We start from the raw sequence: 62,868 nt of genomic DNA, 5'->3' as shown, positions 1-62,868 counted from the left end.
GACTCGTTCATACATGCAACCAGGTAAATTACTGGAAAATCATTGAGTTGCCTTTACTGGTAAATGTACCAAATGTGCTGTTCACACATGCCATCAATAAGGAAATGTATACATAATGATACAGCTTTGCATTACCAGTATTTCCAAAAGGGTCGTGCTCACACATGACCTCTATACTGGAAATTGTATGTTATTTTCTGGAAAAGGCTTTATGTGTGAATGCGACTATTGTTAGCATCATGCTCAGTACAGCTACAGGAATAGATGACAAATGTCCATAGTCGTCAATTAATCCAGAGACTGATGACTAAAGGTCAATTAATGCAGAAGTACTGCAATGAGAAACTGAAACAAAAAGTATGGGTTTTATGAAATTAAAAAAAAGGTAAAAGGAAATCATAGCAGGGGCATCCTTGGTTACAGCAAATAGGGATGATGGGTCTGGGGGATTGTGGGTGGTCCCATTGCAGGCCTGTTAAGACACGACATTCTGCCCTCCCAGCCACACTGGGGTTGGTTCTCTCCTCCATTCACTCTGGAGACAGGCCCTGAATCTCTACCGGTATCCATGGTGACCCACTGGGAACTCAGATTCCTCTAGGTCGCTTGGCAGATGATCCAGGAGGGAGAAGAAGTGAGAGGTAAACTGAAGGGAGGACAAGTGATGGTTTAGGTTTAGTCTTTTCATAATGATTACCCTGGAGATAGTGCTGCTTCAATTCTATCACACGCTCTTATGTTGATCTTGATTATATTTTGTTACACTGACTGGGCCAGTTTACTGTTATGCAATACTCAGAGCTTGCTCATTTAATCCTTGTGCACTGTTTGTTTGTGAGGCACACTTGTGATGTTTGCGGGTCAAAAATCACCCGAACATGCATGTGTAATATTCCCCAAACCCAACCCCCCCTCCCTTTTTTTTTCAAGATATGTAATTAGTAATATGTAATAAGTAAAAACACTAAAGTTGTACATTTAGTGGTATTTAGATCGTATGTAGCTCTAAATTACATAATTTTCATATAAAACAAGCACATTTTATGCTATCATCACTTCAATAAAAAACATTAATTTCAGTAAATTGAAAGAGTGCCAAGAGAGATCACTAATATAGTCAAACAAGCCTGTGTGTGTGTGTGTGTGTGTTCTGCATTGAGGTTGTTTTATAGTCTCACCCCTTCATTTATGTGTGGTTGTGTTCTGCATTATGCCTGATTTCTCTGTAAAAAAAAATCTCTGTATTTTAGTATTTCCCATTCATTTCCTATGGTGGCCAAAAATGACATGGAACATCCTAAGACTTTTCGAATCAAGTTCACATTTCTTTTGTGTTTTCAGACAGCTAGTGGAGGAAAAATCACCAAGTCTTCTACCACTCAGATAAAGGATACCATACACTATTAAAGAAAATAAATAAATAAATAAACCAAAAGAGGTCCAAAAAGACCCGAACAGTGCACAAGGGTTAAAGGGATAGTTCACACAAAAATGAATGCAAGTGAATGGCTAAAAAATTCTAAGATCCGAAAGCACATAAAGACAGCATAAAAGTAATCCATATGACTCCAGTGGTTTAATCCATATCTTCAGAAGTGATATGATAGGTGTGGTTGAGAAACAGATCAATATTTAAGTCCTTTTTAGTATCAATATCCATTTTCACAATCTTTTATTTTTGGTGATTCACAATCTTAGTGCATATCACCACCATCTGGGAAGAGAGAATTTATGGTGAAAACGGACTTAAATATTGAACTTTTTCTCACCCACACCTATCATATCACTTCTGAAGATATGGATTTAACCACTGGAGTTTTGTTAGTTTTCAGCAGAAGAAAGAAAGTCATACATCTGGGTGGCATGAGGGTGAATAAATGATGACATATTTTTCATTTTTGGGTGAACCGTCCCTTTATCAATCATAATAATCACACATCCAGTAATTTACACATACATAGAAGTTATCTTTAGACCCAATGAAGAACAAACTATACATGCTATTTAAGTGATAATAAATCAAAAGATAATAGACTAAAGGAAACATTGATTGACTGTCTTGCACATTCATTTGACTTGGACTCAGATTAAAATCTAATGTAAACGGATGCCACCATGCGTACCGCTAGAGAACTGCACCAATCTGAAACAAAACAAAAACAATATTGCCTGTTTATAAACGGCAGGGACGAAATTATTTTTATCATTATCCATTTTTTCGTAATCTTGTATTGTGTGTAGAGCTACAGTATTTCACAATGTGTTTCCGTGATTTAACCAAACGCATTTTTCATCCCCATTCCACTATTAACGTCTCGGAAATACACCACACTTCTCTGTTAATACAAATGTGAATATTAATTCAAAATGCAAAGCGGGATGCAAAGGCGACTGGTCACATAAGCTCTGTGCTGTGATGTCATCTGCCGGAAGATGTGAAGTGGCAGACGATGCAGGTTTGACTTTCTTCCACTGAAAGGCGTTTGACAGCTTGTCGTAATATAGGGAATGGGAGCGAAGCGATAGCATTATATTCATCTCCAAAATACCATATAATGCGCCATCCCTCAAATAACCGGTTATAGAGAAAATGGTACCCAGTTCAACGACTGGTTCAAAACAGACAGCCTAGTTTTTTCATTTTTTCCTTCCAAACATAATACTGGGAGCATCGACCGCGCTGGGTTGGCCATGAATCCGGCGGAACAAACGGTTACTTGGCTCATTACCCTCGGGGTTCTGGAATCGCCGAAAAAGACTATTTCGGATCCCGATGGATTTCTGCAATCCTCGTTAAAGGACGGGGTGGTCTTGTGCAGGTTACTGGAACGGCTGCGTCCAGGCACTGCTGATAAAGTAAGCGCGCATCCTCCCATTGGCGCACCGTATTTATTTCCATGTAATCCTCACACTACACAGCATTATGCGTTGATATCCCACTTTTCTTGTACAACTGGTCTATGCTGTGTATATATTTGTTGGTCACAAATCCCTTCATAGGCTATATGTATTCAGTTCATCAGCAGGTCAGGAGAGGGGTTCAGTCAGTGCGCTATTGCTGCTGTTGCTCAAGGTAAAAACAGTCAGTCTTCGACGAGATTTTATTGTGAGATTTGTTTTAATCTGAATGTTTGTGTTTGGCTGTCATAATCTTCGCGAGAGAAATACATGTTATAACAAGCATGCATTCACCGACATGTAGGTGAATGTAAATGATAACCTAGTTCATTTACGTTATGGAAGCATGAGGATAAGCGCATGCAAATCGCATTACAAGGCTGTGTATGTATGGACAGATAACATCTGCTAGATATTATCAAGGTTAGTCAAGTATCCTTTCTTTTATTGCTTGCAAATGAGCATGGGCCGCCATAGACCGTATATAGTCAAAAAGAAGGGGGGCTCTCATGTAAAGAAACCGTGTTTCCTTGCCTCTCTTCAGTGCAATGCAATTGGCATACCAAATGTTTTAAAATTGCAGTTATTTTTTGAGGAACGAAAACTAAATCATTTAACAGATATGATGAAAATGTAAAAAAAAAAAAAATAATAATAAAAACATTAGCACACATTATCAAAACCACATTATCAAAATTCTCTGATCATTTCCTCGCCCTTATGCCATCCCAGATGTGTATGACTTTCATTCTCCTGCTGACAAAGATTAGAATAATATCTCAGCTCTGTAGGTCATATAATCCAAGTGAATGGTGACCAGACCTTTCAAGCTCAAAAAAGCCCATAAACACAGTATAAATGTAATCCACAAGTCTCCAGTGGTTGAATTTATATCTTCAGAAGTGATTTGATAGGTGTGGGTGAGAAACAGATCAATATTTCTCCACTTTCACATTCTGAAATTTAAAGTGGATATTTATTGTAAAGATTTGGTTCCGTTTCTCTTAAGTGATTGCATTGCTACAGAAGACTTATATTAAACAATTGGAGTTGTACAGATAACCTTTTATGCTGGCTTTATGTGATTTTTGGAGCTTGAAAGGTCTGTTCACCATGCACTTGCATTATATGGACCTACAGAACTGTAATATTCTCTTAAAAATCTATGTTTGTGTTCAGCAGAAGAAAAAATGACACGAGGGTAGGTAAATTATTAGAGAATTAATTTTTTTGGGTGATATCCCTTTAACGATAGAGTGAAAACTGAAAATGTATATATACATTTTAGATTACTCAAATCCACGAAAGGTATAGAGATTTTAATAAACCTGTAGGGCCTAACGAAAGAAAGAATAGTGCACTTGTTTTTTTTTAGCCAGTGTGGGCAGCAGCATGTGCAACATAACCAGCCTTTACAGCCTTTACACAGTAAATAAATTGAGTAATTTTGAAACATATGTATAAAATCATGAGCACTCACGAGAGATGAAGACTATAAAAGCTGTTTTATTTATTAGGGTCCATAATGGGGGCAGCCATATTAGGATCACATGAGCTGAATACTAATCTCAGTGACCTCCATGTTATTGGACAATTTCATTAATTTATTCAATTTATCATGGCTGACTTTGAATAGTGAATTTCTTCAAAGGCATCATTAACTGAAAACTATTGTGTTCTACTGATGCTGCATCCATGCTCCTAGGTGTCAGTGTAAAGCCCAAAATTTGGTTTTCACAGCTACAATAGCGTATACGTTCTAGGCAAGTTTCTTCATCAGTAGGGTACCCAAGCACTGTATGCGTGCAACCCTGCTTATTTAACTGTGTTCGCTTTACGCAAAGACCTTGCACGTGCTGGGAAATATTTGCACTAATTAGTGGCTGACAACACACAGATGGGCTGTTGCTTTCTTTAAGACGAAGTTAATGTCGGTGCACAACATTAGACAAAAGGCTGAAATAACAACAGTAGATGTGCACATCAAGATTACGTAAGAGGTCAGAAGATACCTGAATTTGTATAACTTGAGTCTGATTGACAATAAAGACACCTTTAAAGGCCTAAACTCCTGAAGAGATATTTTCCTGCTGTATCGCATTGCAGTCATAGAGCGCATGCGTCTACCGCCTGTTTATCTCACATGGTCAAATGGAGTACACATTGAAAGGCTAGAGCATTCAAATGTAAGTACACGTAAAAACTGAAGTATACTTTGGGATTAAGTCAAAGACCACAACAAAAAAATTGCTCCTTAAAATGCAATACTTAAATTGCAGCTACAATAATGTTTATGCCACATGAAATAAAATACAGTTGTTCAAAATCACTTGTGTGGCATTCTGGGCCCCCTGACTGTATACTGGTCTGGGTCCATTACATTGGCCCATTTCTTGTGACACCACGGTAGGCCCACGCCACCATGTTTATGACATTCATAGTGCTGCGCTGTGGGATTGGCAACATTTTTGTTTCTATTTATAAATCTTGAAAAGGTGATACTGCTATTTAATTACCAAAGACAAATGGAATTTTTCATTCAATAAAGTTTTATCTTTTAAGTGACATGGCTTAAATTAGCCAAAGACAACCAACAATGATGTGGGAGAGCAGTGGTAAACCACTCGTGGGTCTTTGCTCATTTATTCAGACATGTCAGTTATCTGTACACGTATCAATTATATTTATAAACCACCAATTTGGATACAATTAAACTGGAAATGCACATAGGACAATGTTATCATAACACCAAGACTTTATAAAGGTATGCGATCATTGTAACAAGTTGTAATTAAAAAAAGCACTATAATGTAAATATATAGTATATATTTCATGTTTAGTCTTATACACTAATATGCCTCTGGTGCTTTCTGAATATTCCTACATTCACATAAGCACTTACAGACATTCATACAGATGGGATCATCTCAGAAGTTTTGTAATATTTTGACCAAATCAGAGCAGATAACTGCACAAACATTTGTAACTTCTGAATGATAGATGATGCAGTGATGTTAAAGTAAAAGTCAGCTTTATTCTCATTTTGTCACATCGCATGGCAATTAATAAAAATGAAAGACAGTTCTTTCCGGGAACTACAGTGCAACATGTAGTAGACATTGGCGACGACTAAAGACAACAATAAATATGAAAAAATAAAAATAAATACAGACAATAATACCACAGCAAGTAGACAGAATTAAACAAGTCAGATATCAATTGGAAATATATATACATTTTATCAGCAGTGGGAAGATGATGATATGTACAACTGTTTGTATGAACATTGTATACGTACTAAGTGAATATTATACACACTCATTTCACATAGTAATGTACAAATGATTGTGAACTTGTAAAGGTGACAATAGTGCAGTGGGTTGGGTTGTGTTCACAGAAAATAGAAATCTCAGTGATGTACCAGTAGATGTGTGCACTCTCTGGGTCACACATCATACTCGCAGCCATTCGGAGGTAATTTGTGGATAAAATATATATAAATGTCAATGAAATTTGGGATAACGTGCTGACCTCAGACTTGTACACCTTTCCTGTGACTTGGCATGGATCAAAAGCAACTTTTGAGGTTTTTCTTGATATCGTTTTACAGGCGTTTTTCCATTTACAGCCATTGTTTACTCCTGCTGTTGGTCACAAATATGGGGAAACATTGAAGTCACTGAAACAGTTCAATATTAAAAAATACAGTTTAAAATTTGTTGTGGGCCTATATGGACCTGTGGGTCCCTAGAATCGTTACCACCTTTCACCCCATTAGCTAAGGCCCTGCTCATAATGCTGCCCTTATTACATATATATCATTGATTGATACATTGATTGTTTTGAGCCAAGTACCTGTATATAATTATCAATATCGTTTACTATCAAAATCTGAAAATGAACAATGGAATTGATCTTTTGGCCAGTGCAGTGACAGTTGTTCCTAGATTAGTTACCAATATTTGTATCTCTAAAAGCAGAGAGAAGCTATATCTTTAAAGGAAATAAATGATTTCTAAAGTAGGCCTGCCAATGCGTTTTCTCTAGTCGCGTGTATGTTCAGATCACAACACAAACATGTGCGTTCATGCTGCAGCAATGCAGATTTTTTGTTCAATAGTTTTTTTTATTTATGACACTGATTAAGGAAACACAATGGTTTCTTCAAACAAGCGTTTAAAATAACTTATTAATTTTGGCAAATAATAATAGGCTAATAATAATAATTATTATTATTAATATTCCGAACACAAAATGTGATATATTATAAGTTACTGCATCTAAAAATATTTGTACGGTTTGGGATTGTCTTGGTCTTCTCTTTTACCCCTCAAAATACCTGGTCTGATTCAAGGATCGCTTGATGACCCGTTTTATTTTTCCCGCCGCCAGCGCGCGAGTGTGTTGATCGTGTCCCTTTCGCCCCATCGTGTTCGGCGCTCATCAGTGCAAACGTCATTTCCTCCTCATGACATCCACTTCCACTGTGCTGCAGATCTGTTTAGGTTCCAATGTGTGTGTGTGTGTGTGTGTGTGTGTGTGTGTGTGTGTGTGTGTGTGTGTGTGTGTGTGTGTGTGTGTGTGTGTGTGTGTGTGTGTGTGTGTGTGTGTGTGTGTGTGTGTGTGTGTGTGTGTTATAGTCAGTCTCAACCAGCCCGTGGACTCTCATGCTGGATATTCAAGCTATTTATCTTCTTGAAAAATTAAAAAGCTTTCAGCAAAGTGAAGGACAATCTTAGAGTTTTCCAACTGCCCTTTTCTCCATCAGATATTCCAAGACCCCAAGAACGACAACGAGTGTTTGAGCAACATCACACAGTTTCTCAAGGGTTGCGCTGTGTTCCGCGTTGAGGTAAGTGAACACATTTGTTATCATTTGACTTTACATTATGGTGCAGTGTTGTAGTATTGGCGCCACAATGAAAACAATAAACAATAGAGGCGTGCAATATACGTTGGAGACAACTTTGAACCGATTTGAGTGAGATCACGCTCGGCAGATCGAAAATTCATTGTTGTAATATGGACAAAAGAATTGTGATGCTCTGAAAAATATGACTGGATTTAATTTTTGTAGTAGTTTTTGGTGATGAGTTTGTGACTGCATCATCTTAAGCTTTGTTTACTCATGTATAGTTTGCCTTCTGTATTTCATTTGATTCTCCATAATTTCAAAGCTGTAATTTCAAGCTCTCTGTGGCCTCAGGTATTGACGATAATTAAAATAATAATAAAAAATGTCAGTGTATTTAACTCTTAGATAAAAGTAATTTCCTTCTAGAGAGCCATCTCATCAGTCACCCATCTAGTCCTAACAAACAAACGTGAACTGATTTAACCTTTTATATTTGTTAAGCTGTCTTGTTTGGAAATATGTTTAACTGAACCATTGTGATGATGAAGCTATGTTTTTTCATTTAATTTACACCTGGACTGCTGTAAAGTTTATGTAACGGATATTTTGGAAAATAATGATTTGTCAATTGCAAATTATGAGAGATTCTTAAAGGGATAGTTCATCCAAAAATGAAAATTCTCTCATCATTTACACACCCTCATGCCATCCCAGATGTGTATGAGTTTCTTTCTTATACAGAGCACAAATAAAGATTTTTAGAAGAATATCTCAGCTCTGTAGGTCCATACAATGCAAGTGAATGGTGGCCAGACCTCTGAAGGTCCAAAAAGGAGATAAAGACTGCATAAAAGTAATCCATAAAACTCCTGTTGTTTAATCAATGTCTTCCGAAGCGACCCAGTTAGTTTTGTGTGAGAATATAATCTTCTTTCACTCTATATCTTGACATCAGTTTCTAGGCTCTCTCTTCATTTAATTTAAGGAAGATTAGGAAGATTAATTGAGCTTCAAATCATGATCGCAAAGGAGACTGCTGTCAAGATGTATATTGGAAAAGGAGTTATATTTTGGTCTGTTCTCACCCAAAACCAACTGGATCACTTCAGAACACATTGATTAAATGACTGAACAAATGGTCAACTTAATATTCATACACATGACATTATAACATGTTTTTAAACAAACCTGCATATTTATTTGAATTACAGCATGTCTGAAAGTTTAAATTCGTGAATGCTTAGAATTGCCTACAACTTACCCTGCAGAGGCCTCACTGTCAAGCTTCAGGGGCTGAGCAAGCACTCATTTATTAGAGTAGCAGTGTATGTGTGATTCCCGGCATGCTGCAAAAAAGATCGGCCCTGAATCTTGGCACGATCGCAGATTTAAGATGAAGTGCCGCCGATCTAAGTATAATATAAAAGCTATTAAGGTTGGCTGGATATTTAATATATTATTTTAAATATAATTATGTTTTTAAAGCCTTAAAAGGAAATCTCGTAAACGTTAAATATGAATAAATGACTTCTTTGTGTTTATAAAGTACACCTACACCTATGACAAAAGCATGACAATTTGTATTACAATTAATCGTTATAATTGTGAAAGCCCTAAAACAGACAATTAATCGTCATAATCGTCTAATAATGTCCTAATGCACAGAATGGCATACAAAGGACTAGCAGGACAATGAACTATGCACATTTATTATGGAACAGATGGTTCAGGGTAATGCTCATGTATTGTCAAGTGTATCCAGAAGAGGTTGGGGTTGAGACCCACATCACAGATGGAGCTTTAAATAGATGCATAATGTCAACAAAAGAGTTATCTATAAATGCACTATTTTGGTTAAAAGGTATCACACATTTAGTTTTTTTATGTTTATCATATCGCAGGTCAAATCGCAATCACAATTTTGTTTTCCAAAAATACTATCTATGATGGTCTATCATTTGTGTGCCAAGTAATACTGCCAATTTTTTTTCTATTTTAAAGCACTATGGAGCAATTCAACCATGTCAAACAGCTAAACCGGTGTGATATTCTGAACAGCACTGATGAGTGAAAGAGAAAACACCTGCCCTGCCCCAACATCAATTACAAGACTTTTCAAATCTACACATAAACATCCTTACTAACATTTATCACAGTAAACTGTAGCATAATTTTACAATACAACTGTGAAAGCCAAGAACCCCCCCACCCCCCCGCCCCCCCCACCACTGAAATCACATACTCTCCTATCTGGGTATGTAAATTATTGGATTGAAAGACTTGCTTGATTGTTGTAGAGATGACAAATTGTCACTGTAGTGTTTACCTCATTCCACAAGGCAATAAGCTGTCATCAAACAACTGATGATCGCATGTATTTGACTTAATTTTTTGTATTATTTATTTTTCTGTATTATTTTTTTCAACAACTAAAGTAACATATTTTGTTTTGGAGGTCCCCATGTGGATACTGGAACCTAGAAATATCAAGGAAGTTTTAAATTGTGATTCTCAGGCCTAGAAAAGTTATGCAAATGAGGGCTAAAACATCATGGTGATTTCTGAAGAGAATATAAATTGTTCTGGTTATGCTGAACTGCTGAAATATTTCATTGGCTAGTAATTGCTCTTTATCAGTGCAATCGTTATAAAAATCTTATCCAGAAAATTAATGTTTTGGTCAAAAGGTGTGGGAATTGTGTATTTAGTATTGCATAGGTTTTATTACATATCTGTCATATCAAGTTTGTAAGGTTTATGAAGCACTAACTAAAGTTATTTCCCTTTTAGAAATAGCCTAGGCATATATTGCTTTATGGTTCTGTGATTTGTCTTCAACTGACATGCTATTGGTCTATAAATGGTGTTATATAATATTTTTCTCTCTCTGTAGCCATTTGAGGCTGGTGACCTGCTTCAAGCCCACAACTTCAGCAAGGTCCTAAGTACACTGGTTGCCCTCAATAAAGTGACTGCAGGTAAGTGTCTTTCATTTATAATCAGAATTTAATATTCATAAGTTGTATCTAGGGCTGGGTATTGCCAGCCACCTCACGATATGATACGTATTGCGATACGCATGACGAGATCACCATATAATTGTTTCAATTCAATAACAATTCACAAGCTTTCAATTCCAATTCATCTTGGTATATTACAATTATAATATACATTTTTCTTGCATACAGTTTGAAAGAAGAAATTCTTAATTAAGTTATTAATTATAGAGGGGACTTTCTAACTTGTTCAATTATGGAAATGTTCATTTATAATTAGTTTTAATCATTTTGTTCACGATTTAGCATTTGAAAAAAAATCCTTAAAAATAAATATGTTTATAAAATCGGTCTATAAATATCTGATGTCTTCAAACTGCATATTTTATTAGCATATATATATATATATATATATATATATATATATATATATATATATATATATATATATATCACATTGTTACATGTTTGTTTTTTAAATGCCTAATTTGTACTATTTACAAGTATTTACATTGATATCTAGAACAAGTGCTAACATTTTACTGTCTGTTTAAGACCAGTAACAGGGACATCAACAGTAGTGTTTTGGTCGAATGGCTTCTGTACAGCATCGTTGCTATGTGTGATTAGAATTAAATGTTTCTTTTGTTGTTTTTATTCAACAACTGACTGTAAAGAACAGAAAGGGTATTAAAAGAGACATTTTTCAATGAAAAATGGATGCGTGGATCTCGTCTTTGGACACACATTACACGGAACTAGTGAAACCAAACTGTTACTCAGCATGCAGTGAAAGGATTTCAGTGCTGAATCACTAATCACTAGCCAGTGGCTAACCACAGACATTTTAAGTTGTGTATGCAAGTGATTTAGCTCTTCTATATAATAAAAGAGCTATCTTAGGAATTTAAGAAATGACATTGAAATCGTTCAAAATAAGATTGCGATTAAGCAGAAAATATTTTCTCCGGCCCTTGTGCCATACACACGAGAGACGCCATGTGTGTCCACTAGAGAATCAGGCTCAGTTTCAGTGTCTCTGACAGAACTGAGTTTGCACTTATTTAGACGACCTGCTTCTTCTTTTATTGAAATGCTGATTTGAAAGTACAAATAGTAGAATATGAATAGATCTAAAATATCGATACAATATTCTGGGAAAAAGTATCACAATATTTTATTATATGATTGTGTCGACACAGCCCCAGATAAGTCCTCAAATTGCATAGCATCTACAACTATTTCTTTGTGAAATCCACATTTTGTTATTCATCACATTTTTAAACTAAAATTTCAAATCCCATCAGCACAATCTTATCCAAGGATTCAAGTGTGTATGTTCATAATGTACTGTTCTCATAATGTGGGATATTGTTACACCATTTGTTACAATTCTCTGTGTGTTCTTTTTGTGTTGGGGTAGATATTGGCATTGGCAGTGACTCTGTATGTACGCGTCACTCCTCCGCCCACCGGATCAAGTCCTTTGAATCTTTGGCCTCCCAGTCCTCACTGGGCAGATCTTCTAAATTACTCCATAACCAGTTCAGCAGCCTGGTAAGATCCATTGGAGTGAGACCTCAGTAGATTTAGATTCATGAAAATCTGTAATACAAGTCAGCTTGAGCACTTGTTTCCCTTTTGTAGCAACAGGTCTAATAAGCTTTTTATGATACAATTTGGTGTCAACAAAAATGTATATAATTCAATACAGCATAAGTTTCAAACCTCACATACACTTGGCAATTTGTCACTTTCTTATTAACTCTTTTGTTGTAGGACATGACGGAGAACAGTAATGCTCAGTTAGTGGTAAAGGCTCGCTTCAACTTCCAGCAGACCAATGAGGACGAGCTTTCTTTCAACAAGGGTGACATCATCAATGTCATTCGTGCAGAAGAAGGAGGTTGGTGGGAAGGAAGTCTCAGTGGCAGGACAGGCTGGTTTCCAAGCAATTATGTCAAAGAGATCAAAGGGTTTGGTAAGTGTATGTCCATAGTTAGAATAAAAACATAAATGCTGTCTCTTGATCCACAGTGCAACTTAATGCTATTAAAGCATACATTGTGTCCTTACAGATAAACCAGTGTCACCTAAATCTGGAACTCTTAAAAGCCCACCCAAAGGCTTTGACACCACGGCTATCAGTAAAACCTACTACAATTTGGTAAGCACCTTTTGGACATACATGGTGATCAAATGGTTTGTGAATTAACGTGAACATATTTAAATAATAAGATTGAGTACAATCGAAAGTCTTTCCTAAAAATAACACCTTTTCGTTTATTTTCAGGTGCTACAGAACATTTTAGAAACTGAAACAGATTATTCAAAGAACCTCCAGAACCTATTGTTCAACTACCTGAGACCACTACATCTGGCAGAGAAGTAAAAAGTCCTTCCTTTTTCTAGCCAAAATCACACACCCAACAAATATTGATAGGGAAACATGGACTTTAATTATTTTAAAATGTAAAATCATTTTCTTCCACATTATTGCATTTTATGTTCTATAACATAGCAAAGGGCAAATAGAGAACTCTTAGAGCAGTGAACAATTCTTTGTCAAATGTAATCCTGATTGTTGAACATTGATTTACAGTTCCCAATATGTCCTTGTACTTCTCATCATTGTTCCTCATAGACTGAGCTCATCAGACGTTAGTGTCATCCTCGGAAACCTGGAGGAAATCAGCACTTTCCAGCAGACTCTGGTCCAATCACTGGAAGACTGCACCAAGTGAGTTTCATTCTAGCTATGAACAGCTATGTGTTCCTGGCCCCTCTATTAATGGCCCACGAGTAAGTTATGAAGAGGGCCGAACCACTTAGCGAAACGGAGATGCTATCAAATGTATCAAATTTCGACTCCTAAACAATGAAAATAGACCAGGGCAGCAAAGTCAACATGAGGCCCTTTACAAGGATTTGAGGATCACTAGAGGTTTCTAATGTCTGCCCTCTAGTTGTAAATACTTTATCCCTATAAAGTTTGGAAAATAATGCTTTGTTATAATGCTAGAATATATTAGATGTAAGAAAGAAGATCGACTGAAACTCTGTATGTGTATATTACTATGATTTCATTCTGTCTGTTCCCGTTCTGTGATTAAGACTTCCAGAGCTGCAGCAGAAGGTAGGAGGATTTTTCATGAATCTCATGCCCCAGATGAGGTCTCTATATGTGTCATACTGCTCCAACCACCCCTCAGCAGTCAGTATTCTTACTGAGCACAGGTATGCTACCTTACTGTGTCCTGATTTCACAGTCAGCCCCTCCATTGGCTTGGTAGATGATAATTGGTCTATTTCTGTACCGGCAGTGAGGAACTTGGGGAGTTCATGGAGGGGAGAGGTGCGACCGTTCCAGGAATTCTGACTCTGACCTCTGGCCTCAGCAAGCCCTTCATGAGACTGGACAAGTATCCCACATTGCTGAAAGAACTGGAGAGACACATGGAGGTAAGGGGCGTTCACACTGACTAGGCATAACACGGCACGAGTTTTTGACATTAAAGTGATAGCTCACCCAAAAATACAAATTCTCTCATCATTTACTCACACTAATGCCATCCCAGATGTGTATGACTTTCTTTCTTCTGTAGAACTCAAACAAAGATTTTTGGAAGAATATTTCAACTCTGTAGGTCCATACAATGCAAATGGATAGTGATCAGCACTTTAAAGCAACAAAAAGCACAGCCAATCGGAATAAAAGTAATTCTTAAGACTCCAGTGGTTAAAATAATGGCTTAAGCAAAACGATTGCTTTAGGTGAGAAATAGATCAATATTTAAGTCCTTTTCACTTGTTAATTAATTAATATAATTGTTTACTTCCGGTTGCTCTTCAAAGCGTGTCCATGAGGGGACTTGCTACACACTGCCTCTCGCATGACGTAAGCGCACAGACATGAGATATTCTTCAAAAATTCTTTGTTTCTGCTGAAGAAAGAAAGTCATTCATATCTGGGATGGTATAAGGGTGAGTAAACGATGAGAGAAAAAATACAGTTAACCAGTTTTAGGATTATCTGCTAATTTTCTTATTATGCAAAAGTACATAGACAAAAAAATAACCGGAGAGCTTGAAGTCGCAGCAATATTCAGAAGTGTGTAACTATAAGATAATTGTGGGAGTGCAGCATGTAGTTCTTGGCAGCCAACGCTTTTTCTTCTGATAAAATTTATTAAAGCAGTCCATTAATCTGTCCACGACACCTCAAAAATAAACCTGTTGACTGTGCATATTAAAGTGAACTTTGCTAATAGCAGGTGATTTAAAGTCTAATAGTGACTGAAATTTAAATGTATTGTTGAATGCAGTACATTTTTATACAAGCAACTTTCAACGGTGGAAAACCAGACTTTTAAATATTACATTTTGTAAGTGCAACGACTGGAATTGCTCGGTTGAAGGGGGTACCAAACTGTGAATCCTGAACATAACAGTTTGGCGAATACATGTTTCCACATTAGCTTCCACTCCGCTGACAAGCAATGAAAGTAGCTAAGTGGTTAGCTATTTAGCTATAAGCTTGTTGTCACAGAGATCAAAAGATGGACTTTATTTACTTACCAGCATTGCGTCTCACCAACTAGGTAACAGTGTAGCATGAGATCAACACTCAACAGACACAACCGCACTGTTGTCTGCTGAGCTGTAAATAGATGCTCTGATGTTTACCTTTAAATCTGCTTCATTACTTACGGCACTGAAAACCATAGCTGGCTAACAGAGCAAACACATGTGATAAACATGAGTGACATGGTTGTCAGGGACAGGGTTAACGTTATATTAGTTATATTGAAAAGGGAAATGTATAGGGTCGTTGTTTAATAACTTTTCTGTATGTATTTCACAAACTAGTTAGCAACTTATAGAGAAGACACCGATTAACTCTGCACCGCTTAACTCCGCCCGGTCTGCAGAGACATCGTCAGCTCATCTCTGTAAACAGTGGAGTCGGAGCGCTCTGCTGGACAATCTACATTATGACACCAATTCTAAAGCATTGTTTTCTGCATTATATGTTCTGAAAAAAAGTTTTCATATATATATATATAAAATAGTTTTGGCATGTGAAAAGACAGCATTTCATTTTTTTTATTTTTTATAAATTCTTACTGTTAAATGAATCGCAACATCCATAACACTGGCAGTGATTTGCAGCAACAAAATTAGTTGAAGTTATTAATTTTCAATGAGAGCTAGTGATTTCTGGTGACATGAGTATCAGTGGCTGTTGGTGATGTGACAATGTGACAAAGTTGAAAAAAGTGTAACTTTATGCAAATGAGCAGCCACTCAATCTGGAGACTATCAATAAGAGTGAAGATTAGAGTGAAGGTTGTTGTTGATTTGTATCTGTGCTGTTAATGTGAGCAATTTTACTATTCAATATGACTTGTTTCACCCCACTTGCAGGGGTCTATAATTAAAAAAATTATGCGTGAAAAGCTGCGAAAATGCATTGAAAATTGGTCATCATCTTCATGATATGAAGCATTATGCACTGCTGCAATTCATATGCAAACACTTTTCCCTCAGTGTTCATTTTTAGTAGCAAGAAATCAGATTGCTTGTCAAAATAGAAGGACATCTTATTTTTACCAGAAATAAATCTAATTTTTGGTCTGATTTTCAAAAGCTATGGCCAGTAAAACAGCCCAACAATAACGTTAGGGCATCCAACAGGAACGCCAACATTATGACGATTTGATGAACTCCAGCAATCGCTGTCAGTGTGAACGAGGCATTCGAAAACACAAGGCATTCTTTTTGTGTTGGTTTTTATGATTGATGGCATTTAAATGTTACATTAATTTTATTCTGCCTTCTTTTCACTTCAGGAGGGTCATCCAGACAGAACAGAAATCCAAAAGTGTATGACAACATTCAAGAACCTCTCTGTGAGTCTTTGTCCTTTATTTTGAAGAGAGTGCTGTACTCTGCCTGGTTAACATGCTTAATCTAACAGACTGGTGTCCCATGGCTTTGTTGCTGCAGTTAGGTGTGGATCATTCCCATGGCAGCCAGCCTTGTTAACATATTGTGTTTCCATGGTTACAGGCACACTGTCAAGAGGTGCGGAAACGCAAGGAGCTCGAGCTCCAGATCCTGACTGAGACAATTCGGCTCTGGGAGGGGGAGGACATCAAGACCCTGGGTTCTGTGTTGTATATGAGCCAGGCCATGGTCCAAAACCTCAGCTGTGAGGTGAGACAGCACCAGATCTCACCTGATGGAGCTTTGGAAGAGCCATATTTGGTGATGACACATAAAGCTTAGTGTGTACTACATGACTTGCAGACGGCGCCCTGCGACTCACAATTTAGTTTTCCATCGTGCTGGTACGCACACTACAGGACTGATCGCAGACTGGTTGTATCAACTACACGACCATTCGTCCCAGACTAAGGCCCTGTGTACACTGGTATTAAGATGCATTTTGGGTGATCTGATCAAAAGTGTACAAGTGAGACACAGTACTGTTACACCTGGTCATCTCTTTTGACCACTTGTGTTTGAATTTTGAGGGGAGAGTCTAGCACCAAAAGCACCAAAAAGTAAAGAAGAGAAAGCGCTAAAAACCGGTGCACAGTTTCTCTTAATTATTAGCAAACATTATATTTCATGAGTTATTTTAGTGCATTACCTGTAACTTAGCTTCTAATGTTCGTACTTCTCATATCTGCGTCCCTGTATGTTGATACATACGGCGAGTAGGGAGACGTGGGTGAAGTTTTATTTTATTTTCTAATTATTTTTTGTCTCCTTTTGTCTCGGCATGTCGCAGGTGTGCACACACTACAAGACTTCTGAAATCTGACACTTCCCGTCACAGACCAGATGTCGTCTCTAAACATCAAAAGAGACGAGCTTGAGTCATGTAGTGTACACTAGGCTTAATTAAGTAATAATGTACTAGAGGCTGTGCTGTATTGTTAATATAAGGGCATGCCTGCAACTCCTTTAGCCATAACTATATTCACTGTATAGCATGGTCTCGGGTGTTTTATTGCTTTTATAAAACAATCACTACATAATGAAACCATAAAGGACACACATTTTCAAGCACATAAAACGTTATTTTTACTATGCCAGTTCATTAAATACCATCCTTCTGTTTGATAGCCCCTAACATAAATGTGTTATAAAAACAAAAGCAATAATCTTCTATGGGTGTTGTGCATTGATATGGTGAACAGGTGTTTTGCTCCATGGCATACAATATATTGTGCATTTTGGCACAGCTTGATTGCTGTATTGGACAATCAGCAACCAGTACCAGATCTTTCCATTTTGTAATTGTTGATAAAGTGTACTTAAACATGTTTGAGTATACAGTGAAGTTAGATTACATACAGTTTGCCTACATGGACAAGCCTTTAACAGGATTAATGTAATTATTTTGTGGTTTAGACTTTTTATTCATGACCTGTTTAAAAATGTATTTGCTTCATAGGGATTTTATTCCTCTTATTATTATTATTATTATTATTAAAAGAGACATTTCATGCTTATCAGTTGTTATTTAAAAGCTATGGAGCTGTCTTCAGTTGTAGACACTAGTTAAATCAACAGTATGAGAGAAAAATAAACAGTATATTAATAAAAGACCTGTTATTAATATTAAGATAAATGGTCATAGTTTTATCTATGAGATTTCAGTGCTGGACTTATAATGGCTGTGGTGCATGTTTTTCATTTTTGTTTCGCCAGGAGAGGCACGAGCGTTACCTTTTGCTGTTTCCTCACGTGCTGCTCATCCTGTCTGCCAGTCCAAGGATGAGTGGCTTTATCTACCAGGTCAGAAACCAACTGCGGTCAGAACCAATTACAACACGCCCAAATAAATCTTGATGTCACTCTCCACCTCCCCCTAAAATCCACTCAAGCTTTTCTTTTCAACACACACACATTAAAATGGCCCTTGTGGCTATAGCACAAAGTGAAAATATTTGGTTTGTTTTGTTTCTACCAGGGCAAGCTACCTTTGAGTGGGATGACAGTGACCCCATTAGAAGACTGTGAAAACCATAAAAATGCTTTTGAGCTCTCGGGTAAGGACAAACTGGCACACTTTTTTGGGACTGATAGACAAAAAAGTGCAGTTGTTTGTTCAGTGACTTTGGTGAAGTCGTTCATTCACTGTGTGTGTGTTTTCATCCATGCAGGCAGCATGTTTGAGAGGCATCGGGTGATCTGCTATAACAAACAGGATCTACAGGACTGGCTCGAGCACCTCAACCGACAGACCAAGCACACCACCATGGCAGCTCCCAGCATAAAACCATTAACTGTCCCCTGCCACACAGTGAGTGTCCTGGTTAACATTACGTCTTAGAAAACCACCTATCATACTGTATTTAATGGTCTCTTTTAAAAACCAAGAGATAATGTGTCCAGGTAAATCTCACAAAGCCTGTCAAAACATGTCCAGGTCATATTTATCCTAGATTATAGTAAGTATTTAAAAATAATGTTAGTATTTGTTGTGCTGCCTTTATGCTGATATTAATAATTTTCTTAATTGCCATGAAAATAATGTCACAATGCAAAAAAATTGTAATAGTAAAAAAATATGCTTCATTTTATTTATTTGTCCTTTTGATTTTGGGGTAAAATATGACCTGGATATATTTTCGTGAGATTCTTGTAAGATTCACATATCTGTCTCTCTCTCTAGCTCCCGTCTCACCCTCTGACACCATCCAGACATGCAGAAAGCCGAGGCCTAACAGTCGCTCCTGCCTACCACACCCTCCCACACCCCACTTCTCATGGGTCCCCTCACAGCACCATGATGTGGGGACCCCTGGAGCCCCCCAAAACCCAGAAACCCTGGAGCCTGAGCTGCCTGCGTCCAGCCCCCCCACTCAGACCCTCAGCTGCTCTCTGCTATAAAGAGGTACACAATAATAATTATGCTGCATATTGGACTTTCAATTGCAAATGTAATTAAAGTACAATATACTAGAGCTGTCAGAATAAACGTGTTAACGCATGCGATTAATACATCTTAATGTGTTTATTTTTCTTAATCGCGATTAAGACTGATGCACACGCAACAAACAGACAAATGCACAACAGCGCCAGAGCCCTTTTACAAGATGAGCCTACAAGTGTAGCATAATATAGCATAATGCAACAGTCCCATAGACATTCTATGGGCAGTACTGTTGTAACAAGCTAGTTGACCGTTACGCTGTCTCTCAAAAAAAAAAATCTCTGACAGTGCATCCCTGTCTGTGATAAAATAGAGAAAAACGAGCTCTTAGCAATATTTGATGTATAAAATAATCCCAGATGGGACTTGTGATAGAAATCAAGTATTCTTCAGCCTATGCAAGATGTATTTTAATTACCACAGAAGCACACCAAACCTTAACTATCACCAATATGCAGAATGAGACGTTTCTTTTTTCTGCAAGTGCTTTTCATGTTGATCTCAAAGCGGCACTCAACGCTGGCATTGATGCTCTGATGCAAATTTGTCTACACTCAAGTCATTTATATTTGTAGATCACTTCTCACAATACACATATTTTCAAGAAGCTTTTTAGAAAATCATGCCTTCATGTCTGAAAGCCCCTAGTGATCAAGCTGAAATGACTGTAGCAAGGGAAAAATCTCCTTTCAATGTTAATTAGTTGTTAAAAATAAAAAACTCTAGATGAACCTGACCTCTGGTTTTATGATATATGTACATAGTCCAATATTATTTAGTGGCTTGAGCAAAAACCGATCGGCAAACTGAATTATTTTTGGCCTCTTCCCCCGTTTCACTTTGCATGTAAACTTTACCACCATTATTACCGGCTTATAACGTGCACAAGTGTTGTGCTCATACCCGTTTATATTACAACGTCAAAACCAGAGAATAATAAGTGTCATGTAATCGCGGGTAATATATATACACTACCGGTCAAATGTTTTGAAACACTTAACTCATTCTTTATTTTATATATATATTTTATAAATTTTTTTTTTTTACATTTTAGAATAATAGGAAAGTCATCAAAACTATGTAATAACATAAATGGAACTATGGGAATTATGTTGTGACTAAACAAAACCCCAAATAAATAAAAACTTTGTTATATTTTAGCATCTTCAAAGTAGTCACCCTTTGCCTAGAATTTGCAGAAATGTACTCTTTCATTTTCTCAACCAACTTCTTGAGGTATCACCCTGGGATGCTTTTTAAACAGTATTGAAGGTGTTCCCATCTATGTTGGGCACTTATTGGCTGCTTGTCTTTATTATTTGGTCCAAGCTTTTAGAGATTCAATTTAAAAATGTTTGTACGGTGGTGGTGTAGTGGTCTAAACCACATAACGGGTAAACTGGTAATCAGAAGGTTGCTGGTTCGATCCCCACACCCACCACCATTGTGTCCTTGAGCAAGCCACTTAACTCCAGGTTGCTCTGGGGGGATTGTCCCTGTAATAAGGGCTCTGTAAGTCGCTTTGGATAAAAGCGTCTGCCAAATGCATAAATGTAAATGTACCGGGGATAATGCATGGGGCAATCCTCACAATATTCTCTCTACAAGTTCAGCTGTATAAGCTCCGTTTTGCATTTGCTTCATTGCAGATGCAATATTTATTGTAATATTATACAGTATTTATGCTATTGATGGCTTGTTTATCTCACATATTTTAGGGATACTCCGATCGATCGGCCACCAATGGATATCGGCTAATATTAACGTTCTATGGCTTGATCGGTAATTTGCCCAATTGCATAAACCGTTCGCTCATGTCCCAAAAGACGTGCGGCTCCTTTAAGGCTTGAGCAGCACTGTCATGGCATTACATAGTGTGGGGAATACTGGTATATTGTTGTTGCAATTTCCTACTCCCTGAAAGACATCATTTAAGTGTCATGAGATATCTGAGCAGTTTCTGTGACAGCTCTAGGCTTTGTAAACGGGAAACAAAAATGTGTCCTCGGACCGCGTTCTCAGTGTTAACATTGCAGCGAATAATTGAGGCTTAATGCCATATTCTGATTTATAATTTGTCAGTTGCGGTTGCTATTTCGCTACTGTTGTGTTTGACAACCATGGGAACATGCTTTGTGTTGGTTTCAACGGTATTGGTGCAATGTTTTGGAAAGAGGGGCCGTGGCTAAATCAACGGCACAGTTTCGTGGGAGTTAGTACGGCTAAAATCGGGGGACTGGGTAGCTCACCAAGTATTGAAGCTGACTACCACCCCTGGAGTCACGAGTTCGAATCCAGGGTGAGCTGAGTGAATCCAGCTAGGTCTCCTAAGCAACCAAATTGGCCCGGTTGCTAGGGAGAGTAGAGTCACATGGGGTAACTTCCTTGTGGTCGTGATTAGGGGTTCTCACTCTCAATGGGGTGTGTGGAAAAGGTGTGTGTGGATTGCGGAGAGTAGCATGAGCCTCCAGTGCTGTGAGTCACCATGGTGTCGTGCACAAGGAGCCATGTGATAAGATGTGCGGATTGACAGTCTCAGAAGCGGAGGCAACTGAGACTTGTCCTCCGCCACCCGGATTGAGGCGAGTAACCATGCCACCACGAGGACCTACTAATGGGGCTTTTCCACTGCACGATACAACTCGACTCGACTCTGCTCGCTTTTTTGGGGTTTTCCACTGTGGATAATACCTAGTACCTGAAACTTTTTTTGGTACCACCTCGGTCAACAGCACCTTTAAGTTTACTAGGGATCATGCTTTCATCTCGGCACGCATCTTAGATGAAAAAAGAAATACTAAAACAACACTAAGAGTGGATAATTTGAATAAACAAGGTTTTTCTTCTAAATCATGGTCACTGCATTAGTAATATCTTGCAGTTTTGTATATTTCTCATATTTTCGTCAACAATGTTTGAAGTAAAATTGTTATAATGATCCTCATAATCCATGGAATCAAATAATACCTCAAACATTTGTGTGTTATTTAATTGACGAGATTAACACTGCACTCTGGACGTGTATTTAATGCAGTTGGAAACATATCTCGCGAAAAATTTAAAAGCATCTGACAATTGAAAAGCATCCATCAAAGGTAGGCATCGTTTTTTTCAATTAGACAAACTCCCACTTCGATTTTGGGAAATGTTTAATGTTACTTGAATTGGTGCTATTTTTGTGCATTTCTATCTTTATACTGTGGAAGGCTTTGTTTGGAAAATGTTAATAAAGCATCATATTGTTACATATTGTTTTGCTTTCTTTCCTAAGATTCATTTTTACAAGTGTGTGTGTGTGTGTGTGTGTGTATATATATATATATATATATATATATATATATATATATATATATATATATATATATATATATATATATATACACACACATTTGTATATATATATACTGTATATATATATATATATATATATATATATATATATATATATATATATATATATATATATATATTAGTATCAAATTTCAGCACTTTTAAAATCTGCAATTAATCACAAATGACTACAAATAAATGATGCAATTAATAGTGATTCTAAATTTGAATTGACTGACAGCACTAAATATAACACAACTTTGTCCCTTCCTCCTCTTTCAGGACCTCAGTAAAAGTCCCAAGACTATGAAAAAGCTGCTGCCTAAAAGAAAGCCAGAGAGGAAGCCATCCGATGAGGAGTTTGCACTGAGGAAGAGTAAGTCAGCTTGTTTGATGTTGTTATTCATATTATTAATTTTTGGAAGCTCATGTTTCTGATGTAACTTCTAACCCTTGCAGGTACCGTAGCTCTGGAGGAGGATGCTCAGATACTGAAAGTGATCGAGGCCTACTGCACAAGTGCCAAAACCAGACAGACTCTGAACTCAAGTAAGCCTGTGCAGGGCACAGTCCCTCCTCTTTTCCACTAAGACAGAACCCATTCATATCTACTTTTCTATGTATAATATAGTTCAGCAATTCTGAGGGTTGGGATTCTCAAAGAATTTGACAATTATAGTTCCACTTAAATATTTCAGTTCAGATAGTTTATTTTAAGTACCAGTTATTAAAACAAAGCTTTTATCTGCATGCTGAAGATTTATCTAGTGTGACAAGACAAAGGTAATGACTTTCAGTTGTTAGATTGATTCAAAGGTTTGAAACTAATTTGTGACCCTCTTTAAGGCCCTGGTATACTTCCGGAGAAGTTCTTCTTCATTCTTTGTTCAGGGGTAAAAAGAAGTTCCGCTGCAGGAGGCGTTTAGAAGTACATTTAAATATGGGGACACTCAGTAAAACCTTAAAAATTTGTTATCAATGACTTTGCCTCATTAGTTGAGTATTATTTTTAGTAGAAGGTCAGTAAAAGATGTTGTTTTAACCACTCTGATGATTTAAAGTAATATATATGCAGTAGAAATTTTTTTTATTTGTCTTGTTTACATTGTTAATTCATGATGCTAATGCGCTAGCATGATATACGGTGCAATATTATGCGCCGATTACACTCTGTTATTGTCATTTATGATGACATTGATACTGCTGCAAAAATTTATGCATGAAAGAGTGTTAATGCTCATATTACAGACAAAAGAATGGTGAAAGAGGCATATCTTACTTTGGGCAGATGTGGTAATGTCTTTCGCTTCAGATGGCACATGAGAGTACTTGAGTAGATTTGATTCCTTTTGTAGACTAAAAATCGCATGACATGGTCTTGCATGCCGGTGAGTTCATGTTGAATACTGACTGAAAAACAAAATAGTATAACCCCAATCCTGAATAAGTTGGGACAGTAAGAAAAATGCTAATAAAAACAAAAAGGAGTGATTTTTTAAATTTATTTTATTATATTCACCCTTTGCTATATAGAAAGCACTACAACTACACATTATATATGATGGTTTTCCTTGTGAATTTCATTGCTTTTTGAAAATGTACAGTCATGAATGGGGTCTTCGTTGCTATATGGTGTGCTTTATAATGTGCCACACATTCTCGATTGGAGACAGGTCAGGACTGCAGGCAGGCCAATCTAGCACCCACACTCTCTAATTACACAGCCATGCACTTGTAATCCGGGCAGTATATGGTTTGGAGTTGTCCTGCTGGAAAATGCAGGGACAGTTCCACTGTTCTACTTTCCAGCAAAGATGAGACAGAGCCCAGAGAAGTCAGCAGCACTTCTGAACAGTGTTGATGTATGGCTTCTGCTTTACATAGTAAAGTCTTATCTTGCATGTGTGGAGGCAGCGATGAATGATGTTGACTAAGAGAGGTTTACTAAAGTTATCCCAAGCCCATGCTCATGATATCCATTACAGATGAATGCAGATTTTTAAGACTGTAACGTTTGAAGGATCAGAGATCACACGCATTCAAAAGTGGTTTTGCCCTTTACACACCGAGATTTGACCAGATGCCTTGAATCTTTTAAATATACTGCACTGTAGAGGGTGAAATCCCCAAAATCCTTCCAATTTGTCTTTGGGGATCATTTTTGGGAAGCATCTGTTGGCAAACTGTCAAGTCTCGAATGATCCTTGTCTTGAAGGACTAGGCTGTTTCTGGATGCTTTCATATACTATGACACAATTGCCTCAATTGTTTAACATCTCCTGTTTCACATCGTCTTGTTATTTCAACTCATCAAATTGTTATTAGTCTTAAATTGCCCTGCCTCAACTTTTTTGGAGCATGTTGCAATCATCTGATTTTAAATGACAAAAAACAATGAAATTCACAAGGTAAAACATCATAAAATGTGTAGTTGAACTACAACTTTTTCGGAATTGGGGTTGTAGTTGGAGCTCCAGGTCACACCTACCGATGACGTGGTCCAATGGTAGCAAGAAGGTGTTTAGCAGCTGGTTAGAAGTTTTCCTAAAACGTGAGCTGTTACGAACCAGCGCCAACGCAAAAACACCCTTTTGGCCTGATTTTGTTCTAAATTACATCATACCTGTTAGTTTTCCGATTTCGTATGAAGTATAACTGGGCCATTATTCAATTAATATGAAAGCATCACATAGTCATTCATTCACGATATATGTTCATTGTTGCATGCAACCAGTGAGAATAATGCAATAGAAAGACGTCTTGTGTATTTATTATCATATTGTAATATTATAGGTTCTTTATTCCCAACCCTAACATTTCTATATAAACTAAACTCTGTAAGCTGTAATTAACTTAGCTTAACAACGTGAGTCTTGGATCTCTTATAACAATATCTTCTTTCTTCCTCATCATACTTATTTATCCATCATGACCCCCCCCCCCTTTCCATTTGTACATATTTTTTAATGTTTTCTTCACTCATTTTCTGTTTTTTAAACTCATTTTCCTGTCTTTGTTATTATTGGTACTTTTTGCACTCCCGTCTATGTTGTTGAACCACCCATGCACATGTTTTGGTCGGCCCCATTGTTTAATTCTCTTCCCCATCCACATGCCAAACCTCCCACTCCCATTCATTTATATGATTTGTCCTCCTCTCATCATCTGTGACTGGATACCCTCTTCAGCATGGCAAGGCACTGACCTCATGCATAACCATGTTTTGGATCAATCCAACGTGGATTCTCTGGGCCGGCGTAGCAGTATCTCAAGGCCAGAGGGCAACTCTGATCTCTCAGAGGACTCTGACTATGACAGTATATGGACGGCCCACAGTTACAGGATGGGCTCTGTATCCCGTAAGAGCTCCTACATCTCCCACCAAAACTAAGCCGTCCCCTCACTCCTTTTATTTTAAATGACTATTTATTTATTTGAAACCTATTTATTTAATAATCTGTCACTCTAATGCATATTTAGCCTAGTCATTTATATTTTATATGTCAGTGTTTACACATGGTCTTGTATTAATCTGCACGTCATCATTATTTGCAGATATATGCACTTTCCCAAAGCAGTTCCCTGTTGCCTTGACATCTTAAATCCCACTTGACACCCCCAACCTCCCTTTTTACTTAAATTTGTTTTTCTTGACATGCATTTAGTATTTATTTAAATGTTCTTTAAAAATGGTGATCTCTCTTTCTGCCTCATTCCCAGATGTATTTCATTATTAATGCTTATGAAGGTACAATGCACTCTAAAGGCAAAAAGAACAGGCTGTAAATGGAAAAAATAAATGCTAAAATGTCTTAACGTGTCTGTAAATATTAAGAGTATTGTCATTCATCTGAAATGTGTAGTATTAAAACTTAGACTGTGTTTACTGAATGTGAACATTAGATTGCCAATCTGTTGATGTAAGGAGTTTGGTTCTTTTATCAAAGAACCTTTCATGAATGCTTATGGTACTCCGATGGCACTGCAGACAGTATTACTGGGGACATCTTGTTCAAACTTGATATAAATGTATTTATTTTCAATTTGTATATGTATTTTAAATATTTTTTAACTTTTTGTATGATTGTATGTAACATGCAAGTTTATAGTGGTTTTGGCATTTATGGTGAAAAGTATGGGAAAACAATAATTTAATGATGGTTCAAATTCTAGTAGAATACATTTAAATCAGGTGTGTATGGTAATAGTTCTTCACCACTCATTTGAGACTCTGTAAAAGCCTCAGTGTTTGATGCTTTTTTCCTCTACTATGTATGAAGTGTTTATGAGACAATAAGAAAACCAACTTGCCAATTATTTCAGTGATGACAAATAGTATTGTTATGTGATTTATTGTTACCACTATTCTGTGGTTTAAAAAATGAACAAGGAAACATGAATATTTACTGCCTTTTTGTTGGTTGTATCATGCAGATATTCTTAACACCTGTTAAACTGAGATACGTCAGTGATGCTTACATGTTTTGAAATTAAGACATTATTGTGTGTGTTACATATATGCAGTCAAATATTTGAAAAAATGCCACAAACGTTGTAATATACATTTTGAATAAATCTTGGGTTGTTTTGTACAGTATGTTTATTGTCCTTTAAGGAATGAATCTCTCATTACACAAGTGTGAAGTTTTGCAAGTTTGTTTGTTTTTTATTTTCATGTATTAAATAAGACTTACATTTTTATTATTGAGTATAACTTTGTATAAACAAATCAATTTCTGCATTTACAATTTCTTTTCTTTTTGTGGTTAAAGACATTTTCAGACTGCACACTTAAGAAAACCTTTGGTCCTCTTTTAAAAAGCATTTTTTATTTTATTTTATTTTATTTATTTTTTTGTGGATGATCCCTCTCTGCATGACTAACTCCTGTCTTACGCACCGTTTTGTGTAAGTTTGATCCAGTAAAAATCCTCTTGAGGCACTATGGTGTATCTTGTATCTAACATAATCAATGTTAATGTTAATCTAACTGAAGTAAACCAATCTGCGGGGCTTTTCTCTTGAAACAGGGCAGTGGAAAGATGCCGGTCCAGCACTGATAGTTCCTGGAGAGAAGTTCAGTGTCGACGAGTTGAAGAGTAATGGTCAGACTCTTCTGGAAGAGAAGTAAGACTGCATATTTGTCCACTGTCAGAAAAGGTTTAATAAAAAGTGTAATAGGATGGTTCTTGTCAAGAGATGGAGCACGTAACAGAGCTTTAAATTTCAACATGTATTTTTACACTATTTGGTGACAAATTAAATGTGATTCGTAGGAGCCTTGTGGATGTTGTTTATGCTATGAGAGATGAGGTACAAGAACTTAAACAGGTAAGTGTCTTTGATCATGGGTCTGAGAAGGTTCTGAATGATGCTTACTGTCTTAAGCGGTGGCAAGAAAAAGTAAGTGAACTCTTTGGAATTAGCTGGTTTTCTGCATTTATTAGTCATAAAATATGATCTCATCAAGTCACAAGTATAGACAAACACAATGTGCTTAAGATAACAACACACAAAAATGCATAACCCTTTAATGTCTTTATTGAACACATCACAGTAAACATTCACAGTTCTGTGGAAAAAGTAAGTGAACCCTTGGATTTAATAACTGGTCGTACATAGTGGTGCGTGTTCTTCCCAAAAAATTAAAGCTTAGTTTCATCAGTCCACAAAACATTTTCCCAGTAGCATTGTGTAGTGTCGTGGTGGTCTTTGGCAAACTTTGTGCAGCAAAGTTTTAGTTGGAAAGCAGCATATTCCAGGACACAAAGCATGTTTAAGTTTTTCTGTATAGAAGACTCATGAACAGAAATGTTAACCAGTTCCAATGATTCCTTCAAGTCTTTAGCTTTTTTTTTAACCTCATTGGGCATTCTGCGGTGTACCCTTTGAGTCATCTTGGCTGGATAGCCTCTTCTAGTGAGAGTATCCACAGTACTAAATCATCTCCATTTATAGACAATTTGTCTAACTGTGAACAGATGAATATCTAAGCTCTTCAAGATAACAAGATAATCAATTCTTGATTTTAGGTCTTCTGAGATCTCGTTTTTGCAAGGCATGGCCCACGTCAACAGATTCTTGTGAATAATAAACTCCACATATTTGAGTGCTTTTTATAAGTCAAAGTAGTTCTAACCCACATCTCCAATTTTGTTTAAATAATTGGATGCCGGGTTTGCCTAGTCCTGACTCAAATTAGTTTTCATTGATGTCATTAGCCAAGGGCTTTCAAATTTTTCCAAACTACACTGTGAATCTTTGAATGATCATGTATTCAGTATGTCCAAGAACAATACAATAATTTGTGTGCTATTAGTTAAAACAGATTGTGTTTTGTTCGTTTTTGTAACTTAGTTGAAGAGCAAATCAGATTTTAAGACACATTCATACATAAATGCAGGTAATTCCAAAGGGTTCACATACTTTTTCTTAACACTGTAGCTTCAGTTTAGTTTAAAGTTCAAGTTGACTTTACCATTCAAACAGGACAATAAAAAAATGAAGAGATCCCTGGAAGAAGAACAGAGAGCCCGGAAAGATCTGGAGAGGATAGTTCGAAGAATGCTAAAGAATATGAACGACCCATCTTGGGATGAGACAAACTTATGATATCAGTGTGGCCAGTTTTCAAGTTTATGTTCTGTGTTACACTAGTGGTTAAAAGTGATTTCAACCAGAGTAACATTTCTCAAATGTTGTTCTTTCCACATATGTTGTAATTCAGTTGTAAATACGTGTCTGTAGTTACTTTTAACTGGCTCATTTTTAACGTCCATACCCTAAAACATGCTATTTCAATGCATTTACACCAAGCATGTGTGCTTGTAAATTTACAAGTTTGAAAATCTGACAAGCACTAATTAAATCCTGACATCACTTTTATGCTAGATTCTCTTTTATGTGGTGTTACGAGACAGACAGTACCTCATTTTTTCCACATGCAACTGATGTAGAAATTGTGACCATCATGACTGCTTAACCTGTATTTCTACAAATTACTTTGTAAAAAGGTTCAATATGTAATCTTAAATACTCTATTTTACTGTTACTTTTTTTTTGTTTGTTGAGAAAATCTATTTAGACATACTCTGAATCAAGATGCTGAATCTGAATATTTCAATGATGTCAAGTTTGCATTCCATTGAATTGTTTACAAATAACTACAATTTTGATACTTAATGAAATATTAAACTATGGGTAATAGCAACGGTCATACTTTATGCTAAATGAGGAACACAACAATAAGCTCATAGATGTATACTTGTATGTCGGTATGCTGGGAATATAACTTTTTTTAGGTGCCATTGTAACTCAAGCTGTGACAGGACTTCATTACTGTGATACCTTCTTCATCACTAACTGCCCTTTATACCTGTGAAATAACACTTTATAACTGTATACATTTCAGTGTCGCTTATTAAGTGTGAGCAAAGTAAATGCCAAACCCTTTTTTATGTCAATTCTTACTGTAATGGACTGTTATTCTTGTAGCCCTTACGAAACACTAGTAGAATAACCTCGTCTGAACTCGCAGGATATTTATTATGGAGTGTTCTTTACCTCAGATCCATGTTGTAAATGTATTCTGTAAATAAAGAGCTCTCTTTGTTAGTTGTGTCTCTACCGGAGTGGCATCAGTTGGGCAATGGCAATTATTCAAAATGTGTGCAAGGGAAGATTTTAAAATTAGAAATGATAATACTGTGTATATACTAAACCTTATATACATAATTTTACTACAAGATGAAAGTGTAATGTTTTTACTCAAAATATAGTCAGTTCCCTCTTTGAATACAGAGCTTCAGTTGACTTTCTTTTTTTTTTTACCTTACTTTGATTTTGAAGGCAATCAGTATGCATGATTTATTTTTATTTTATTTATTTAAATAAATGTACTCATTCAGCTCAAATAAAGTTAACTTATTTATGTACAGTTAACTAGTTACAAGTAAACTTAACTCCTGTGTGATTAATGGAGTGGCGGTGACGTAGTGGGCTAAAACACATAACTGGTAATCATGAGGTTGCTGGTTCAATACCCAGAGCTACCACTATTGTGTGCTTGAGCAAGTCAATTTACTCCAGGTTGCTCCGGGGGGATTGCCCCTGCAATAAAGGCTCTGTAAGTCGCTTTGGATAAAAGCGTCTGCCAAATATGTAAATGTAATGTATCATCGTTTTTATTAATTTAAATGAGTTCTAGCATGTCTTTACAAGGGAAATTATGACTGGACTCTCATTTGGCACATTGGATTAGGGTTAGGGTTGGGCTAATCCAAACCTAACCCTAAAATCTGTACTTTTTAGTGCACTTAGTGATGACTTCACACAAATCACAACTGTCATCCAGCTACAACAAAACAACACAAATAGCTTTAAGAATGAAAATGTAATAAAATTGTAATAACAATTATTACATTTGAACATAAATTCTCTTGTTTTGACCAAACTTAAATTTTGTACTTGGTAATTTTAAATTAGTAGTACTCTAAGCCAATAATTAAAGAATGTATATATTTTAGTTATAATTCCAAAATGTGACATTTCAAGACTTCTTTAATTTGGACCACCTAAGTGTTTTTATTCATCACAACTTTAGGTTTTTAGAGATTAATAATAACTTAATTAAAACAAGTAGGAATAGTAAAAAATTAAGCTTGAGTAAAATATTTATTATTTATTTTTTACAATGTGATAATGTATATCACACATGTATTAACAGTGTGAATGACCAGACACGGAGGAAACTCAACTCAGGAGTTTAAGCTTTATGTTTCCATAATCTGTCAAGGGGAAGGGCATGATGACAAGGGTGACTTTATGCCCTTGTCTCCATTCAGCAGCTTTGGGTGAAGGTTGTGCATGCGCCAGGCCCTATTACAGTGACAAGGCAATCTAGTCCCTTTGTGGGCGATGATTCTACTTCATTGATTTACAATGGAAAGGATATAATTTTGCTGGTGTTGGCAAAAAGCTCAAATGTCAGGCTTTTCAGAATGCCAGCATTGCCTTGTTCGCAGATGAATAAGGAGAAAGTCACCTTTTGTCTCCTGTTAAATATTCCTGCATAAATACAAAGGCGCACAATGCACTCCTGATAAAAGGAAGCCCTGATTTATCCTTTAGTGTATAGATAAAACCCGTAGATAAATGCCAGGATGGCCTTTTCATATTTGTTCCCATCTGTTCTCCTCCCTTTTCACAGCTTATTGAGTTGAGATGATTGTCACTTTTGGTTGTGTTTTGTTATTATGGATAGGACACAACTCCATCTAGCTTACTATCATCACCAGTAGACTACAATACTTCAAATTGGCATTTGTAACTGAAGATACTTCCAGTTATATATAAATGCATTCATGGATATTTGAACCTCAAATATATCCAAGTTTAACCTTGTTTGGGACTAAACTGGTGCACCTCTGAAGTGCAGCAAACCAAGTGTTAATACTCTCTCTAACTAACAGTTAATGCACACTGTTGTATTTGAAATCCTATGCAAAAGGGACAGCAGGATTCTGTAGACATCGAATCAATTAGCTTCTGACCAGCCTATACACACACATGCACACTGGCTTGTCTAAGACCCTGTCTTTTCCTTTCTTTCTCTCCCTTGGTCTATTCATGAGCCTGTGATCATTTAGATTTGACATGCATTGTGGCTGAGCTGGTCTCTCTCTTTTGCTACTGTCTGTCATTAATTTCCAGGCTTTACAATTTGCCAAAAAAGAAAAAGAAAAGAGTGAGTGAGTGAGTGAGTGGTGGAAGGATAAGAGCTCAGTGTCTTTTGAAGGGGTTTGTTATTACACAAAAACAGCCGCCCAATAATTTTTTGTCAATGTTTAACTCTAAAAGCTTTCCCCTGTCAGCTTTTGAAAAGAAGAGCAATAAAGCCCTATTCATACGGACTGAATAAAAACAGTCCTCTGGGGGCAATGACCGAAGGGCTTCTTTTCTTCTGCCTCTAATCAAATAGGAACTGAAATGAATTAAAGTTTTCTTATGAAAATAACCTTTGTTGTCAGGCAGGCCAGTAATTCATAAACAATAAGCAATGTCATTGTGTGGATGGTAATATATTCATGCAGTGGAAAGGCTAGAAGGCAGTACAGGACCATATCTCTGTAAATGAGGGGAGGGATGAATTGGTCCTGGACTCATCATTTGCAGTCTGAACAGTGGGTGCTTCTGGTAACCACCAGTTTCTCTCTCTCTCTTTCTCATGCTACTGACATGGTCGTCTAAGATCTCTCGTTTTCTTCATACCCTTTCTTCAATAATTCTTCCATTTTGCTCTTATTTTTGCTTACAATACCTGTGTCATTTTCAACCATTCTCAAAGGCCATGTTTTGACCCAGCCGGATTTTTTATTTGTTCTCTCTGTTTCACATGCTTCTGCTTATATTTTCTTCTCTCTTAGCTAAGCTTTGTATTCTGTTCTTCTTGAAAAAATCTGAACAGTTTTGGATTCTACTCACAAACTTTTCAACCAGTCCTCTCTTGGGTAAAGTATCGGATTACTCAAAAATAGGAGGGTATTAAGAGTTGTGGTCAGAGGGCAACTGCACTCCAGAGGATTACACTTGCGATCTGAGGAGCTTGAACCTCAGCACCAGACCGTGAACCATGACAGTATTTGTCATCTGCTGGCATTGCTGTTTAAGGGTAAAAACATCAAGAAGAACCACCACTTCAGCGGACCTGGACGTCCATCATGCCACTTGGATGTTCCATTTTTCACCAGCTACCTGAAAATGACTGTCTTTAATGTAAAGAGTTCATCACTTGTTTCTTACTCTCCTACTTAGGAATTAATCGAAGAGATTGTAAGTTTATGACCACTTTTGTCTATGCAGGCTTGCTGTTAAAATGGCGTTACCCTCAGATATTTGTTCCCTAAAACAAAGGACTCAATACAATATAAGTAAGCATTATCAAGCTTAGTTGTCAACGAAATGCAACTGGTGCTATGAAGACTTACAGTAAAACTCAAAAGCTGGAATGTCCATTTTTTGTGTGTTCCTGGAGAACTAATATGGGAATACAAGAAGTTTGGGTGATACTGCAACATGATGACACTCAAATAAATCAGCAGCTATCAACAGTATACGTGAGTGCTCCTGCCTGTTTGAGTTGAGTACTTTTTGGTGTTGTCAAGTATTATGAGTTTTGTTTCAAAAATGGAATAACTTGAGTTTTCAAAAGAGTCTGACAACTTTTTGAGAGTTACAGAGTAATATTAAGTACATCTGTTAAGTTAGCCTATCTAATTAGGTTAATCAAGGTATCTTCATCACCAAATTTGCTTTAAAGCACCAATGTTACACTGTCAGTGTCTAGTTTTCAAGTTGTGAAGAGCAACTTTTTAAATCTTTCTACTGAAACATATTTAACCGTTCAGAAACCGAGGCTGGTTATTTCAATATTCAAAAAGATTTCTGACTGCATATAACCGATGGATACGAGCGAAACGTCTTCACTCCCAACAGTGGCGGGAAACTCATTTTGGTAGGTTATCGTCAGAGTGTATACTCGTTGCACGGTTCATCACTCGTAGTTTACGTAGGAACACGTTATAATGTTTAACAGAGAGCGAAAGACGTACAGTACGGTAGATGGCAGCGTTACTTCATTAAATATGAAATGCTGAGTATAGCCTGTAAAACTGGAAAAACTCTTAACTTCAGACTTTAACAACATTAAAGGTGCTGTAAGCGATTTTTAAAATGGAATGGTAAGCAGAACATGTTCCTACTCTCTAAAAGATATCACTGACATAAGCGTCCTGAGATATATCTCACCGTCTCTGTGACAGCACTAGACTAATAAACCGTTGTAAACAGCAAACAAAAAATCTCTGAACAGCCAATCAGAAGACTTTGATGTGCTTTCTGCCTGTCAATCATTTTGCACGTTCTCATAGTGTACTAGCGGATCATTCAGGATTAATGTCGTATTCGGATTTATAACAGTTGTCATCTGAGGGCGCTATTTTGCTACTGTTGTGTGAGAAGACTTGGTCTCAACGGAATCTTTGAATGACGGTGTTTTGTTCACCAAAAAAATTTAAAATAATAATAATTCCCTCATCATTTACGCACCCTCATGCCATCCTAGATGTGTATGACTTTCTTTCTTCAGCAACACACATATTTTTTTTTAGAATAAGATCTCTGCTCTATAGGTCCATGCGGAAGGCCATCTGTACTTTAAAGCTAAATAAAAGCACAGACAGTTGTAATAAAAGTATTCCATACAACTTCAGTGATTAAATTAGTATCTTCTAAAGTTTTATTGCGATTGCTTTGGGTGAAAAAAACATCAAGATTTAAGTTATTTTCACTACACTTATGGTCGCTCTCCAATGCATATCCACAAGGCAAGTCAATTCACCCTGCCGCTCATGTGACGTAAGCACGCTGGCATGTTCAAATAAAATCTAAACAAATTAAGCTTGTGAATAGCGTTCTATGGTAAACAAATCGGGCTGCACTTCCAGTTGTATCGTGTCATTTCTCGTGTGAACATGCCAACGCGTTTACGTCACGCGAGAGGCTGCTTCAGGGGAGTTCCCTCGTGGATGCGCATCAACTTGAAGTAAACAATTATAGTGAAAAGAACTTAAATATTGATCTGTTTCTCACCCAAAGCAATTGTTTTGCTTTATAAGACATTAATTTAACCACTGGAGTTGTATAGATTACTTTTACTACAATTGTCTGTGCTTTTTGGAGCTTTAAAGTGCTGATCACCATCCACTTGCATTTTATGAACCTACAGAGCAGAGATATTTTTCTAAAAATATTAATCTGAAGAAAGTCATACACATCTGGGATGGCAACAGGGTGAGTAAATGATGAATTAAAATGTTTGAGTGAACAAACGCTTTAACGGCACAGCCTTGTGGAAGTTCCAGAACAGCTAAAATCACTTACAGCACCTTTAAATATGCCAATATATTAGGAGGAATCTGAATACGATATTAAACATGAAGGATTCGCTTCAGCTACTACACTACGAGAATGTGCAAAATGATTGACAGGCAGAAAGCACATCAAAGTCAAATCAGAGAACGGTGAGAATTCTCAGGACACTTATTTCAGTGATATCTTTCAGGGAGAAGGAACATTTTCTGCATAACATTCCATAAAAAAAAAAAAATAAAATAAATGACTTAAAGCACCATTAAAAGTATTTTTAAACTCACTGTTGTGTGATAAAAGCAGCCAAACTCTTAAAGGAATCTTCCGAGATTAATAAAAGTTAAGCTTAATCAACAGAATTTGTTGCATAATGTTGATTACCACAAAAGCAATTTCCAGTCGTTCCCACTGATATATCCACTCATATAGCACTTTATAGGCACACTATATTCCTAATATACTGTAGTGCCCGATGCGGTTTTCTGCTGTTGTAGCCCATCCGCCTCAAGATTTGATGTGCTGTGCATTCTGAGATGCTATTCTACTTACTACAATTGTACAGAGTGATTATCTGAGTTACCGTAGCCTTTCTGTCAGCTCAAACCAGTCTGGCCATTCTCCATTGAACTCTCTCATCAACAAGGCATTTCCGTCTGCAGAACTGCCACACACTGGATGTTTTTTGTTTTAAACACGTTTCTGAGTAAACTGTTGTGTGTGAAAATCCCAGGAGATAAGCAGTTACTGAAATACTGAATCCAGCCCATCTGGCACCAACAATCATGCCACGGATGAAATCACTGAGATCACATTTTCCCCATTCTGATATGAAAATTAACAGAAGCTCTTGACATGTATCTGCTTGGTTGTATGCACTGCACTGCTGCCACATGTTTGGTGGATTCGATAATTTCATGAATAAGTACAGTGCATTAAGAAAATATTCAGACCCATTCATTTTTTTTCACATTTTGTTATTGTGGCAGGGCGGAGGGCGGGGCCGGGTCGTGCTCATACACACCCGGTCCCTTATCAGGCAAATTAAGCCTCTGAGAGGGATAAAGGCCGAAGACAGAGAGATAGTTTACGGACATGTCCGTCATGTGTGTGTTTGTCTTTTAAGTTTGTCATTAAAACTATTATTTATATTGTCAAGCCGGTTCTCGCCTCCTCCTTTCCATTGATCCCTTTACAGTTATGTTTCAGCCTTATGCTAAAATACTTTAAATTCAGATTTCCTTAAATCCTGAACAGTCCCCCAGTCCATGCCGCTAAAAAATACCCCCACAGCATGATGCTACTACCACCATGCTTATCTGTTGGGATGGTGTTGCGCAGCCCGGTTTCGCCCAGACACGATGCTTGGAATTGAGGCCAAACAGTTTAGGTGCTTTTTTGATAATTCCAAGCTGGCTTTCATTTGTCTTGCACTGAGGAGAGGCTTCTGTCTTGCCACTATGCCATGAAGCCCAGATCGGTGGAGTGTTGCAGGGGTGGTTGTCCTTCTGCAAGTTTCTCCCATCTCCACACAAGAGCTCAACCAGAGTGACCATTGGGTTCTTGGTCACCTTTCTTACCAAGGCCCTTCTCCCGCGATTGCTCAGTTTGGCCGGACGGCCAGCTCTAGGAAGAGTCACGGTTATTCCAAACTTCTTCCATTTAAGAATGATGGTGCTTTTGGAGCCTTCCCCAGATATGTGCCTCAACACAATCCTGTCTCTGAGCTCTGCAGGCAGTTCCTTTGACCTCATGGCTTGGTTTTTGCTCTGATATGAATTTTCAGCTGTGGGGCCATATATAGACAGGTGTGTGTGCCTTTCCAAATCATGTCCAATTTGCCACCAGTTGACTCCAGTCAAAGTGTAGAAATATCTCAAAGATGATCAAGAGAAATGGGATGCACCTGAGCTAAATTTCAAGTGTCATAGAAAAGGGTCTGAATACTTATGTCAATGTGATATTGCAGTTTTTTCCTTTTTAATACATTTGCAAAGTTATCACAAATCTGTTTTTTTGCTTTGACATTATTATGGGGTATGGAGTGTAGATTAATGTGAACACAAATAATAATTTAAAGCATGTTAGCATAAGGCTGCAACATAACAAAATAAAAAATTAAGGGGTCTGAATAATTCCTGAATGCTCTGTAGGTGTAGGTGCTCCTAATAAAGTAAACAGTAAATGTATTAACATATACAGTGTATTAATAACTGTGCCAGATTTTGGAGGGTTTAAATCGTATGTTTCATATAATTGCGTTAAAACGGGAATTATTTTACCTGTAAAGTTGTCTTCTTGCTATTGAAATACTGTTCTAGGTGGATGAACTTCTAGTAGTTATTCGTCACGTAATTCCTGAGAGTGGCGCTAGTTCATCAACGTGTTGTCAGGCACCTGGCGGCGTATATTTGGGCTCTTTTTCTTGACATTATGAACACATGAAGACAACAGGAAGGAGACTAATTTAAATGTTCAACAGTCAACGGTCTCCAAACTACATAATCAGCTCAGTATAAACAATAATGAGTAATAACCTCCCTTCTTGGTATCCTTGTGCAGACATCATGCTAATATTACCAGGATTAACAGGAAGTTGAAATACAAGGTTAGTTGTATTTGTGCAATTGTATCACAAACCGTTTACACGCATTATTGTCTTATAGTTATAATTTTCAAACAGTATATTTTAAAGTCGAATTTATTTAGGCCTATGTGGTAATCAACATTATGCATAACATAAATGCTGTCGATAGAGATTGACTTGTATTGAAATGAGTGAGCTCAAGGAATAAAGAACTGAGTGAGTGAGGGAATGTACTGATATTTTACTACTTGGATTTAGAATGACGGTTCAAGTTTAGAAATTAGTCTTTATATTCAGACAAATTGGCATTGCTTTTTTTAGTAGCCTAATACTACACGTTGTAACTATGTTAGATCAGGGAATCTACCTTATCTTTATTTGCACCATGGCAGTTGTAGTGTCTAAATGTGTTGAGACCATGGTAACTAATTATAAACCATGTATGCCTGTCGTTAGGCCTAATATGGTCCTACTACATATACCGCAATTAAACTATGGTAACTATGAACGAATGATAAATGCCCATTAAGGAATGATAAGTGGCATTATAGACGCGTATGTAATTAAAAGCAACTTATCAGCAAACTACCATTGGATAATGTCAAATTGACGCTGACAAGAGTTGTGAGGTTGCGTTCCTTGGTCCTGGAGTAGCTGACTGGAGCCTCTAGAGGGCGCGCAAGACCGTTATAACAGGGATCTCCACTTCCCTTCTGAGCCACGCTGTGTGCGCTGGCGAAACTCGCTTGAAGACAGTTACATTTTTTATTTTTATTTGGTCTTAAAATGGAGATGCACTTTGAAGACTAATATTTTTTTATTACTTTTATTTTATATATATATATATATATATATATATATATATATATATATATATATATGTATATATATGTATATGTACGCACGCACGCAATCAAATATCGTTATTGTGGTTAATTTTGATTAGATTTATTTCACATTTTGAATTAATGAGATTAAATTACACAGAAAACAATAATTAATTTATTAAATAGACACAAATTAAATTGAGAGGGGATCGCTGTGTTGTCATAAAATAAATGGGCAAACTATCAGAGAAATATTTTTTGTTTATTTGTAATGAGCTGAATAATAATCTTAATTTCTGTTTAACTGAAGTTACTGATTTATATTTATTGAAAGATAGCACAGAAAATTATCTCACCATTATTGATATGATTGTTCCCTGCCCACCTTCCTTTTCATCTCTGTCTGAGACTTGTCTTTCTCATCACACACGCACGCACGCACGCACGCACGCACACACACACACACACACACACACACACACACACACACACACACACATAGATACATTTAAAAGGAAAACCCCGAGCACAGGATGTGACATACAGACTCATGTGAAAGGACAGACTCCTCTGTTTCTTGCTACTTGGTTTTACATTTCACAAATAGATGGGTGTTGGCATGGGAACATGCCCCTGGCTGCTACCTGAATGAGGGCGCAGGGCCTCTGCAAACGACAGGGTTAAAGGAACGACCCAGCAGGCTGCACAATTTTACCAACAGCCGTATCCATGACAACACACTGGTGGCATGCCCACTACTGAGCTCTGCTATTGAATATTTGATTGACAGATGTCCAAATGTCAACCACTCCCTCTCAGGTAAACTGCTCTGGCATTTTGAATTTTTATATTTTGAAGGTATCTTCTCCTTTGATTCTGTCTTCAACCAAATACACAAGCACATACACACACACACTGCATTTGCAGCATTGCAGGGTCACAGGTCATCCACACTTTTTGGTTTGAGTGTTTGTATATGATTGTGCTTCTTTTTAAATTGACATCATCTCTGACTGCCGGCTCGCTTCTTTACTTAGCGAGTGTATTTTTATATGTGATGCACATTAGCAGAGACAGATCCACTATATAGAGATGGAGCGTCTTTCTAAGCAAAGAGACTGTATTAATCCATCTCCTCAGTCTAAAAGAGGCAGTGTACTTAAAGTACAAGAGTCTCCTCCATATTAGAGCGTCAAAGTGGAGATTCAATCACAGTAATGGTCAGCGTCTCACGGCGCATCTCCATCGATCCAGGGGACAGTGTATTGGCTGCATTAGTGAAAAGGAAATTGAGTGCTATTTTCTAGTCGTCACAATCTATTTGTCATTCAGAATTGAGACATGCAGGTCTATGGTATGAATGTGAATGTCAAACCTGGTCTGATTTGTTTGTGTGTGTGTGTTGTGTGCTTGCCTGTATTTATGCTGTGAAATTGATTCAAGAATATTTAGGCCAAATATATATATATATATATATATATATATATATATATATATATATATACTCGCTACACTGAATATATATATATATATATATATATATATATATATATATATATATATAGCTTAGATATTTTCATAATGCAAGTATGTGCTAAATCACTTTAAGAAATCTTGGATATTATAGGCCTATATTTAATAACACTTTACAATTAAGTTGTAATCCTTTACATGAATGCACTAACAGTGAATACCTATTAAGAAATTATTAATCTTGGTTCATGTTAATTTAAAGTCATTTTGACACATTAGAAATTGATGTATTAAAATGAATTAATTTTTGACTAATATGAACTAACAATGAACATTTACATTAACTAAGATTAATAAATGCCTTAAAATATATTGTTCATTGTTAGTTCATGACACCTAATGCATTTACTAATTTTAAAGGAATATTCCAGGTTCAATACAAGTTGAGCTCAATTGAAAGTGTTTGTGGCATAATATTGATTAAAAAATAAATAAATAAATAAATAAATCTTGACTCGTCCCTCATTTTCTTAAAAAAAGAAGCAAAAATCGAGGTTACAGTGGGGCACTTACAATGGAAGTAAACGGGGACAGTATTTGGAGGGTTTAAATTCAGAAATGTGAATCTTATAATTTTATAAGAACACTTACATTAATTCTGTTAAAACTTGTGTATTATTTGAGCTGTAAATTTGTTTAAATGGTCATTTTTATAGTAATTTTAGGGTTTGTTGACATTACATCATCATTACATTTACAACAAAGTTGTTTGGCTACTTTACACAGAAATGGTTAGTAAGCGATTTTATCACATAAAAATCATGTTAACATGCATATTGTTTATGTCTTATAGCTTTACTTTTGAAACGGTGAGTATTTTAACGTTTACGGATTGGCCCCCATTCACTTCCATTGTAAGTGCCACATTGGAACACAGATATTTAGTTTTTTTTAAAGAAAAGGAGGTACAAGTCAATTTACATTTTTGTGTTAATCAGTATTATACCACAAATGCTGTCGATTGAGCTTAACTTGCATTAAACCCAGAATAATCCTTTAACAAATTGAACCTTGTTGTGAAATGTAACCACATATTCTAATATGGTTTTCAAAATGTACGAGGCCAAATGTTGTATTTTTTTTGGTGCAATTTTTATGTCACAACGTAACATGCAGACTGCTTTGTTCTAAAGCATATTATGCACGATTTTATTTGGAAAGGTTTATATTTTAATTTTATTAAGGCCTTCAAGTATTGGGAGCAAAGGCAGCAACACAGCATTTACAAACCCCTTTAGTTGTGAATCATGAGCACTGTAAATTCTCTTATCTCCAGCTCTGATGACCCATTCACAATCTGACCATAACAAATTTGATAGGCTAATTGAATAGGGCTTTAATGCACACTTTTGTAATAGAGCGTTATAAATCTAGAAAGAAGGTGACGGGGGTACAAAAGGGCGAGACTCCCTTCCTTTCAACCACTGACTTTACAATAAGTTTTGCAGCTTTAAATGTTGGGCTGTAAAAGAGTGTTTGCGGCTTAAATCGATTGCCCCACCTAACAAGTCCTCTGTCCTCCAACATTGAGAGAGCAAGCAATAGATTTGTTGAGGGCAGTGATACAGAGGCCTGACTGCTATCTTGATCCTTCATGTGCTGCAGGGCCATATGGACCATTAACCCTCACAGTTTTATCTATCGTTGGTGATTAGCGTCAAGACCTTGCAGGTTCAATCCACAGTGTGTGTACATAAAGGAGATGATGTATGAACATTACCTCTTTAACATTTATCTCCTTTTGTCTGTCTTTTTGTATTTAGGGAGAGAATTAGTGAAGGTCTGCTGACTTTCCGATGTGATGTGATAGCATTATTGGCCAGTTTGTGGGAATTGCTTCCCTAATTTGTCTCTTCTCTTGTGGCTCAGTCAGTGTTGGATGAGGTGTGCTAGCATGTTTTCTTCTGAATTATAGCACAATTGGTTAAAGAATTATCTATTTTAACCACACATTCCACATTCCCACTTTTTCTTCTTGTGACTTCAGATTATTGCAAAGCCTATAGCTTTTATGTTCATAATATAACAATGCAATCAGTGAATAATCTACAATTGTATACAATATCATAATTGTTGACACAATGTAAACTCTTTCAGATAAAATCATTTGTTCATTCAAATCAACCCCTCACATTTTTGTAAATATTTGATTATATCTTTTCACGTGACAACACTGAAGAAATGACACTTTGCTACAATGTAAAGTAGTGAGTGTACAGCTTGTATAACAGTGTAAATTTGCTGTCCCCTCAAAATAACTCAACACACAGCCATTAATGTCTAAACCGATGGCAACAAAAGTGAGTACACCCCTAAGTGAAAATGTCCAAATTGGGCCCAATTAGCCATTTTCCCTCCCCGGTGTCATGTGACTCGTTAGTGTTACAAGGTCTCAGGTGTGAATGGGGAGCCGGTGTGTTAAATTTGGTGTCATCGCTCTCACACTCCCTCAAACTGGTCACTGGAAGTTCAACATGGCACCTCATGGCAAAGAACTCTCTGAGGATCTGAAAAAAAGAATTGTTGCTCTAAATAAAGATGGATGGCTTATAGATGGCTATAAGAAGATTGCCAAGACCCTGACACTGAGCTGCCGCACGGTGGCCAAGACCATACAGTGGTTTAACAGGACAGGTTCCACTCCTCCGTGATGTCATCATGGAGGAGTGGAAGAGGACTCCAGTGACAACCTGTGAAGCTCTGGTTAACTCCATGCCCAAGAGGGTTAAAGCAGTGCTGGAAAATAAAATATTGACTCTTTGGGCCCAATTTGGACATTTTCACTTAGGGGTGTACTCACTTTTGTTGCCAGCGGTTTAGACATTAATGCCTGTGTGTTGAGTTATTTTGAGGGGACTGCAAATTTACACTGTTATACAAACTGTACACTCACTACTTTACATAGTAGCAAAGTGTCATTTGTTTAGTGTTGTCACATGAAAAGATATGATCAAATATTTACAAAAATGCGAGGGGTGTACTTAATTTTGTGAGATACTGTATATATACATGTATAATGTTTATATAAGTACAAATATAAATCAATTACAGAGAGAGATTAATCAGTGTTTTTTGACATGAAAGTGGAAAAAGAGTGGCAAATTTGTCTTTTAGTTTTGAATGGCACTTGCCTTTTTTGGCATTCTCAGAATTGTTTTAATAACTGATTTATTTTTCAAGGACAGTCATTTAAATAAGGGCTCACACAAATGTGTTTATACTGTATTAATCATGTCCACTGTCATTCATGCTGTTTATGTCTAAAACCTTTTCTGCTTTGCTATTCATGTTAGAAAACATTACAGCAGTCTGACACCAGTGTAAGATTTTTTTTTTTGTCTTCTGTGCATTCACATCATCTCTTACCCTCTATTCAAAGTACAATCAATCAATAATTTAGAAATCAGTCTGTAGTAATTCACAATCAGATGTTTGGGCCTGATGTTTGTGACATTTCCTTTATTATTCTGAATTGCTTTTCCCTCTAATGCAAAAGATGCATAAAATAATACCTCAAAAGATACCTTAACCAATGTTGTTTCATAATTATTATTATTTGAAAATGAAATGCTCTTTGTAGGTGAGGTTGAAGGTTGCCCCTGACCTGGTTATGTATCACAGTGTTCTGGGGATGTACTTGTGTGGTAGTGGTATACCAGTTTCACGGTATACCACGGTTTGAAAATTGACGGTTATCATACCATGTACATTTGCTTATCTACGGTATTGAGGAAAAAATGCAACAGGACGGAGATTCTCACATGCGCGTGCGCATCTCCTTTCCTCCTTGTCTGCCTGTCAGACTTGTCAACTTGTGTCACACACACAAACATGCTGCAGAAAAAATGTCAGAGAGAAGCAAGGCGAGGGGGTCTGACATGAGTGTGTGTGTGAGTTAAAGCAGTGTTTCTCAACTGGTCTATTGGACTGGGTCGCGGAACAGCAGGGAACGAACAATGCCATTGTTCTCCCATTGAAGATATTTCGGCGGCAGCACAAGTGATCGACTATGTAGGACTGCCGAGGCAGATTTAATGATAATCTCGTAAACCGCTAAAACTTCTCATCTGCACTTTCGCGAGTGTAACGGGCTCGCGCTAATGATCTGCTCTTCTCACTGGCGCGTGCGTTCAACAACTGGGCTTCCCTCGATATTGCACAGCGCAGACATCAAAACTGATGCAACCAATTTCAATTCTAGTGAGACTTTTCTAGTTTAAAGTGTTACGGAGATTGTCAATTCGAACCTCTCAAACAGTAGCAGCCCTGACATGCCAAACAGCACTGAGGAGGAAAAGAGCAACTGTGCTATGCGCCAAAAATGTTTTTTACATGAGTTTTATTTTGACAAAATGTTATAGTTTTATTTGAGATAATCTAATGGTAGAATCTATTAGACCTAATTTTATATCAACAGTGGCAGTTGTAGTTAAAGTTTCAAGATGTGTTTCAGCTAGTATTTATTTTTCATAAATACATTATTAATATTATTACCATTATTTAAGACTAGCACACTGACCCAACCATGGTAATGAGGAGTCTTTCCTTCTGTGTAATATGTGTATAAATATTTAATATTAGGCAACAAACGGGATAATAATGGGCCCATATAAGTATATATGCTCTTCAATTTTTAAAAGGGGGAGAGAAACTTCCTGAAGGTTTTGACATCAACAACAAAAATTATGTCACTTGATGCACGTCCTTGTACTGGAAAACCATGAACAAAACTATACAACATAAAAGGAAATGCAACCCAGGATACATTAAATACAGGTTATGTTTAATCTATGGCAGGTTGACACTTGATTTCCAATGTAAAATCTGTCCTGAAGCAAAACCAGATGAGACCCACTGAGTTAAAGGTACAGACACGAGCATTCTGGTTCTGTCACGCACCTACAGTATATATTATCTGTTAATAATCATAGGACATTACTTTAAAAGCTCACACAGCTGATATTATTTTTCATTTAGTAGTTAATTTAACTTGCTATGCTAACATGTAAACTAACATGCTTTAGATAACATTTTATAGTTACATTATATTTTTTTTATCATGTTTATAATTCTGTTTATTATAAAAATTATAAATTATTTTTTCTATTTATTTTATTTTTAAAAGGGAGACTTTTTTTTACACATACTTCAATAAAATAAATGGTTTCAAGTTTCAATTATTTTTGTATTATTATACAAAAATAAATAAATAACCCTTCTGTTTTCACTGTTTTCATAATAGTAATTGTGTAATTCCGTATACCGTGATACCATGAAACCCGTGATATTTTCTGAGATGGTTATCATACCGTGAAAATCTCATACCGTTGCAACCCTATTGTTTGGGTCTTACAGTCTGCCTGTGTTTTGTTTTAGTTCAGTGCACTGGACACGCTGCATATACTCACACACTCTGCACTAATATTTACGTATGTTTTATCTCTAATGGTGTTTAGTGTGCTCTTGAACGGCAAGGGCTGTTGACAGTGAGCGGGGAGGTGTGTACCGCCATCACTACCTGTCAGAGTGAATACACACATCCACGCACACAAATGCACACACACAAACCTGTCAGAGAGGACACTTTGAGTCAATGGTGCTACATGGAGAGGCCTGTAATGGCGTCTATTTCGACATAAGAGCTGTTCTCTTAAATTGAGTGACAGTTACATATGTGCCATTTCTGTTAGCGGAGCACAGACAGTGCAATTTACAGGATTTGGTGACTTGCACTTCATTTATTTGTTTATCTCAAAACTGGTTTAATTAATATTTTGGACATTTCGCTCACTTGCAGCTAAAAGGCTTTATTAAAAGTAGAACTTTTGAATGAATATTTAACCAAATACAGTGTCTCTTGTTAGGGGATCCAATGATCAGCTAGGAAACAAAGCTCAGGTCTAGTTGAAGCATGAGAATTTGTAAAAGTTGGAAGACTAAGATGTGAACATGAAAAGCTGAGTGCAGTTCTCTTTTCTGTTTGTAGATGGTGCATTTAATTTACAGTTCACTACATTATAGAATATTATAAAGGCAGAGGCTATTTGTACTAAGTGCAAATACTTGCAGCTAAAAGTGCAAATAGCAAATGGCGATATATGCTATTAAATCCCCATCACATATAGTGTCAGATACTATTTACACTCCTAATTAAATACTAACATACATTATAGTGGCATCAATGCAGCGTGTTTATGATGTTTATTAAGAATGCCACAGACACCCTACACCAACCCCTAACCTTCCCGTATAAAAATGAACCATGGTTACCCCAAAATTAAACATAGTTGCTATATTAACACCATATTACTCTAGTAATGTCATGGTTAATTGCATAAAAACTATGGCTTCCACATGGTTACTACAATATTACTATAGTAAAAGCATGGTTAATTTGACTTGGATCAAACCTTTCCGAACTTCACCGTGACCAAATCACTGCGAGGAAATCAACCTTTATATTTGTATTTATTATTATAAGTAGTATTAAAGGAAATATTAATAGTGGAGACAGGAAACGGGATGGGGAAAAGTGGGATAAAAGGCAGATTAGAACCTGGGACGTCCGCATGAAAAATACACATCTACACCGTCTTCACACACTAAACCATTGCAGCGACTATAGTGGGCACAGTTTGTCTTCGATTTGTGTTTTTCTTCTAGAATATTGGAGTGCAATTCTTTTTTCACTTTACCTCAGATCATCCTTTCTTCCTTTTGTTTGGACAAATGTTGCTATATCCATTTTTGTTTTTACATTAGTCAATCATTACATTAAAGGAGCACTTAGCACATTTCTAAGGGTGTGGATGCAGCATCGTTCATTCGCAATAGTTTTGACATTGTAGAAATTCATTATTGACAGTCAACCATGATTAATTAAATCAATGAGTGCAGGTGTCCAGTAACAGAATGGTTACTGAGATTAAGTGAGTAGCATTTGGCTGGTCATGTGATCCTAACATGGCTGCCCCCATTATGGACCCTCTCCATGTAGAATAAAACTGCTTTAATAAAGTTACTGATATGACTGAAGTCTCATGATTTTATTTTTAATATATGTTTTTAAAAATTACAATTAATTTCTTTAGAAGTACAACTTTTGAAATGAAGAAACATACTGAGTGCATTTTTATTTTTACATAAATCTTTCCCTGATACCAGAAGTGCTCTCTCTGTCAGGCTCTCTTTGAGGTTGCACTATATATATATATATATATCTCCTCTTGGTGCATGTAGATCCAGTCGATGTGTAAACGCATGTTTGTATTTTTACTGTTTAGTTGGGTGTGTGTGAGGTGTTGTCAGTTTGTGAGCGAGAGATTGGAGTGATTTTGGCAATTTGCTGAAGTGGGATGCAAACTCATCTTATTTACCAGAGAATAGCCCAATTAAGGACGAGCCATGAATTAGCAGTGGTTCAGGAAACCAAGTGAATGTTCCATTGATTAGCAGTGTTTTCTTATTCACTTTCTCTCATAAGCTCATGTGTTGCTGTCAGCTGGGGCTTGCTCTCCACTCCCTTTTCAAGGAGCAAAGGTTTGGGTGTCAGCGTGGAGGTGACACAGGCCAGTGATTACGTTTCCGTCTCCTCAAAGACATCAGGATGTCATCCAGAAAAATGAGCTATGATTAGCTCTAGCTTTTATCCTGCTGCATGAAAAAAAAAAAGAAATCCAAATTTACAGGAAATTGGAAGTTTTCATTGAAGGAAGGCTCTGAATGAGCACTAATGCTGGTGCGTTTCAGTTTAATTTGTCATATGTGTGTTTGTAGAGATTAATGGATGGTGTAAAACATCAGCTCATATTGATGCTCTTTTTCCTAAACCCTTGCTTCCCCTTTTTTTAAGCCTTGCTTAAATTTTTGCAAATTGAAAAGTGATAAAGAAGCAGACTTGTCTTATAAGCATTACTTATCATATTAATTAAAAGAGGATGACACAATATGGCTGACATCTGTGGGTTTTGATTTGTTGTGTTGCTAATGTGACACTCATTATACAGGTCATGGTGAGACAAAGCCGCAGGGGTAGCCGTGGTAACATGCAGATGCAGAGACTGAGGCCTGCTACACAAACACGGGGGTCTTGCCTAAACAGCCCATAATTACCTCAACACACAGACAAACAGTAACCATGGAGAGGTGAATGGCAGTTATGACCTCAGAGCGGGACATGGATTAAATTCTGTAATTGTTTTTTTAATGGAATTAGTTTTCGCCAGATTTTTCGAGAGGATCCGTCTTTCTAAGCGAAAGCTTGCATTCAAAGGCGGTAGCTGTAATGATGGGATGAATACTCAACTGGGAGTGCTCGGCCCTTTATCTTCCATCTCTCTTTCATTTTAGGAGTTTTGTTGAATATGTAGAACAGCACAGAAAACATATTAGCATTCTGACCCCCGAGGTTACTGTATCTTCCCATATTGCACCTATCCCATTTTATTACCAGCCCACCATTCATTCGGATTATTAAAGGAAGGCATGTAAGTACAGATGAAGCTTCTGGTTGGTTGAGTTTGTGTTGAGGTGTCCATCTCTGCTGCTTTAAGAGGTCCACGATGCAACTGAGTGACAGGTACTTTTTTCAGTTTTGCAAATGGACCTCTTGATTTGTTTGCTACTGTAGAAATTATTTTTGATTTTTTTTTAAAAATATATATATATATACATACTGTATATATAAACCTGTATAGGATACAATCTTATGTGGTTTCCTTGCCCATGCAAATGTCGAAAATAAACAGCATTATGCAGAGCAAACTATCTTTTAAAGCCTTTTGAATATTCATAGCTCCATATGTGTGTGATATGTTTGTAACTGAAATGTCTGACAAAACATTTCTGATTGATACAGTGAAGGACGACAGGGCTTCATGAAGTATTAGGCAGCATGCTGCTCGTAAAGTCTTTTCATGCACCTTGATTGTTGCATTGGCATGCAGATGAATTTGATGTTGTTGATTTCATGCTTACAGAATATGTGTGTGTTTGGATTAAAACACTAAAGTAATGACTTTTCTGTGTGTTCTAACCTGTGCGGCCTTCCACACAAAGGAAATGTTCTGCTTATTTGAGCATTTAGGAAGCTAGAGATGGTTCTTAAGCACTGCATGTATTTCATAAACTCTGATGGGATCTTATGGAGATTTGTGCACAGACCGGACAAGAGAGGGAGTGAGCTGACATCAAGGGGTCAGGATTGGATGCCCTGAAAGCTCACCGTAACGACAGAGGGCACAGAGAGCTGGGGGGTCACCGTGGTTTGGGTCAGCTCAGAGGTGATTCAATTCCCCTCTAGTTTCAGCATTTCTAGATTGTGCTAGATTGTGTGCAGGTCCTTTTGAACTCACTCCAAACCGAGGTCAGCAGAAAGAGATGAAGAACCATACGTATCATAACAACACTTTGTGTTTGTATGTTGGTGTGTGTTTGTGTAGCTGTTGCAAATTTTAAATTGATTTCCCAACAGTTGAGTGACTCTGATTTTAGAGTGCACATATAGAGTATACGTATATGTATGTGTGTTTGTATAAATGTATGGCACATAAGTGTTGGTGCCTGTGAATCTAAGTGACATTGACTGGGCCAGACTGTAATTAGGGGTTGGGTTGGATGGTCTATGAAAGCAATGCATAATGGGATGTTTCCTCTGACACTGAGCATTTCTCAACAGCAGCCTGTCAGTCTGATCTCAGTCCCTTTAAGAGAGGACACTTTAATTAGTCACAATCCCTAGAGGAGCCTCTCATTTACAGTCATGCCTATTTTGATGAAAATCAGCTTTCTACCCATTCACATTTTTTTTTACCCAGTGTTTCCCTCTATGGCTCCATCATTTTGCCATTTTATTCTCCCAAGCACACCTGTCTCTCTTTCTCTCCATGTCTGAAGTTCATTTTATCTGCCCTCTTCGTCCCGCCTATACATCTCCACCCTTTCAATGTCCCTCATCTCTGTTGCGTCCTCCGAATGTTGCAATTTTCCACCTTGCAGCAGTTGAACTTTCAATTTGTTCATGAAGTCACCTACAGATCTGTGATATATCTGTTGTTCTGCTAAGAGCATTCCAAATGTGCTGATATTCAATATAAGAGCACTGGGATGCTTCACCGTTTGTATCACTCTGCTTTTGATCACTGCGTCCTCATTTAGAGATTACGCACCCATTTGGAGATATCTGGCCTGGAGCTATACCTACTTGGATACATTAGCTGATTCATTCACTGATTTGTTCATTGACCATTTCTGCATATATCTTTACACCTGCAGGTGGTGACATGATAATCTTTGATTTTTTTGACCGAAACAGTGGAAGTTAACAAGAATGACTTGCTCATTTACAAGATTTGCTCAAAAACAGTGATTCGTTCACAAACAAAACTACTACAGAGAGCTTTAATTATAACATTTACATTTACGCATTTGGCAGACGCTTTTATCCAAAGCGACTTACAGTGCACTTATTACAGGGACAATCCCTCCCGGAGCAACCTGGAGTTAAGTGCCTTGCTCAAGGACACAATGGTGGTGGCCGTGGGGATCGACCTTCTGGTTAACAGTAATGCGCTTTAGCCCACTACGCCACCACCACTCTTTTATAACCATCAATTCAACAAAAGTAGTTAGCATTTAGAGTAAAGTCTGAAGAGTTGACAATTATCATTTTGCGCTCGGAGTCTTTAATTGGAATACATCACATCCAGACGGACAATCGCTTTCTGTCTAGATGCACAAATAGAAATACTTTAATGCATCTGAAGCTCAAATCAAATCCCAGAACTCCACGTAGCCCCTGTCCAACTCTCCATTGGACATGTAACAGATGACTTGCGGTTTATAGACTGTTGTTTGTTGCTAGCTCTGTCAACTACTTCCTCATCCTCCACAAGATGCTTTTCTCAATTCTGTATGCCTATTGTACATTTCCGTTTTCTCCTGTGTTCAACTTTCACTCCGTTTCTCCCATCCTACTCTCGTATTTTCAGTCAGACAACATGTTGGGCAGGCTGGTATATTTTCTGCTGACCCCAAGAGTGTTTTTGTGTGGGAGGTGACATTGTTTGCTGACCCTCGGGAGATCCTGTCATGGCACACACTCATCTCATCTCTGATTGCTTTCTCTTTCTCCTTGTTTTTCAATAGCACACTATATCTCTCCCACCATCTCAATCTGCTTTGCCTCATGAGAAACGGTGTCACCTTGACTGGCTCAGAGTTTGAACCGAGCACCTTGTTGCTCCATTTTCAGAAATACAGGTCATTCGAGGTTCAATGAACTTCTAATGACTGTTATTTAAGGTTCTGCTTTTCTGCACATCTGCAACTGAACATATCTTGTCTAAAAAATATATATAAGCAGTAAGTAACCTCGTTGCAATGTGCAGTAACTCTTGTCTTTGATCTTGGTTTCTACCATGAACATTAGAGTTGTTCTCTTACAATTTTGTTCTTTTTCTTTCTTTGCTGTTTTTCTCTGTTGGTTTCATTCCATTGTTCACGTTCTATTGTGAACTCAGTGAATAGAACAACATAGCTGCATGCTTCCTGTCAGTCACATTGGTTTTAAAGAAGAGGGTGAACTCATCGACTGTTAACTGTTGTTGTGCCGTCAGAGCTGTCCATCTCTCTGTGTCAGCCAGTGAAGTTGTCATTTCAATGTCATTCTGACATGGGAATAATCAAGCAGAGTCATACATTTCATCCTCCTCCAGTAGCCTCTTTGGTAAATGTTTTTGTTTATATTCACTAACCTCATGTGGCTTTTAACTTGTTGATCCTCTTAATGAGGTTTTGCAACTTTGGCACTTGATCTTTTGAAAGTTTCATCTAATATGTTGGAGTCTGCCACTCCGTGATGGCATATAATAATTTTTTTTTAGTGTGTCTGGTTCTGTAAGCAAAAGACTACATTAGTTTTCCAGTGGCCTTTGACTGCAGGATGCTGAAGTCACAATAAAAATAAATATTTTCTTCACTTATAGAATTACGATAAGTTTAGAATTCAAAGAGCCATTGACGAGATTGTAAATTGAGTACATTTTTGCTTTATTTTAACATCATGTTATAAACCACCAACTATGATGAGTGTTAAGTGATAAAGAACGGAAAGCTGTTGTAACACACTCTGATAAAATAGAGGATGTTAACTTCTGATCCATAGTTTGCAGTCTTTGTGTGACCGTCTGTGTCAGTTTCATTTAGAGAAGGCTGAGACAGAGACTTTGAGGCTTCGGAGTCAGAGGTTGTAGGTAACGTGTAGAGGCTTCTTAGATCTAATCCCTCTGAGGTAACATAGACTCTTCTACTTCAAACAGATTAGGGTTGATCCAATATAGCTGCCAGAGGGATTACTGGCGGCCCTGTTTTTGTCGTGCCCCCTTGATCCCTTTTTTGTTGGGAAGTGTCCCCCTGAGTCTCACGTCAGATGTCTGGGCTCACTGAGGCTATAGTCACATTACAGGCCTTAATGCTGTGTTCCAGTTTTGTGCTGCCACTGCTCACACATTCACATGTGTAGGAGAACCATGTCTGTGGCCTGCGTTTCCCAGTCTTCTTCTGCCCATAATTTCCTGTCCTCTACAGTGTAGTATAAACAAATTGTGGGCAAAGATAAAACAAGCACTGCTGTCACCAAATGATGACGTAAGACATAAGATATACAGTATATTTAAGTTTTGCTTCTTTTTTAGATGGTATTAAATGTATACTGGAGAAATGCAGGAAATTATAGGCAGAGAGAGAAAGAGGGGGAAGGGCATCAGGACATGTCACAGGCTGGATTCAAACCTCCATCACCCACATTAGCACCACAGCTGGATGTGTCAGGAGCACATGTATTAACCACTACAAATGGCTCTGACATGAAAACAGAAATCTTCAGCTGAACAAAAGTGTATGATGATGTAAAGGATGCATGAATCCTAATCTGATTGCTCAAATTTGGTTGCATAGATTAGTATTAGATATATTAGATATGTAAAACTCAAATAGCCTAAAATGTAAAAAGATCAGATTCTTCCTATTCAAACTGCTCCGAAAAAATAGATTTTACATGTCACATGTTGAAAAAAAAATGGCATTCCACTTTCATCAGGTAGTGTGAACATAGCCTGAGTAAGCAAAGCACAACCTTTGTAAATTCTAGATTGTAGACAAAAATAATATCAATAGAGAGTTTATTTAATTTGTACAGAAACATTATTTTTAAAAGTACGTTAAAAGGAATATTCTGGGTTCAAGATTGCAACCGTCTGGTTCCGGAGGTAAAAATCCCATTCCTTTATCACAAAGACTAATTGATTTTCAGTGATAACTTATAAACCTTTAAAGACAGACCTACCATGAGCTACAAGGTTGTTCACAGATGGTATATGCTTCTGTTGAAGGCATCTGTCTGTGTTATTTCAACTTCATTGTTTAAAAATCATGTTTGATGGTGGAATTCATGGTACACAACTACATCACCCATGGTACAGCAGAGAAAGATCCACCAATCAGAGAACTGTGGTCAACGAAACCCGCAAAACATGCCTCGGAGTGACTACGCTCTCCCACGGTGCCCCTTCACCCTTAAAAGTGCATTCAGTTATTTGGGGCTAATTTAAAGTTTTACACATTAACAAATGAATTGTGTTTTTGTGAAGAGTGATCTGAATGGTGTACACTCACATGAGATGAAGACTCATTATAGTTTTCTACAAAACATGTTTTTTATTCTATATGGTGTGAGTCACCCACTTCAATGTGTTTCGCCATGTTGAAATGACATGTTCCCTGGTGTTTCACTAAACGTAGAAGAAGAGAGTCCTTGTGCTCATTGGATGCTGCCTATGTAGATACGCTTGTCTATGCTTAGTGCAGTGTTGTTTGGTGATGCGAAGAGCAAAAAGAATACAATGGGACATAATTATTAATGTGCTCATTATTGTGAGACAACAGAGATGCACTTAAAGTACATGAAGAAGTATACTAGCTAGAGAACTACTGAATGCCCCTTTAAACTACTTATATATTTGTACATATCAGAATATTTAGCAGTAAACGTAAAATATTTTGTTTCTATTCTTATAATCAACAACCTAAAATCAATAGTTTTATATATCCCCATCGTTTTTTATTCAATGACATCATTCGCAGTGCTTCATGGGATTGTGGCTTTTGTACACAGCATTGTACCTTTGTCTTTATGTCCGATTTTCAAATATATTTTTGGCCTCAAAACAAAGTTTGCGATGTTGTGATTCACCTCAGAGCTGGTTTGTTTGGTTCATGGCTTACAACTCCTTCTATGGAAGAAACTAATGGGGAAAATACTTCTGGAACCCAGACGGCTGAAAAAGTGGGCGGTCACTGTTGCACTTTACACAAGTTAAGCTCAATCGAGAGCATTGTTTGTGAATTAGTGATTACCACAAAAATTTTATTTTGACTTGCCCCTCCTTTTCTTTAAAACAAGCACAAATCTGGGATACAGTGAATCACTTACAATGGGAGCCAATCCGTTAACATTAAAAAACTCTTTATTTCAAAAGTATAGCCACAAGATAAATACAATATCCGTGTTAACATGATTTCAGTGTAATAAAATCACTTGCTAACCTTTTCTGTTAAAGTTATAGCCAATTTTAAAAATCATAAACATTTTAAACAATTTAAACATCATTGCCTAAAAATCTCTAAAACGACTGTAAAAATGATGATTTAAACAACTTTCCAGCTCAAATAATACACAAGTTTTAACAAGAATGAATGTAAGTGCTTTTGATAAGATGATAAGCTTTTTTGCCTTTAAACCCTCCAAATTAGCTCCATTCACTTCCATTGTAAATGTCTCTGTAAATTCAATATTTTTGTACAAAATTTTTGGGAATCAATATTATGTCACAAATGCTGTTGATTGAACTTAACTTGTATTGAACCTGGAATATTCCTCAAAATTCTAAAGCATCTGATTTTAAAGGGGTGTCTGTCTTGCTCTGAAGAAGGTTGTTGTTGAATGTTGGGGGGTCCACCATCTGTTAGTGATGGACTGAAGGATGTTTCTCCTGTCATCCCCTGCTGCATGGCTCCACCTCCACCTGTTTATGCCGTCGCAGGCTGACACACTTGTCACAAAGCCAGAACACATCCGTTACCTGTCCTTGATATAAATATAAAAAAGAAGCTATTCAGTGCCTGTCAGTTAGTGCCTTTTTCATTTATTTTCCCCTGTGATAGTTGAGTAAGAATAAGTGTAAACACATAAAATTTTACTTTCATTTGATGTCATTTGTTTTAATATTGTAAAGCACCTCAGCACATCAGTGTACTGCTATTCTGTTTTAGCTCCTGTCCTTTTCTGCATACTGCGGCACCATATTGTGGCCCTCCTCAGCCAGTAGCGGCGGCCCGTTTCAGCTTATTGAAGCCCGTTCAGTCCCATTTCGCAGCTGGCCCACTGGGAAAAGTCCCATGTACTCCCTATGGCCAGTCTGCCCCTGGATATATCCAAATAGAACAGCGTTTACTTCCCTGATTATCCTAATGTCAGGCAGTGAAATTTTGCTTCAATTGATGTTACTCATAACAAAGCTAAAACAAACAGGGGCTTTGATGGTCGCGAAAATATAGACAAAATTGTTATAGTGCGTGCTGAATTTTCATTGTCATCTTTGGGCTTTGAAACATCTGCATTCTCATGTAGTTTTGTTTAGTGAGTAAAGTTTACATACAGTATGTGGAAACCAAATGCATTTACACTTGGCTGTGTTGCGTCTTTTATGTATCTCAAACCAACTTTCTGTGCCTCCAGTGATCGGATTGCTATCCATCTCGAATGCGTCTTGAAGGGCATTTACACTTTGTCTTTTCATGATCTGATATTAATAAAATCAGTAAAAGAAGTGACCAAGTGTAAATACCTTTTAGAGAAAATAACAGAACGTTTAACCACTGAGTGCTGAAATCAATGTGGCCGTCTGATAATTTCTTGAGGCATAAGGCTGGGTAAAGATATAGATTTTCTGATGGATCGTGATCTTCGTTTGAACGTTCCCGATATCGATTCTTAAATCCCAAGAATGATTTTTTTACTCTATGCGCAACCCTTTTCAATGTGAGTTACTCACTAGTACATGTGACCAATTTCACACTATGGGACTAAATGTCTTTGATTTGTCACTGGCTGGTAAATGTTCATATTTACTCACCAGTGTTTGAGTAGTACAGTGGTGAAAAAGTTCAACACCAAGAACCTTTCACAGCGTGATTGAGATATAAAGTTTGGTTTGAGACGTTCCGTGTGTTCAAAGACGAGATCCATGCAATCCATGTGCCATTGAATAATGTCTCTTTTAATATCCTTTCTGTTCATAACACTCAGTTGATTAAAAACAAAACAAATCTTTTCATTCTAATCACGCATTGCACAGATGCACTAAAAACTCTTGCACGTCCTCTCTCATTAATATGCGATCACTGGTTGATGCTGGTAGTATTAAAGAGACAGTACCGATGTAGCACGATGTTCTACATATTAATATAAATACTTGTAAATAGATCAAATTATGCATGTGAACAATAAACATGTAACAAAAAATATAAATGCAGTACACTGTGTAACACAGTCAGGGGTTCAAGCCCCAGCACCACCAAGATGCCACTGTTGGGCCCTTGAGCAAGGCACTTAACTCCATGTTGCTCTGGGGGATTGTCCCTGTAATAAGTGCACTGTAAGTCGCTTTGGATAAAAGCATCTGCCAAATGCATAAATGTAAATGTAAATGTAATTAAATTCAAACTAAAAGCACAAACATAAACAAACACACACAATGGATATGCCCGTAATTCTCTCTCTCTCTCGAACCATCGTCACTGGCCGCCTTTATCCCTCGCGCGCCTCATCAGGCCGATTGGGGACCGGGCACGCAATATTCCGACCCGGCCCCACTCCCCTCCGCTCCACACTCCTCCCGCCGTTATCTCAGGCCGGGGTGTGGTGAGGGAAAAGGCCAACACGGTGCGAAAGAGAGAGAGAGAGAGAGAGAGAAAAGCACACTCACCGGTTCTCTGATGTACCATTGCGTGGTCCTCGAACACTCGTCCACACTCTCTGGCGGATGACAGCCACTCCTCTCCAGGTGAACCGGAGTCAAATCTCTGACCCCCAGCGGACAGAATGCCCCTCCGCTTTTCTGGCAGCACCTGGGGACATTCCTCTGCCCCTGGCAGCGGACCTACCGCTCCAGGCGATCGGTGAGTTACTTCCCTCCTCCCCTCGCGGACGGCGGTCTTCACTCGACCCCTCCGCGTTTCTGGGGACGGCAGGGCACTCCTCCGCACCTGGCAGCGGCTCAATCGCTCCCGGAGGTCAGGGAATCCAGTCCCCACTCGCCCCGCGGACGGCGGCCGTTCACTGCATCTGGGCGGTCGGGCTACTCCGTCACCCGGCAGATGGCAGCGGCGCTCCCCAGGGTGGACGTCAGTGTCGAGGACACTGCGACGGGCATCCCTCCTCCTTCCCAGGTTTCGGCACCAATGTAACACAGTTAAAGGATGGGCAAGGAGGAGGCGAGAACCGGCTTGTCGATATAAATAATATTTAATTAAACTCAAACCAAAAGCACAAACATAAACAAACACACACGACGGACATGCCCGTAATTCTCTCTCTCTCTCGAACCATCATCATCGTTATCCCTCACGCGCCTCATCAGGCCGATTGGGGACCGGGCACGCGATATTCTGACCCGGCCCCGCCCCCCTCCACTCCACATACTGTAATATTTTTTTCTTTTTTGGCATTTATTTATTGATGAAATACATTTGAAAAAGTTTCAAAAGCTAAAATGTAACCAATATGATGAAAAGCTAATGAAAATGTAATTAGTAAAATTTATAGTTTAGAATTGTACCTCGAAGGTTAGATGTTTGCTGTATAATTAACATAATTAGATGAGAGAGAATTTCTTTAATATGTAAGCAAGACATTCTAACAGAAATATGCCCATATGAATCGATATTGAATTGAACTGAATTGAATACGGAACTGAATTGAATCGAGAGCTTGCAAATCGGAATCTAATCGAAATGGGAAATCTTCATCAATACCAGCCCTACAGAGCTGTGTTATTTGGGGCTGATCTCCCTTAAGTCTCCACGGATCCGTCAAGCTGATGAGATGGCTTTATTTTTCTGTTCTATTAAGTGATTTTTAATCAACCCAATGTTTGCAAGGGGATGGCCCAGGAGACTGAGCCAGAGGGGATGTGCTTTGGAACGGTGGGCCCAAGGGAGATGGGGTTTAACTGCAGCATGTCTTGAGATGTGTTTGATGAGAGGTCCTATTGCAGTTGCAATAATTAAATGGTTAAATCTCTGACATTAAATAACATTGGTTATAATCACATAGTTTTAAAAGGATTCGGATTCATTGTGTGATATGTGTACTGAAGGTTTGTTGGATGGATGCTGTTATCACACATTGAGATGGACCGTACATGGACATTGGCACAACTTTTCTAAATTTGGCTAATTCGTATGATACCGTGTGACTACATTCGTTTGAATTCCTATGGCTTTCACTACAGCCATTTATAGGACATCTCCATCTAATACACGACAATTACTTGCGTCTGTCACACACAACCATTTCCTATCATGTTTACACACTCTACTGAATGGTTAAGTTTAGATAAGGGGTTTGGGTAAGGGCAAAATATTAATAAGTATGTCCTTAACGCCTCGTGCGCAGAACTCGTTCTTCCGCATCAGACATCCGGGAATTTGCACAAGATGAAGTCGTATGAGTTTATGCGAACAACATTGTGCGAGACCATACGAAATAGCCAACTTGTAAATTATGTACGACTTTTCATGAGATCGGGTTGGAGAGAAGGTTGCTGTATTTGCCAGAAGTTTATTTAATCTCTGTTTTGTAGCGCACACATACAGACTTTTCAAGGGCCTGTGTTCGTGTGTGTGTGTGAGAGAGAGACAGAAACTGAAAGAGTTATGGGGGCCAGTGCTCTCCATCTTGCTTTGTGTGCCAATTCCTCGTGTCCCTGTTAAGAGAAAAATGCATACAGGCTGCCGTGGCCTCTGTGGAAGGTTGTACACAGAAATGATGCTGTGCTGAAGCTTTCTTTCGGACATTTATTGAGTGTAAGGACACTTCTGATTCTCTGTATACTGTAAACCAATTATTGTGTGTCAGCCTCAGGGTCCAACAGTGGCTAGCATTTCAAGGTGGATATCAAAAGACACACATAAGTACATAAAGCTTTGTGATACATGCCTGAATATCTCCATTTATCCCCATTGCTCAAAGTTGCAAGCATGCATCGTTTCACACAGCACGCCAGTGGCTGGTCTTCCCAGCGTGCACGTGTGCGGGCGTGCACAAGCAGTCCAACAGACAGCAGTGAGAAGATAACTCCTAACTTTGTTTTGACACTTTTGATTAAGGACCATTGAAAGGACACCTGTACTGTGGAGATGAACAATAGCCGGGCCCCAGGAGAGATTGATTTTCTGCATGAGAAGAGGAGTCTTTGTCTAAAGCCACACGCTCCTTTCTTATGCTAACGAGCTATGGAAGATTTCCAATTCAATTTCACCTGAGCGCTGGTCAGCTCTCCGCTCTTTTGTGTGCCATCCCTCGAGCCCCCCGACACACTCACACACACACTTGCGCGCACGCCCAGCTGCAATTTGGCTTTGGTGGGTGGGGAGTCCACAGAGAGGTAGATGGAAGATTGACAGGTGGCTTGGAGCTGTGATATCGCTTAGTCCTGCTGCATCACAGGAGAGTGGTGTCAATCTTTCAGGCCTTCACCTTAAAAGGTGGATCATGGGAGTACTAGGATTGATCTAAAATACTCTGATGCTTACAGTCAATACATGTTTTTACAAAGCAATTTTAATTTAAATTCCAATTTATCCACTCTGGCTTCATATGTGCTGCCGCTCTTGACCATCTGATCCCGGACTGAACAGAGACATTTAGAGGAAATTATGACAGTCAATGGGTTTCACTTATTTTCATTTAATTCATGCTATTTATGTAATCGGCAATCAATTATTGGTGATGCAACAGTTACCCTCAATCAATAACAGTGTTGTAATCCTCTATGATGACTGTGCCTTCACCTTTACAAACACACAACACTTCTCTAGATCTCAAGTCACTCTTTTTTTTTTTTGTTTTGATGCAATTATATGTAGCTCTTTTAATTCTTTAAAGGTATGTCCCAGGTTAAGTACAAATTTAGGTCATTAACTGATTTGTGGCCAAGTTAGTATTACCTTCTACATTATATGTGTTAACATGATTTTAGTGTAATAGAATCTTTTACAGGGTATAGATTTTGTTGTCATGGCAACACATTTATAAGTTTGGATATACCTTTACACAGATACACCTGTTCGTAAGTGATTTATCACACTAAAATCACATTATTAACACCATTTTTACATTTTGTGGCTATATTTATGAAAGCGTGTGTATTTCAATGTTTATGGACTAGCCCAAATGCACTATTATTGTAAGTGCCTTACTGTAACTGCAATTTAAAAAATGTGTTTTATCAATATTATTCCACAAATGCTGTCGAGTGAGCTCAACTTGTATTGAACAAGGAACGTTCCTTTAACATTCACTAATACACTAATATGAAAGGTTTGTTTTTACTGCATATAGCTCCAAGGTTTTTTTTTTTTTTTTTTGTAGAAAGTGCATGCACAAAAATGTAGATACTATTTCCATTACTCAATATATCAGTGTAGATAAGAAATTAATTATCTGCAAACTTAATTGAAAGATTTCTCTCATAAAGATGACCTTAATTGAAGTGTCTGGAACAGTATACGCATTATGGGGGTAAATGGCACAATGAATGATTTAAGATTTTGTAGCGACTGAATGCAGGAAAAATAATGGAAAGAAACGCTCGTATTAACACAATGCTCTGCCTAAACCAGAAAATTGAGAAAATGTGAAATCTAACACTTGAATAGTTTTTTTTTTTTTTAATTCAATTTACTGTTTTATTGCTGCTATAGAAATTCACCAGACATTCAAGCTGACTTGGTCAGGAAAGCAAGTGCCATTTAAATCATTTAATTTATAAAGTTAATAGAAAAACAAATATGGATTTAAATGATCCAAACGGTGTTTTGTTTTGGGTTAATGTGCAGTCGATTGATAAACTGAACCATTCTGTAGGACCTAACCACTAAGTCACTGTTAACCCGTGTGTTCTGCAAATAATTAATCACATTCCTTCAGATGTTGGTTTGTGGATGTGTTTTATCAAGGGTATATATATTGAAAAGTCTGATTTTGTTTTATCACAATTTATTGTAACTATTAAAATATTTAGTGTTTTTTTTTTTTTTAAGTGTTGGCAAAACCTCAAATGGCTTATATGTTGTGTGCCAACAAAACAAGAAATGTATGATGCAATAATCCGCAATTATGTAGCGGTATCATGCAAGAGTGACTCAGCCATTAACAATTTTCTCCCCGTCGCACAGAAAACTCTTAATTAATTTGTTGCTTATTTGAGCGAATAAATAGCTGTTTTCGTTCTGTATCACACGTCTTTATTAGGTAATTCGATACTTCAGCTAAAGCAACATGTAATCTTTGCCTGAGGAAATGATATATTTAGTGACAGGGGTATTGTTGGGTCTGTTACTGTGAATATGAAAAATAATTAAGGGTGTTTGATCCTGAATAGATGCATGACTGTTCTTTGAGATGTGCTTTATTTGGACTCAGACTGTAAAATCGTTTGAGTGCTGTTTCTTGGGATTCTTTGCACCATCCTCTGAACAGAATCTGACACATGCTCACCTTCGTAGCACACATGAGGCCCTACAGGCCCTCTTACTGGAAAAGGGAAATTACTTAAAAGAATAAAGGGGAGAAAAAACTTTCCTTCTGGGTTTAGTATTTTGGTAAAATCCCAAATCCGCTTTTT

The 62,868-nt window shown here is 37.4% G+C and overlaps 1 protein-coding gene across 3 annotated transcripts; it reads left to right on the top strand.

Annotated features, from left to right (window-relative positions):
* Positions 1–2,456: 2,456 nt before the first annotated feature.
* On the top strand, positions 2,457–30,706 carry arhgef7a (Rho guanine nucleotide exchange factor (GEF) 7a). 3 transcript variants are annotated; one of them, XM_052143066.1, is made up of 22 exons: positions 2,457–2,856; positions 7,667–7,750; positions 10,647–10,731; positions 12,173–12,306; positions 12,529–12,730; positions 12,828–12,916; positions 13,043–13,137; positions 13,394–13,489; positions 13,864–13,986; positions 14,073–14,211; positions 16,602–16,661; positions 16,822–16,968; positions 18,475–18,561; positions 18,737–18,815; positions 18,930–19,069; positions 19,442–19,663; positions 23,315–23,408; positions 23,492–23,581; positions 26,221–26,391; positions 28,063–28,159; positions 28,309–28,363; positions 29,522–30,706. In XM_052143066.1, exons 1-22 carry the CDS (start codon positions 2,692–2,694, stop codon positions 29,642–29,644), a joined length of 2,577 nt encoding a protein of 858 aa, XP_051999026.1. In that variant the 5' UTR covers positions 2,457–2,691; the 3' UTR covers positions 29,645–30,706. The 3 variants fall into 3 exon arrangements, with proteins under 3 accessions (XP_051999026.1, XP_051999023.1, XP_051999025.1); XM_052143063.1 differs by lacking the exon at positions 26,221–26,391; XM_052143065.1 differs by lacking the exons at positions 28,063–28,159; positions 28,309–28,363; positions 29,522–30,706 and having other exon boundaries at positions 26,221–27,608.
* The last annotated feature ends 32,162 nt before the right edge of the window (positions 30,707–62,868 follow it).

The sequence above is a fragment of the Xyrauchen texanus genome, chromosome 14 (assembly GCF_025860055.1).
Source record: "Xyrauchen texanus isolate HMW12.3.18 chromosome 14, RBS_HiC_50CHRs, whole genome shotgun sequence".
Taxonomy (NCBI): Eukaryota; Metazoa; Chordata; class Actinopteri; order Cypriniformes; family Catostomidae; genus Xyrauchen; species Xyrauchen texanus.
The sequence above is the reverse complement of the archived record's forward strand: the minus strand, read 5'-3'. Positions and strand labels throughout refer to the sequence as shown.

Excerpts from the sequence above, each read along its gene's own strand:
- arhgef7a (XM_052143066.1), top strand. The coding sequence starts at position 2,692 with ATGAATCCGGCGGAACAAACGGTTACTTGGCTCATTACCCTCGGGGTT. Across the intron at positions 7,751-10,646 it reads GCGCTGTGTTCCGCGTTGAG|CCATTTGAGGCTGGTGACCT; the intron begins GTAAGTGAACAC and ends CTCTCTCTGTAG. Across the intron at positions 26,392-28,062 it reads CAGGATGGGCTCTGTATCCC|GGCAGTGGAAAGATGCCGGT; the intron begins GTAAGAGCTCCT and ends CTCTTGAAACAG.